The following is a 51,452-nucleotide window of genomic DNA, read 5'->3' as shown; positions in this document are numbered from 1 at the left end:
AGGCACCTAGAGAAATTGATACATAGAAAAATGACCTCCTCTCAAATCCATAAAAAGATATTTTGATTTCCCATTCCTACACACTGAGTCAGAATTTGTTTAAATCAGCAAAACCTTTATTCCGCATTTAAATTGTCAAGACGTTGAAATGTATTTTGACAGTGCCAGAGAAGTGAGTTTTATTGCCGCCTCCTTCTGCTGCAAAGTGACGGAGATTTATTTGTGCAAAAAGCAGAGATGGCAGCACAGGAGACAGCAGCTGCAACATCTCTCCTGGAAGTCAAACAAGAGCTGCATTTGATAAACAGTTCATGGTGGGAATCAATATCAAGCTAAAATATGACACAGCTTCAGAACTTACTTAAGACTTTCATTTTTAAAAAATGATAAATATTTAGACAACGTATCTCCGGCACAGAGTTTTTGTTGTTTTCAGCTTACTATTGCTCATAATGGCAAGAATTTACATAACTTTAAAAGGAATTGTAGAGGTTACGTTGTTTGTTGTCAGAAAAAGGGAAAGAGGGATAGGACAAATAAAGGAGGAAAGGAAGTAAGAACGAGACAGAGGACAAACTGGGGCACCCGTGAGGGGGGCAGTCTGTGGAATGATAGTAAGACTCCCACCTGAGACTAGACAAAACCTTGGCATTTAAGAACATTATGCTAGCACCTATAAGGAAGTATATTGCAAAGAACACTAGTTATCTGTCTATTGCTGGCAACCAGGAAGCAGTTGCAGTGAAAGAGGGGGTAAAGCGTGATAGTTTCTCAAGTTGCTACCTCCAGAGAATCTCTTCCACATTGACGTGAATTACCAAACAATCCCATAAATGCCAGGTTTGGTTGGAGAGAAGCCTCTGCTACACCAGTGGAACCACTTCCAAATCCTATACAAGAGAGTTTGAGCATATTACGCTGATCCTGGTCTGACTGCACTGGCTATCAAATAGTTTCCGGGTCCAATTTAAAGTGCTGGTTTTGACCTATAAAGCCTTAAATGGCTCAGGACTGCAATACCCCAAGGACCACCTCTCTCCATATGAACCTACTCGGACCCTGAGATCACCTTCTAAGGCCCTCCTTCATGTGCCTCCTCCTTGAGAGGTCTGGAGGGTGGCAACACGAGAACGGGCCTTCTCTGCAGTGGCTCCCCATCTGTGGAATGCTCTCCCCAGGGAAGTTTGCCTGGCGCCTTCATTATACCTTTAGGTGCCAGGCAAAAACATTCCTTTTTAACCAGGCCTTTGGTTGATTTGATTGACATCCTATGCCCTATGGGTCTTTTGGGGGGGGGTTATTGGGTTGTGGTTTTTATTTTGGTTATATATATTGTGCATTTATATGTTGATCTTGTTCTGTGAACTGCCCTGAGACCTCCGGGTATAGGGCGGTATATAAACTATAATAATAATAATAATAATAATAATAATAATAATAATAATAATATACAAGCTCAGCCCAGGAGGTGGAAAATAAACAAGAAGAAAACCCAAACTTAGTGAAGGGGAAATGACAGACATGTCCCAAGTTTGCCTGAAAATGCCTCCCTTAGTCACCAGTCAAGGACTGTGCCAGCAACAAGGCCCACACACTGCCTGCAAGGGAAGCCAATGAACTCACCATAATGGGGGACCCTCCTACTGCATCACAACACACATGACACCTGAGATGATGTCCCTCTGGCAGCCTCCTCCTGCTGCCAGTCCTCAGGCATCCTCGCAATATGACTCCCTTTCCGCTCCTTCATCCTAAGCATGGCTTCTCTGCACAAAACACAAAGGGAAGGGAAGCCCACAGGACCTACAGGAAGCCTGCATAGCATCCTGGGGGCTTAGGGTTCAAGACCCATCCAGGGAGAGAAAAGGCTCCTTTTCATCAAGCAGCCAAGGAAAAGAGGCTAGGTCTTTAGGGGCGCTTGCCCTGTTAGGGCCAATTCAGACATGCATGTTTGTGGTGGGTCATGTACTTGTCATGTGGCATGCTGTTAATCTGAATGCATCCTATGCAGGAAAAGATCTAGAAGAAGATAGTGCCTTCTATTCATCAGAACTGAGAGATTACGAGGCTGAGCAGCCATTTTCTTCTTGAACTTAGAATTATTTGTAGACGGGTCCTCTGGTCCAACCCCCTGCAATGTAGAAATCTACCTTTCCATATTTGTTTTAAAGAAAGACGAGCAGGGTAGGAATGGGGCAGAACATTTATTTCCGTTTCGATTCTGAGTAGCAATTGGACATTATTCTTTCTGTCTTATTGAGGTATGTCACCATGAAGCTGAAAGGAGCCAAGAATCCTAGTGCCTTCCTCCAAACTCTTGATGCTATTTTAGTTATTATGGTTGACATAGCTCGATTTGATGCTGGAGAAAACTGGAGATGCCAATGCCTTCTCTATGGGGAGTGTTGCTTGGCACAGGATGGAGAACAGCTTTTGGGGGGAGAACTTGGCAGTATTCCACACTGTTAAGAGTCTTCAGTCCCCTTCCCCAGCATGGTAAGAATGCAGCTGGGTTTATTCACTGTGAGCCAGGAGAAGCATTTGGTAAACTTGCTGGAACATTAACAGATTATTCTGCTTCAGAAGCTTTGTGAAACTTGAGGTCTGCAATGGTCCGATTACATTTTTGGAGGCGGAGGCAGCAGAGAGCTGCCTCCTGGGAAGGAGCAAAGTGGATTTTAAATATCTTCAGCATTCAAGGATTTTCTTTTAAACAAAATGCAGCTGTAGAGAGAAGGGCACCGTGAGGACAGCTCCCCTTCATTTGACGGGGCTCATGCAAAGCAAATGTCTCAAAGGAGTTAAGGCAGATGGATTCAGAGTAGCTTGGGGGGTTGCAGCCGAGATCGGCAGAAAGATTCTGCACCAAATTTTAATAATGTACATGTGCTCCTGGAGAGAAGTTATTTTACCAGGGAAAACGGGGAGAGGCCATAACAGCTACAAGGTCCTAAATGTGGATGTCATTGCCTCATACTTCATGTGAGGCTTAAGCTATGCAGTAGCTGAGATGGTAGAGTATACCCTTATCTTTCTAGTTATAAGGAATCACACATTTTGCATCATGACCAGGTGTGATGTATGCATCTTTGATTAGTCTTATTCTTAGGAGTCCAAACCGCTGAAATAAAAAAAAGGGGGTATCTGGGGAGTGGGTGAGAAAGACAGCCTTTCTTCTCACTTTCCTTCCTTCAGCTGGCCTAAAAGCAGAGCAAAATACACACGTACAGTAACAGTCAATCCGTTTTCCTTCCTCATCCAACAGCCATAGACATCTTGGTCTGTGCTGGGTCACTGAGTGCTCCTGTGTGAAAACAGCTCAACTAGGAACGTCTGTACAGGTGGCCGCTGGAAGTCTGTCTTGGGATTACGATGCAAGCAGAGAAAGATGCATTTTCAGCTTTGCCAGAGAGAGACCCTGTCTGCCTTGCAAAGAGGCTCCTCCTGCTGGCTTTTTAGGCTCTTGGGGGACTGAAGCGATGCTGTTCTGAGGCTGGCACTGTCTCTGCCTGTGAGCATCCTTGCTACCCATCGATTCAACCTGTACATGGATAAAGAAACAGAATCAGTCTGTCCTCCCAGGAAATGAGCCATTCTGTAGGGCAATCCCAACCACGTATTAGCTACTAGCTGGTTATTTATTATTGTATTTTTCTTGCACTTGTAGGGTTTTGTGCCTCAGGTACTAAAATAATTTGACCTGTCTTGGGTATCATGCACCTTCACTGGGTGGGCAGGAGAACAACATTTGCTGTTCCACTTCTGGCAGTAGAGTCTGCTGGCTGGTCATGTCATGCTGGGATTCCCTGAAACATATTACTGTATTGTCCACGTGGGGAACATAAAATCCTAACCTGCTTGTCAAGTGGACTTAATAATAATAATAATTTTAGTTAGTGTCAGGAGCAGATGCCAAGAGCAGCTCAGCAATAAATCACACAATGTTGTGCAGCTAACTCTTTATTCAAGAAAAAAAGGTTGCCTCAAGAGGCGAGGCCTATTGAAACCGATAGGACTTGCTTCTGTAGGATGGAGCTGGTTTTTTTTAAAATATATTTTTATATATATTTCCCCATGCAAGCTCACATGGACGCAGTGATGCTGACAGAAAGAACAGTCGTTTTACCTCTCTAGGTTTGGAGTGAAATATACTGTTTTCCTTTTGGCCAGGCAGCGTAGAGGGAGAACGTGAGTTGTGGTCAGCATCTGCTTCCACAACCCGCCTTATACATATCTCTTCCCACTCACTCTGCCATCATAAGAGCCACTGCTGTCCAGGGCAAGGCAGGAGGGGAAACCTGAATCAGCAGCCCATCAAACTTCAAAGTGGTAGGTGGTAAGCTTCCTTGAACTCTCATAGCGCAGATAAAAGCGAGAGCAGCTAAAAATGGGGAATTGGAGAAGAAAGCCCTGAACAGATCCATTTATATGAAGTGCTAGAAATGTTGCCGAAACACATGGCTCAATGCAAATTGCCAAATGTAGTGCAAGGCTCCCGAGGCTGTGAAATCCCACACCTCATTCTAACCGGAGTATGCCATCCGCTTTATGGCGATGAGGAATATTTCATTTACGTGTCTTCCCTCTGTGCAACGATGTAGGAGGCACAGGCTGGCTCCCCGTACACCCATGTACTTCTGTCTCTTTTTTCCTTTCAGAAACAGTTCCCATCTCTCTCTCTTGCACCCTTCAAAATCCTATCCAATTTTCAGAAAGAAGCACTCCAGAAATTAGAGGGCTTACTGTCTGCGCACAGCTAAAAAAGGAAGACAGCAAACTACCTTATACCAAGCCAGAATCATTGGTCCATCTAGTTCGGTATTGTCTACAGTGACAGCTCTGTGGGGTTTCAGGGAGGGAGTCATTCCTGGCCCTATCTGGAGATGCTGGGAGCTGAAGTTTGGACCTTCTGCAAGCAAAGGAGATGCTTTGCCACTGAGTTATGGCCCTTCCTTATGCCAGCCTGTTTTGGTGTTCCCTTCCAGACTGCAGAGAGGGAACTGCGGGTCTCTCTCTTGTTCTCTCTCTCTCTCCACATGCCCTGCTGCTACACAGAGCACAGAGGTAGCCCAAGGCAAAGGCACAAAGGGGATATTCAGGCGAAGATAGATGTAACATTACATGTCTATTACAGCTTAACATGGAGCAGGAAGCTCACTCGCTGCTCCTTTAGGAAAGCCACACTTTTCAATAGAAAAAGCAACCCTTTTCTGCTACGGCAGCAGCACCTAATTTGGGATGTCAAACAGGCAGGAAACCTGTGGCCAGTTGGACTCCAACTCCCACCCCTCCCTCCCTCTTGGCCCTGCTGGCAGAGCAATTTTATCTTGATGCATTTGATGCAAGCAGCCCTGTGAACATAGTCATCTGGTGGCACAGATAACTAATGAAATCTGTACGATTAAATGATTTCTGAAGTGTCTGAGCCCAGATCTATCCCCACTCACTGCCTGCATAGTCAATGTCTGCTGCCTCCCTATACCAGTTGCTGGGAATCACAAGTGGGGAGATGGGTATTTGCGTTCCGGTCCTGCTTGGGGGGCTTCCCATGGGTAAGAAGAGGGCAATTGGACTAGGTCAGTCTTTCCCAAACCTGGGTCTCCAGCTGTTTTTGGACTACAATTCCCATCATCCCTGACCACTGGTCCTGCTAGCTAGGGATGATGGGAGTTGTAGTCCAAAAACAGCTGGCGACATGAGTTTGGGAAACACTGGACTAGATCTGGCCCGATCCAGCCAGGCTGGCTGGTTGTGATGTGAGAAAAGGTTCTCTGAACCTTCTCAATGGCGTTTCATTCTCTTCCTACTCGCTCCAGGTCTGCACTCCTGGCTCACGTAGATGATCTGTGCAGCTTTACACAAGAGAATCTAAAACTGCCATTAGCCAGAAAGCGCATTTGAATTCTGAATGCCACCCTTCCACTTCCTCCTATTCTGCATTACTGAAGTCTGTACACTCATATAAAAAACTGCAGGAGGGGGCCCAAAAGCGGCTCTGAGTCTCGGATGCCACCCCAACCCCTTTTCAGCTGGGCTTAAAATAAAATAAAATAAAGATCCCCAAACTCTTTATTTGAGGTCACTGAACCTGGCCTAAATTGAAATGGAGCCATCTTGCTCCCACCCACCAAACAATGTGAGCAGCTTTGCCTCTGAAAATGCTGTGTCCATCCAGCGGCAGCCTCACCATTTCTCCCTTTTCTTATTGCAGTGAATCAGCACTGCTCTGCCTTCATTGTTCTTTACTTCCAGTTCCTTTGCACCCTGGTCTTCAGCAGCTGGCAGGGGTGCGAGAAGGTGGGGGTGCTGCAGTGGCATAGCGTGGGGGGTGCAGGGGGGCCGGCCGCACCGGGCGCAACATCTGGGGGGCGGTGCTCCACGGGTTAGGGGGCGCAAAATCCACGGGTTAGGGGGCGCAAATTACTTGCCTTGCCCCGGGTGCTGACAACCCACGCTACGCCACTTGGGTACTGGGCTGAGGCAGCGGAATCACCACAAAGGTAATTAAGAGAGTTTCTATTTTCAGGTGAGATTCAGTCACATACCCGCATGTTCAGGGTGAGTGCTCATTAAATAGCAAACACTGTCCGGTCTCCCTGCAAACAATCTGGATTTTTCTCTCTCTCCCTTATTCTGGATTTCTGTGTGTTCCATGGACACACGGAAAAGGAGATGGGAAAACCTGGACTGAAGGAAGGGAAGGTGAGGGGAGGAAGTAATTTGGAGAAGAACCTCATATGGACAACGGAGAATCAATGGAAGTACGGAAGGCTGGAAGAAAATAAAATGGGATGGTGCTGGCCCATTTAGGCACACACAGAGGGCAATTTTAAAGGAAAAGACTGGAGAATTCAGTACTCACTGGAACTCACACCTTCTGTTACCCTTGCCTAATATCTGGGGAGGAGATTCAGTGGTGTGAATAAGCACGCCCTGTTGGTTTTCTGCCTGCCCTGCTGTCCAAAGCCCTGGAATTATGCGGGGAAGGGGGGGGGGGCACCAAGACAGGATCACTTCACATCTGCATCGCGTGACATCTTCTCAGCAGTCGGCCCCACCTAGCCGCATGCGAATAGACCCCGCAGCGCCTGCAATACACCTCGTGGAATCCAGAAACGCGAACGCGTGAACCAGGCGCGGAGACGGAACGGCGCTCTGAGTTGCCAGGAGCGCAGTGCCGTCGGTGCGCGTGTCCCAGAGTGCAACGTCGGTGACACGCGAGATCTATTCAGGGGTGGGGGGCAGGCAGGCAGCCCTGCCTTCGACGGAGCCCTGCCCCTGGGGCCAGAGCGCGCGCCACGGCCACGCCTCCGACGGTGCTCTCCGTCTAGGGACGCGGCTGCTTGCGCAGAGGGCTGTAGTAGCGCCGTCGCTGCCTCGAAACTTCCCGGCCGGACCTCGAGCGGATCGTGTGGGGCTGTCGCGTCCCGCCTGCGGCTGAGCCAATGGGCTGGGCTGTGTCGGGGCTCACACTGCCCCCTGCGGAGGCGGACCTCGGCGTCGAGCGGGAGCCGAGCGGACTATGCTAGAGCCCTCGGCGCCGGGGCAGCGGCGGGACCTGCGCGGGGATCGTGCTGGTGGCGGCGGCGGGATCCCAGCCCGGGAGGGGGCGCGCGGCGGGGGTGGCTGGCGCCGAGGCAGAGGGAGAGCTCCCTGCCCGGGCAGGCGGAGCCCCTCGCCGCCGCCGCCAGAGCGCTGGGAGTCGCCGCGGCGGCGCGGAGAGGCGGCCATGCGGGGGGCTGGCTGCTGCTGGCTTGGTGGGCAGCCCTCCTCAATATGGTCCTCGACGTCCACGGCGCCGGCAGCTGCCCGCTCGTCTCCAACCCGCGGCGCTGCTTCGCGCCCCACGCTCCCCGCCAGCTGGGCTCCGGCGGCGCGGCGGCGGCGGCGGCGATGATTTCGGGCTCGCTGCATCCGCCCCGCTTAGGGATAGGCGGCAAGCTCTTGCAAGGGGTCACGGCCAGCCCCGGGGGAAGCGGCCATGCGGGCAGCGGCAGCGGCGTCGGTAGCGGCGCCGGCAGCGGTAGTAGCAGCCCCAGCCCGGGCTTCGGGGACGTGGGCAACGACACGCAGTGCGGGGAGCAGATCTTGAGCTACGGCAACGTGGAGAAAGTGGTAATCGGGGCCGCGCTGTCGCTCATCACCCTGCTGACCATCGCCGGCAACTGCCTGGTGGTCATCTCCGTCTGCTTCGTCAAGAAGCTCCGGCAGCCCTCCAACTATCTCATCGTGTCGCTGGCGCTGGCCGACCTGTCGGTGGCCGTGGCCGTCATGCCCTTCGTTAGCGTCACCGACCTCATCGGCGGCCAGTGGATCTTCGGCAGCGTCTTCTGCAATGTCTTCATCGCCATGGACGTGATGTGCTGCACCGCCTCCATCATGACCCTCTGCGTGATCAGCATCGACAGGTGAGCGGGCAGCGGGTGGCGCGCCGTCGAGGGAACCGGGGAGGGGGCTTCGCGTCGAAGCAGCTCAGGCTCGGGACGCTGGCTGGGTGGGTGTGTTTGTAAAACTTGCTCGCGGGACGGCCGCGGGTGCGTTCACACGTGCGAGCGCCTCAGGAGGCTGCTGCAGTGTGGGAAGCAGCAGATCAGGTCACCGCTTCAGACGCCGCGTTTTTTTTCGCGTGGATCGGCGTGCAGATGGGAAGATGCCCTGAAATTCCGATTCGGAGTAGAGGAGGAATATCATGAGAGGGTTAGAGAGGAGTTTGTTCCTTAATCCACTCGGGAATGTGGATTAAGTTCGGATAATGGCAGGCTTTATCTTTAGGATGAGAGTTCTTTTCTGAAGAACTCAGAAAATTGATCACTATTTTGTGGTATGTTGGTTGGCCTAATTAAAAAAACAAGTGTTGCCATACTGAGGATTTTGGGATTTGAAGTAGATTCTTTACTCTGCTTGCTGACCTTCATTCTGATATACATTTCACCAATGTGGTTTTAAGAATGACGAGAGAGAGTGGATTTCTCATCCGTCTCCCCATTCTTTTATGTCGACTGGTGGCTGCTGTTCTAAAGATCACTTGACCTTTGTTTTCTGCGTAAGTTGTGAAGGAAATTGCTCAGAAACATTTGAGGTGAGCAACCAAACCCGTAACACATTTGCATTTATCCGTGTGTCTTACGTGGAGAGGTGATTCCAAGCTTTGTTAGGGAGAAACTGAATTGAGAGTAATCATTCTGGAGGAATTTAATCTAGAAGAAAACAAGGCTTGGAACCAGGCTGCTGTGGTACAGCATTTGTTCTGTTCCCAGAAGCAGGAAACCTTGGTCCAAGGCATCTGTGTGCCTAGTCGCTTTTCTACCTTTTAAATAAAGCCCACCCTTCACATTATGGCTAGAGATGCAGCTTGTGTGCATTTTACGTTTCCCATTTTTTAAAAAGTTGCCCCTACTGAGGCATGAGGACTAATCACAGCTTTGTGATACTGCGTTGCCAAGACTGATGGAGGGACCTTGAGCGAAGTTAACCGGTGCATTACGGCAAGGCTCTAAAAACTGAATGAAGTAGTAAATTGTCTGACTGGAGCAGGTTCTACAACCATTCCAGCAGGGGTCACTTTTGCTTTGTTTATCCTCATACCTGCGAAGTAAAAGAACAGATACACTGTGTAAAAAGTCAGGCCAAACAAATAAACTGCTGTTTAATGTGACTAGCAAGCTTCCCATACCTCCATTAATTTGCTGTCGCCCATATGATGTTCTCCTGCAAATCTCTGCCCTCTCACACTTTCCCCTCCCTCAATCTGGATTTCCACTTCTTTCTGGAGTATCCCTGGTATGAGAAAATCCAGAATGAGGAAAGGGGGAATTGTGGGCAAAGGCAGTGCTTTGCAGGAGGACCTCATGCAGACAAGGGAGAATTAAGGGAGGTCCTGGAAGCTTAGTAGTCACTTTAGACCGCAGTATGGGTGAGCCTTTAGTTGATTCTATTTGTCTCTGCCTCCTATTGCCCCCCCCAAATTTGCATAATGCTATAGTAAACAGGGTCTTTCTGTCAGCCCCATCATGCAATTAGGTGTTCCCAAGCCCGATAAATCAGTTTAAGCCTGCCTAATTCTGCATGGGGCTGCTGTCTGTTAGAACTATTTCTCCATTTATACAAAGGCAACATGTGGCACTCCCTAAAGAGCTACTAAATCTTTGACACCTGCGCTTGTTTACAAATCATCCTGGGTGCATTGGGTTACCTTTTAGTACTAGGATGCTGTGTAGGAATGTTTCAAAGCAAAAGTCTCTAGGTTATTCCCCTTCGCTGATAGTAAATGGCTAATTGTTGCAGTTGACTCATGAACTGCTTCCTTTCCAGTGTAAGGATTTGCTTGGTTTTACTCTTGCAACATTTTGGGGATAGAAAAATCCCTCACAATAGCTTACAAAAATAAAATATCAGCATCAATTAAAAAGAGCATTTACAGCCCATTTTAAATGAGATAAAGGAAACCATAAGCAAATAATCATTGCAAGTCTGGTGGAAGAAAAATAAAAGTCTTGATCCACTGCCTGAAGGACAACAGAGAAGGGGCCAGTTAAACCTCCCTTGAGAAAGAGCTTCATAGTTAGGGTGCCACAACCAAAAAGGCTCTGCACTAAAAAGGCCCCTGCCAATCACACTTGCCTTGATGGTGGAATGCAATTGATGAGCCAGTTCATGGAGGAAGAAGCGGTCCTTGAAATATCTGGTTCTGGATCCAAAGCTATTTTGTACTATTAAAAATAATAATCCAGATTTTTTATTTAGCCTTATACAGTGGTACCTCGGGTTAAGTACTTAATTCGTTCTGGAGGTCCGTTCTTAACCTGAAACTGTTCTTAACCTGAGGTACCACTTTAGCTAATGGGGCCTCCTGCTGCTACCGCGCCGCTGGAGCACGATTTCTGTTCTCACCCTGAAGCAAAGTTCTTAACCCGAGGTAATATTTCTGGGTTAGCGGAGTCTGTAACCTGAAGCGTATGTAACCTGAAGCGTATGTAACCCGAGGTACCACTGTACTTACTCTTAGACCTAATCTAGTACTATTCTGTGCATGCACACACACACATGGATTGGAGGGTGGGTAGCCATATTGTGCTTTGTGCATTAGTCATATTTATTTATTTATTTATTAGAATCAATGTGTATGTTTTTATTTCCTAAGTGAAAGAGATGGAAAGGAGCTTAGTCTAAATGTTGGCCGTGAGGAAGAAGGCAAAGTCAGGGAGAACAACAGATTTGGATAGCAGGCGGGTATTTGCTGCTTTAGAAAAATCAGGACAGGTGGAACCCTGGAAGAATTCTATATGCTTGTTCTCTCCAGTATGTGAATGCTCATCTGGACTGAATTCAGTGGAATTGACATCAACATGAATGAGATAAACTTTTAACTCATTCAGTATTAGGTTAGCTGTACGCAGATCCTTCTCAGTCCCACGGAGAAGCTTTGAGCACATAAATCTCTACATGAACATTCCCTCTTTCATGCTGAAGCCAAGCTGCTGAGGGTACAGCCACTGGCCAGTGGACACACTGGAAGGCGCTGCTTACGGGTGCAATCCTGCAGCCCCTATCAATTGTCAGAACAGCTTTTTTGTTTATGTTTTAATCTAACAAAATATTGTTGTGCCGAAGCCATGGACAGCAGTAGTGGGGAAAGTGGCTTTTTAATTTTATTGTGCTGAACTAGAGCTTGGGCTTCAGCTGCAAACCTACAGAACATCTCCTAATTAAGTAGAAAGGAATGAACATGTCATATTGCTGACAGTGCAATTACTTTTTGTCTTGCGTAAATAAAAATTGCTTCCACGAAAGAAGAGTAATTCTGGAGAAACGAATCCCCTGTGGTTTGTTTACTCCAGTGCACAGGTGGTCAAATTTTCCTCCGCTGCTTTCAGTGGGGCTCAGGCCACAGAGTCCTGGGCTAGAGCCAATCTCAGGATTAAGAAAAGCCTAAAGGAAATTCCACATGACCTCGAGGCCCCCAGCCCGTTTCAGGTTTTGGAAGATGATGTCCGAAGAATCGCAGACAAAGCAAACAACCGCCAGAATTCCAGACAGCATGTTGTTGCATGCAGTTCTCTGGAAAATGAGAATGAACTAGAAAGCAGGTCAGTCAGAGTTTTGGGAATAGGGGGCTGGGGGCTGGGGGCGGGGCGGGGAGTGGCAGGATCTGGTGAGAATGGAGTATGAGTCAGACAGAAAATATATTCTGCTGCCAAAGGAGCTTGAGTTTGCTACACAGCAATAGTCTCCATGGCCAATCAAACTGCAGCTGGTTGACAAACAGCAGGTTGTGCCAATAGCGGCTGCTGTAGTAGGGCAGAGCCTTGGAGCCGCCCTCCCAACATGTGTGCTTCTACAGCTTCCTTGGATGGGGATGGCTGAAGTAGGCCAGTTGTGGTCCACAAGCCACAGACTGGCCACCCCAATCCCAGTCTAGCAAGGTCTTGCACTGTGAGTTGCTTTGGGTCCATTTGTGTGGGGTCTTGTTGCATGGGTTCTGCGTGTGTCATGCATATGCTGTACAACCTATTCCCTTCATGATAGTTCAAACTCTTGTAATCAAGCCCTTCAAGGAGAAGGAAAACTCTGATCATAAACCTCTGCTGCCTTGCTGGAAGAAAAGGCTAAGGAGTGAACCATACACAAATCTGGAGTGGAGTCCCTAAGACAGTTGGATGGTGTCTTGTACGCCTCCTTCAGGCAACTCCTGCATCCAAGCTGATGCCAAATGTATTGCTCTGCTTTCCTTTGGAGGAAGGGCAAAAAAAAAGCATGCTTTTGCGGCACAGTGCAAGAAGGACGGGAAGCTTCTCCCCCATTGGATCTTGCCACAAACGGCCTCAGCCCAGTATATCTGAAGGAGTGTCTCCACCCCCATTGTTCAGCCAGGACACTGAGGTCCTTCTGGTGGTTCCATCACTACAAGAAGTGAAGTTATAAGGAACCACGCAGAGGGCCTTCTTGGTAGTGGCGCCTGTCCTGTGGAATGCCCTCCCATCAGATGTCAAGGAAGTAAACAACTATCTGACTTTTAGAAGACATCTGAAGGTAGCCATGTTTAGGGAAGTTTTTAATGTTTAATGTTTTATTGTGTTTTAAATGTTTTGTTGGAAGCCACCCAGAGTGGCTGGGGAAACCCAGCCAGATGGGTGGGGTATAAATAACAATAACAATAACAATAACAATAACAATAACAATACTCCATAGTCTGACAGGTGATTTTTGTGACCTCTTGGGCCTGTTTCACCAACCCTTAGGTATGCCTCTGCTGACCGAGACACCTTAGTAATGATCAAAAATTGATTGATGGACTAAATGTTGCTTGCCTATTAATTAACTATTTTAATTACATTGATGGATTTAAAAGATTGATTAGAGTGCACTTTATAGATGCATGATTTGAATCCAGTGAATGCAAAAGTTGGAAACATTTCACATAACCAGTGAAGGGTTGATGTGGCCCCATAGCACTGCCTATGCACTGGGGGTTTTCATAGGGCAGAGCCAAACCATGCTTCCCCTTTGGCACCCCACATTTTTCAGTCTTCAAAGCAAATCTGAATTTACATACTGACTGGTGGGGGGGGGGGGAATGGAACGTGAAGCTGTTCATTTCAAACCATAGCTATTCTGAAATATAACTCCTGTTCATGGGTATCCTGTTTTCTGTTTTTCTTTATAAAAGCAGCAACAACAGCATATACTTGGACCAAAGGCACCCATGGCCTATTGTGGCTTATACATCTGCTGGAGAGCAAGAGGCAGCTGTTAGCGAGGCAGGAAGAAGAAAATACAAACAAAGGACATGTTTAATCTGGGGCTTCTCTTCCCTCGCCTGTCGTGAGACACAGACGTACTTTGCCGGCTCCATTCACAACATCACTTTGGAACGTTTTCTGCTATGTCTGGCTGCCGCCCATTTCCTTGCACTTCCACTTGACCTACCCCCACACCCCAGCAAAGAGATCGCATGTGCATCCACCTGAAAAGATCACACTTCTGATTAATTGCGCTTGGAAGTCATAACAAAAAGGGCAACTGGGAACAGGAGAGAATAAACTCAACATTTATCCCTCTTACCTCTCCTACTGCCCCCGAAACAAATGGGACATTTTTTTGGGGGGGTGTATGTGAAATTCAATAGTACAGAGCAATTTATGTACATAGCAGATGGATGGTGCTGTATAAATAACCATAGTTTGCTTGCTTACAAAGCTTGTGTCTCACATAAGTGACAACTTTGTGCTAATGTGCAAATCAGCCTTTGCCAACCCAGATGCTTTTACAAATTATTTATTAAGTATTAAGTTTGTATGCTGCCCTTCACAGGGTGGTTCACAACATAATACAAAATGTGAAGGCGGAATAAAACATAAAGCAAACCAATAACCCTCTTCCCACAAGCATATTTAAAAGGCCATAAAAGGTTTAATCAGCAAAAGGTCTGGTTATAATGCTTTTGCCTGCCTCCTAAGGATGCATAATGAAGGCGCCAGGTGAGCTTCTCTGGGGAGAGCATACTGCAAATGGGGAACCACAGCAGAAAAGGCCCATTCTCGTGTTGCCACCCTCCAGGCCTCTTATAAAGGGGAACATGAAAAAGGGCCTCAAATGATGATCGCAGGGTTTGAGTCAGTTCGTATGTGGGGAGATGGTCTTTGAGGTATTGAAATTTGTGGATGGGTATAAATGAATCTGTCAGTTTTCGTTTCTTTCTCAGGATCCCATTTCCCAGTCTGAAATTCAGTTCTCCACATTTTCACATCAAGTTGAGTTTTTCTTTTAACAAAAGAAGATTCATCAACAGTTTTGGTGTGAATTTCTCCTAATACGTACACATTTTTTTTGTATGCAGTTTGGACCAATATGTACCTTTTTTGCTCCATCAGTTCTCCTCAATTACCACATTTTTTGCTCCGTATGACTCACTTTTCCCCTCCTAAAAAGTAAGGGGAAATGTGTGTGTGTCTTGTGGAGCGAATGCAGGCTGCACACCTATCCCAGTAGCCAGAATAGCAAGAGGGATTGCTGTTTTCACTGCGCAGCGATCCCTCTTGTTCTGGCTTCTGAGATTCAGAATTTTTTTTTTCTTGTTTTCCTCCTCCAAAAACTAGGTGCGTCTTGTGGTCTGGTGCATCTTATAGAGCGAAAAATACATGTATTTTATTTTCCAGGAAAATATTTTTATGTACTCTTTCTTCCAACAGAGGCAATCTTTTTTGTACACAAGGTTTGATTGGAGAACTGCAACATAAAATATGGAGAAGTGCAAATTTTGGAGGACAGTGGTGCGGTTGTTTTGTGCATTGGTTTGAGAAATGTGACGGCTTGTATTTTCTGATTAAAATGCAAACGTAATTGATACCCTCCCATCCCTAGCTACAACTCCCATTAACCCCAGTTGGCACGGCCACCATGCCGGCTGGGGCTGATGGGAGGTATAGTCCAAAACATCTGGAGGGCACTAGGTTGGCAAACCCTGACTTAGAAGTTCAGCCGAATGTTGTGAATCTAGGTTCCCTAACCATGCTGTAGATGCCATTGATCTTGATAGGGGCTGAGGGCTTACTTCTGAGTAAACATGCACATAGTTAGGTTTTGCAGATTTGGATCTTGACTCTGGTTTTTGCAAAGCTTTTCTTTTTGAAGGACCATAATGCTTCCCAAGCAGGTGTGCTGCCTTGCCCCCCGCAACTGTGGGTGCCCGGTGTGTGCTGATGTCACTGCGACACGCACTTGTGATGTAAGCAGGTTCTGTGGCATAGAACCTTTGGGGGTTCAAAATTTCGTTCAAAATTTGTAGGTGCCTGGGCACCCAGGGCCCTGCATAGTTAGCACCTATGTTCCCAAGTGAAGCCATTTGCTGATACGTAAAAAGCAAAGGGGCCTTATTTACTAAAGAGGGAAGAATGGCGCCGAATATATTTGCGTAATATGTAGCTTATTGAGGAAGAACTTCAGTGCATAGCAACTGAAAGAATACTGAAGGGATGGGTGGGGGAAAGGGGCAATAGTCTAATGTGGCCGTATATTTTATTAAAGCATCGCTAGGTAATTTGGCTGTCTTGCTAGAGGCATACAAGGCATATATCAGATGCAAGACAGCCTACAATTTGTCTTTTCCACCCCTGGGCTCCGATTTTTCACAATACAGGTCCCTGAATATATACCCACTTCTGGCTCTTTGGATCAGCATGTCAACATTTATGTGCCTGTTTTATCATTCAGATGTGGGATTTAAGATCCCTGTTATTAGAATTATCTTCCCTGGGGTGGCCGAGACGCTAAAAGGAAGTCCATGCTTTGCATATCGTAGCACCATTCCAGCGTTCAGTGAATAGTTTTAAAAGGCCTGTTAGAGATTGCCCTCTAGGTATCTGGAATGGATGCATCTATCATTCTAAGGCTGCACAGATTGCTTGCTTATAGGTTGGCAGGGATATTCTTCTTATTCCTTATCTGGTAGTAACCTCAGAGCCCAGAGTGTTCTTTTTGCTGCGGGGTGTGGAGAAGACCCTTGAACTCATATCCCCTTATATTTAGATGCTAGTTCCCCAAGAAGCTTTCCACATGTGATTGAAAGGTTTCATGTGATAGGTGGGCACACCATGTGAGCACGGTCAATTTGTATATACAGTGAACAAACGCAAAGCCTCTAGGACTGCCAACTCCTGCAGCAAATCTAATATATTTGTGAGTCCAGAAAAAAGAAAAGCAACAACAGACTATTGCAGCCTTGTAAGTAAGCCCACAAAACTTACAATGCCTGGAAAACAACAACAACCAGCAAACAAGCAAGGGAACAAAAACCTACCACACTGATTTCCCTGCCTTATTTTAGTGCAAGGGTTGCCAACGTTGTTCCCATCTAAATGTTGTTGGACTACAGCTCCCATCATCCCTGACTACTCAACCTGCTGGCTAGGGGTGATGGGAATTGTAGTCCAACAACATCTGGGGACCTGAGGTTGAGAAAGGCTGTCCTATTGCTTTGGCAAGCTTGATGAAGTCAATACCTAATTAGTTTATGATCTTTACTGGCATGGAAGAACGGCATCTAGATTTTATTTTCTAAAGCTGCAGGTACAAAAATGTGTTAGTCCATTTCTGGACCCGGTTCATCCTAAAGGCTGAACCACAGGTGAGACCAGTGGTTGGTTCTTTTGACCTTTTCCAAGGCTTTTAGCAGATAAGATGAAATATACTCAGAGTCCTGCAGTTATTTCATGCTCTTTATTGCAGCTTGTAAAACACTGATTGAATTTCCCCCCCAAACCTCAGGCTTTTATATACATTATTTACACAATGAGTCCCATCTGATTGGCTGATTCTGCTTCCCTCCTGGAGCCTGATTGGTCTTCTCCTGCAGGCCAATCAGTTGTTGCATTCTAGGATCCTACCCGCCTATTGTTCTAGGATCCAAGCTTAGTACATAACATAAGGGTCGGGTAGTTCTGTGTCCTTCACCCAGAGAATTGTCCTCTGTATTTGTCTGAAGGGTAACTTGGTCCAAATCCAGTTTAGAGATAAAGCACCATAAGAGGCAAGAGGAGGGTCCTTGATGCTGACCATCACTAGTTTGCACCTGTACAACAGGTAGCAGTCTTCCTTATTATGATGAGGTGGATTATGTTTCCATTTGCATTATAGTAGCTGTTTCTAAAATGTTGTGTATATGCCTAAGTTAGCAGATGCAAATATCATCCTCTTTTTTTTTTTTTTGGCAATTCATAAATGGCCACCCTAAGTAAGAAGTGTTTGCATTTGGCTGAGGCCAGGGTGTTTTGGGAGAAGGCGTATTATGTTTCACTCTTTCTCACTGTGCCATTTCCTCAATCCAAAATAACTTTCCAGTCTCTGAAGCTGCTAGTTTTCCCTATGGGGAAAATTACAAACATCAGCCAGGTTTTGGGTGTGTGTGCGTGTGTGCATGCAGGGATGAAGGATGGTGGTGTGCGGGGGGGGGGGAGAAGAAAAACTTTCCCTACAGCTGTTGCTTTAATCCAGTGGTTCTCAAAGGGTGTTGTGCACCACACTGATGTGGCAGGAGAGGATGACAAGCGTGGCAGGAAGATTCAAGGACAATCAAAGAAATGTTTAAACATTTCAGGGTAGTATAGTATCAAAGTTTCTGTGTGTGCAGAATATGGATAGATAAATTTTCAAAACGAGAGCAAGAGCATCATATGATATTACAAGCTCACACCTCTCACTGATTTTGCATACCTACTTGAGGTACATATGTAAGAGATTCATTTGTATTTGGGGAATGATTCATGTTATTATATAGCTACATTGTTTTATGCTTTCTGACTGTCCCTTGATCTTAGTAGAAAATAGCTGTGTTCTGTGTTACAAATCAAAGACTGCTAGAAGTTGTTTCCTTTTTGTTTTCCGGTGTATCAATTAAAAAATCGGCGAAGTGGGAGCAAATTTTTATTCTGAAAGTGTGGCCCAGAGGGGAAAAAAGCTTGAGAACCACCACTCTAATCAAATGTAGACCTTGACATGTGAAATATGTGCATGGAGGCAGCATCCTGAGAATTGCTTTCACACTCTTTTGTTAGAAAATGCAGACTGGGGCAGTGTGTGAATTGGCCCTTGGAGCAATGCCCTTGCATGCATACCAGAGCCATAACCTGATTTATTTGTTTGTTGAAGGGACAGGGTGTTTGTCCACCCTCTTCCATCATGCCCTTGCGGCAGCATGAAAGTGCTGTGTCTGAATAATGTTTCCCCTTCTTCTGCATCCCTTCTCTTGGGGGTACAGTGGTACCTCGGGTTACATACGCTTCAGGTTACGGACCCTGCTAGCCCAGAAATATTGCTTCAGGTTAAGAACTTTGCTTCAGGATAAGAACAGAAATTGTGCTCCAGTGGCGCAGCGGCAGCAGGAGGCCCCATTAGCCAAAGTGGTGCTTCAGGTTAAGAACAGTTTCAGGTTAAGTACGGACCTCCAGAACGAATTAAGTACTTAACCTGAGGTATCACTGTAATTCAGGTCCGGAATTTCTGAGTGTTGACAGAAAAGGCAGCAAATGCTGAGCATTGTGGGGAGCCAAATCTGGTAAACGAGCCCTGACAAGCCATAGGCCACTTTATGGGAACTCTTCAGAATGACAAACCATGCAAAATTACAAAACAAACACGGTATTCTCTAAGGGCACATGAATACAGGCCGTACAATACATTCCGCTTTCACAAGGCATTAACTCCAGGGAAATGTAGGCCTTGGTCATTTTTTAGGAATCAAATTCCTCCCTCCATCCCTTCCTGTGAGTCGACCTGTTTTGGGTCACCTCTTGAGCTATTTTAGCCCTTCCCAGTTTGAACAGTTTCTGGTTGCTTGTTGCTTGTTGGTGACTCCATTTTTGTATTTCTGTCCTGAGGAACAGGCAGTGCCCAGAAGAGGCATATTTCATGCCTAGTGAAGGGCAGTTGTTGATGTTAGAACAGTAACTAGCAAAGAATTGCATCAGAGACAACTCAAAGAAAGATGACACACAATCCAGAGCCCTGTTGGCCTTTTGGGAATGAACTGCCTACGAAGGAAATGTAGAAATGGCATCTGCACGAGGTTGCGTCCATAATCAGCTTGACTAATTAGTGATTGCCACAGAAATGCTTTGAGTTTGCATAATCTCTCTATTTTTTTGAAACCATGTGCAGTATCTATCTTTATGTATTAGCTGCTATACAAACAGATTATCAAAAGCTTACTTGATTTTTTTGCTAATACCACAAAGGGCGTGTACACGAGAGAATGAAAATTGCTGCCCAAGCGTCTCTCTCTTTGGTGTTCATTCGTAGCCGAGTAAGATTGTCTTCCATAAACACGGTTTTAACAATGAGTCCGTAAGTGACTGTGGAGGCCAATTCTGGATCCACACGTCCTTCCACAGTGGGGACATAGGTTTCCGGGCAGGAGTTGATCATGGTGAGGGTTTGCCACAGTAAGCAAAGTACCAGTACTTGACAACGGGTACACACAGTAGTTTTGCAACTCCTGTGAACTGGACATTGTGTCTGAGTGAGACAGTGCATGTATTTTTGTTCAGACATGCTGTCTTCTCAGCAGTTAGAAAGCAAACCTTCCCCAAACCAGAGTCAATATTAGGATGGCAGGAGATGGATAGCTATGAGACCCCTATTCCCCTGCCAGAGCTACAATTCCCAGAGTTTCCTGTGAAGAGGGATTGATTTTTAAACCTCTCTGGGAATTGTAGCTCTGTGAGGGGAATAGGGGAATCACATAACAGCTCTCAGCGCCCTTAACAAACTACAGTCCCCAGGATTCTTTGGAGGAAGCCAAAGACTGCTCATAGTGATATGATACGACAGTGGTACCTCGGGTTAAGTACTTATTTCGTTCCGGAGGTCCGTTCTTAACCTGAAACTGTTCTTAGCCTGAAGCACCACTTTAGCTGCTGCTGCTGTGCCGCTGGAGCACAATTTCCGTTCTCATCCTGAAGCAAAGTTCTTAACCTGAGGCAATATTTCTGGGTTAGCAGAGTCTGTAACCTGAAGGAGTAGTTTACTGGTTATTCCAAAATGGGCCATTTATGGCCAGAAAGAAAGCCATTTGGAGGATGGAGACAGGAGCGTATCCTTATCGAGAAAGGGAGACAGCCACAGCATATATTGCTGTTTTCTGTTTCATGTTGTTCCAAACAGAGCTCTGTGTTATGCAGCTGCCTGAGGTAACTTTACGCAAGCCGTATCTCTTAGTCATGCTTCTCTTAAATCAGGCCACATTTCAGCTACTTTTCGCTGTTGGCCTCAGCAGAGAGAGTCCTAGATAATAAACAGGCCACAATGACTGGGTCAAGGTAACCTTGGGATACGCTTATGTGATACCTTGTTGTTGTAGATAGAAGGGGGACGCGCCATTCTGCTTGATCTCTGAGGGGTTGCAGTAGCAACAATAATTTGTCAGCATCCTCCTTTAAATAACTGTGTAGGGGCTGTTCCCTTTCCCTTGGTAGCTTGAAAGTGAGAAAAGAAAACCACTCTTTCCAGATCCGGTGTGTCACATTAGTTTCTTCTGCACATGTCTTCTGGTATTCAATTATACCTGTACAAATCTGTATCTCTTCCTCTCCCCGCTTTTTAAGTAAATGAAGCCAAAAGAGAGACAACAGTGCTTAAATGAAAGATGCTTAAATGCACTTACTCGCAAGCATGCTAAGAACTAGCATTTCGAACTCGATTTCATTAGGAGGGAGGGAGGGAGCTGAAGCATAAAAACTGCAGTTAGCTCTTCAAGAAGAAGAGGAAGAGGAAGAAGAAGAAGAAGAAGAAGCATGAGCATACACTTCAGTGATCATCTTCTGCAATGCCTGGATTCTTCATTCTGAAAGATTGCTATGAAACTTGAAAGCACTGCAGATTCCTATCCAGCAGCTGGCTCATGAGACTATCACCTTGCTTAATCCTTCTTGCAAGCCACGCAGCGAGAGCGCTCACTATAACAAATTGCTAAGTTTCTGCAGTGCTTAAAAATAGTCGCAAACACTTCATAAACTGAGGCCAAGGCATTTCGCTCGGCAGGAAATGCTGCAACCCACGGTTTCACTTATCTCTCCGAAAGGTCATGATATTTCCCAGCAATGATTACTTTATAACAAGTCTCTGCCCTTTGTGTACGTATTGATATGAAGATGTCCCAACTTGTTTGAAAGTTACAGGACCGATAGGAAAGGGCTGCAGAGTTCACACCATTGACAAAACTCCCCACACCCCTTAGATTGAGGTTTATGTTCTTGCAAGATACTCCCAAGAAAAGAGTAAGTTAAAAACATCTCACAGGTCACTGTGCTGGGAGAAGGCTCAGCACAGAGAATATTATATTATTTTATTGTCAAGTTTCAGTTGCTCTGATTACTTGGTTGAGCTTGTGGCAGAATGTTCTGGAACAAGACCACAGTCCAGCACAATGAAGAGCACTTTAGCCTAGTTTTCTTCAGTGGTCTTCTCTGTGTTCGACTGGAGCCATAAACCTCTTGAAAATAAAACTAATTATTTTAGGATGCTGCATGTGGATGTAAGCTTCTGAAAAAGGACTGAGGGTTCATGCACTTAAATTGGCAAAGTTAATCATTCTGATAATCTAGATCTTTTCTAGCTGTCCTTGGCCAAAATCTCCATCAAGGCTGCGCATAATAGACACTGTATCATCAATATTAAGTGCATTGAAATGTAATTTAATCCATAAATGTAGATGCAGTTGGGAAAAGTCTTTTCTCTCAGATCGGATTGGCTAGTAACCATGAAGTGGAATATGGTGGATGTTGTTGTTTTTTAGGAGGCCAAGGGAAGCTTTTATCCAGAGCTCATTTGAGTTTCCTGGGACTGCCTGTGCCATTTTAGTCCTGCATACTTTGTTCCAGTACATTCTTTGCTTAAATGGCACACCATGCATAGTTTGTGTGGAATGATCCTTGGAGGGTCTGTTTATCCTACTATGTACAGGAATTTTCTTTCTTTTCAGCAATTTTAGGATGCTGCTTCATTTCTGTGTATCGGGTACAGTGAAGGGAGTCTTCAGGCTTGTGAGATCTGTTTTGATGTTTACTAGAATCCCGAGGTCCACCAACCAGAGCCAAGTACAGAATAGTGGCTGGATAATGAGAGCACAGCTATCAGTGCTTGACTTCTGGTTGAGCCCAGTCAGGCCTCTGTAGCACAAGGGTCAACCAACATTAAAAACACCTCACTGCTAGATACTGCTGCAGCCTTTCTTCACAGAGTTCATAATACAGGCTTCCTTCCAATCCAAAGGCTGGGCTCACTCAAAAGGCCTGAGACTTGACAGCTTTCTCTCCTTTACTCTCTTATCCACACACATTTTGGCCACATTCACAGAGGACATTAAAAGCACTACAATGCCATTTTAAACAGCCATGGCTTCCCCCAAAGAATCCTGGGAGCTGTAGTTGGTTAAGGGTGCTTAGAGGCTCCTGTTTCCCTCCCAGAGCTACAGTGGTTTAATCACCACAGGGAACTCTGGGAATTGTAGTTCTGGAAAAGGGAAAAGGGGTCTCCTAACTTCTCTCAGCAATGGCCTTATAACACACTACAGCTTCCACAATGGGGATGCTGTTACAGTTTTAGAGTGGCATTTTCAGCAAGACTTATAATGGCTCTTTGTAAACCTTTTGCAAGAGCTTTGTCCCTGACTACACCACACCCTTTCACCACCAATGTGGGACTTGGGATACTTGCACCAGCTGAAAGGCACAGCTCATGTCACCCACGGTCGCGGTGGTCCATAGGTATTTTAAAGGAGCCTAAACGTTCCTCAGAACTTGCCATTTCACAAAGCCAAGCTTAACTAAGGATGTTTCTTGGAATGGCCCCACACCTCCCTTGGGAGTCTGCCTAATTCCTGCCACATTTGTTGTTCTCCTTTGTTGTCAGGATAGGAAACATTGGCTGCAATAAAAGCCCAGCAGCCTTGGATGTGTCTCCCCCCCCCCAAGGGCAGTCTTAGCTCTGCTGCCCATTCAAAATAAAGGATTTTTTTTCTTTCCAAAATCCCTCATAAGTTGCACAGGCAATCTGGCACCTAACTAGACCAGAGACTACATTCACATTTGCATTTGATGTGCATATTTATATATATATATATACAGTGGTACCTTGGTTTACAACCATAATCCGTTCCAGATATCTGGTTGTAAACCAAAACAGGTTGTAACCCAAGGCGTGCTTTCACCAGTGGGGCCTCCCCCCAAAAATTAATCCAAAAAATGGGTTGTAATCCAAAAAAAAAAGGGGACACGCACTTCTGGGTTTGACGTGGTTGTAATCCAAAATGGTTGTAATCCAAAGCGGTTGCAAACCAAGGTACCACTGTATTTAAAAAAAGGGAATTGCAATGACTGATGTAGAAACATAATTAATGATATTTCAGTAACTATCAGCCTTCTCCCAGTTTTGCAGTCTGCATTTTTAAAAGCCCGCATGATGCATTTTATGCCCTGTCTAATTTGACCCCATGGCCATTAGCATTTCTCTTACTCTGATTTTATTTTGTTTTAAAAGACTTGGCTGCTATATTCCTTAGTGCTATGATGAAAGGAAAAACAACAACACGCCCCTCTCCTGAGATACATACCCCTTAGCCGGCTTCTTTATGAAAGTATCCAAAAACTCAGTTTATCAACTCCAGGCTGTAACTGTGAAGATCGATTCTAGAAAATCTTTAGGTGATTTAACAGGGAATGATTTTCCCCAGCCGCATTTTCTTTCACTGTTCTTTACACTGAGAAGAAGGGTAACAAAACAGTTTTAACATTTGTGTAGGAGTACAGAAAGCCAAGTTATAGTACAGATGAGAGACTAGTTGTGCCTCTATTTCCAGTCAGCAATTAAATATTTTTAAATTAAACATGTCAGTGGGTTGTTTTAAAAGTAATAAATTATTTCTGGCATGGGAGAAACATCCTGTAAGATTATGGAGATGTATCATTCCACCGGTCTGGGGGATATTATTCATCAGGAAACAAAAACAAAGGGATGTGTGTTGAAGTATTGTTGTTTAAAAGAGAAAAATGGTCAAGAGTTAAAGGTTCAACAATTTACTGGGTTGCCAGGCCCAACCCAAAGAAACTACCTGTGACTTTAATAGCTTTTTTGTGGTAGTACTGATGTCTTTGATCTAAAGTTGGTAGCTTAATTTTTATTCCTTCTTTTTCTCTACCCACCCCAGTTCATTCAATTATGGCAGTTAAGACATAAGGTTCCCAGGCAAAGGCCCAGGGTTAGAAATTAGCCAGGCGCCAGGTGTGTTTTGCAACTAGTGCGGGTCCAGTTGCAACCATGTGGAGATCTCTAGATGCTAGATTGGCAGCTGGGAAAGGTAAAGGTAAAGATGACCAAAGGTAAAGGTAAAGGACCCCTGGACGGTTAAGTCCAGTCAAAGGCGACTATGGGGTTGCAGTGCTCATCTTGCTTTCAGGCTGAGGGAGCTGGCGTTTGTCCACAGACAGCTTTCCAGGTCATGTGGCCAGCATGACTAAACTGCTTCTGGTGCAACGGAACACAGGGATGGAAACCAGAGCGCACACAAATGCCCTTTACCTACCCGCCACAACGATACCTATTTATCTACTTGCACTGTTGTGCTTTTGAACTACTAGTTTGGCAGGAGCTGGGAAAGAGCAACGGGAGCTCACCCTGTTGTGCGGATTCAAACTGCCAACCTTCTGATTGGCAAGTCTAAGCGGCTCAGTAGTTTAGGCCACAGCGCCACCTGTAACCCAGGTTTAAGGTGCCATTTAGCGATTAGATTATATACCTGAGTTTCTAACACTGTCCACTTCTTTGCTCCCTGCTTACAGTAGTATCTCCCTACATCCCTCCAAAAGTGGCCCCTGTAGTTGGGCTCTGGGACGGCACTCTGTTAGACAAAGTGGGCCTCTAGAGTAAATGTGGAGGATCTTTGGCCCTCCAGATGTTGCTGGACTTCATCTCCCATAATTCCCCTGCCATTGGCCATGCTTGTTGGGACCGATGGAAGTTGTAGTATGGTAACACCTAGAGGTTCAAAGATTCTCCACACCTCTTCTAGAGGGAGATTTTTGAATTCCTGCATGTACACTAAGGTGCTACTGTGATCCTGTATTTTGTTGCTTCAGCACAGTCTTAACTCCAGTAGGGGAGTTTCTGCATAGTTTTGTCTCAAGTTCACTCATTCATATTGTTTTCTGTGCTATGTATATTTGGAAAATGGCACCATTGTTCGATGCTGGGGTTATATTTCTGGGTTCCTTTCCCTTCCTCCCCATGGTGGAACGAAGCACTCCTGCATCATTAACTTAGTGCTTTCTTGTGTTTTTATTGCCTTTTAATGGGAACATACAGCAATAATTGGCACTTAGAAAAATATTATGCTTTTAAGCAGCATGTATAACAATGGGAAAACATTCCATCCCAAAATATTACCGTCTTTCTCTATTCCTCTTTTGCTAATGAATGTAAAAGCTCTTTCCAAATTTCAAATGGTGACTCTGACTGCATTCCAAATGAGTCTTTGACTTAATTTTAGCTTTTGATATGTTTTAGCACAATTAATATGTTTTGGCCTGGTTTCTAGCTAGGTTTTCAAATGTGGCTATTGGTTACTTTCAGCTGTAGTCATGGAGTAGTTTTGTGGGTGGCTAAGGTGTGTTTGGGGGCATCTGCAGGCACCGCGTTGGTGACCCCCGAGCTATGGCATATCTGTGAACCTCTTAAAATGCCCTCTGGTCTGACATCTGACAGTGGAATGCCTCTGGCTGACATCTCTAGTAAAAGCAGAAAAATTTCCATTCAACTCTTAACAGCTGGGCTTTTCCACTTGGAGGATGATTGATGCCAACATATAATTTGTATATTATGCTGGCTGTGTGACTTTCATCGTGAGTTATGGGGATCAAAGTGGATTTGCAGCTGGGTTTCTCACATCTAAATACCAACACTCTATGGTATCATTGGCCCTTAAGTTATGGACTCTGAAGCACCCTTCATTTTCGCAGGACTCAGAAAGTCCCTGGCATCTCCAGTTAGGGCTGAGAGTCCATGCCTGAAACTGTGGAGAGCTGCTGTCAGTTAGTGTAGACAGTACTGAGCTTGATGAATCAATGGTCTGACTCAGCGTAAGGCAGTTTTCTTGTATGTGAGCAGGTACAACTGTCCACTAAGGCCTAATTAGTATGTCTGCTTCCTGTGCCATTTTGGTGATTTTGGAGGGAATCAATACAGGGGCAGAATGACTGATCCTGTTAGTTTCATGCCAGCTTTGTTGAGTGATACAAGAATTGAGCTTCTATTCTGTGACATAACAGAAAGAAGGTGCACTGTTTTATTGTAAAGATGGGCCACGCAATTATTCCCACACCCTTTATACCAAGGGTGGGAGCAAGACAGATCTCCAGGCTTCTATAGTCAGGGAAAAGCCGGAACTCACCAGAACTGTGTTCCAGCACTTATTTTGTGTGTTGTGGCAGCCCCGTAGTGTTGTGGTGCTGTCCCCACTCAGGGCTGTGCAATGCGGGCAGGGTGAGCCGGTGAAGAAGAAAAGTCTTGCCCCGCTAAAGAAAGCTCAACAACTTTGGGTGGACGCTCCCTGCAAAGTCCCGACACCCCTTTTTCTATAAAAAAGCCCTTTCTATAGTGTTTGTTTGTTTATATCATTTCCTTATGCCAGAAGGCATCAATGTGACTTACAGCAAACAGTAGAAAAGGTTCTGGCAGTGCTTCCCTCCTCTCCGGCTTGCCCAGGCGCGGTGTTAAGGCTCTTTCTAGCATCCTCTGGTCCCTGCACCTCTTCTCCACTGGAGGTGGGGCTTTCCTCCTCGCTGGAAGAGGAACTGCTTTGCAAGATTTCCGGAGGCTCCCTGTAACACAGCTCCCCCTCTGTCTCTTGCCTCTGAGCTGATGGCAGTTCCCTAACAGGTTCAAATCCTCCCTCAGCCATGAAGCTCACAGGGTGACCTTGGGCCAGTCACTGCCTCTCAGCCTAACCTACCTCACAGGGTTGTTGTGGAAATAAATTAGGAGAGAGAGAGTCATGTATTACACCTTGAGCTTCTTGGAGAAAGAGGTGGGTATGAATGCAAGAAAGAAGTAAATAGGATTAATTAATAAAGATTATTTTTAAACAAATATGACATAACTGTCATAGAGGCAAACTGCTGAGAACCAAGAATGACCATGTGCTAATTCCAAACAAAGCCCCTACCTTAGGGTTGCCATGTGTCTGGAATTTCCCGGACATAGCCAGGATTCGGCCATCAGAAACAGTGCCTGGGTAGAAATCATTCAATGCCTGTGATAATCCGGACGTATGGCAACCCATGTTGGAAGTGTAGATTTTGGCAAATTTTGCAGCAACTTTTGTGTCTGGATTTTTACCTTTTGAAATATGGCAACTCTACCTAGTCTATCTCAGCATGATCATTGTATGAATGAAGAAAGCCGATAAATAGCCCTCACTGGCCTTGTTCCACAACCTCTTTGAGTGCATTTGGCCCAGCTTGGATGTCTCCTCGAAGTGTGACAAGGCCTCTTGCTTCTGGTCTGGTTAGACAATGGTGGGGTTTGAGGTTGTGGGTGCTGTAGGTGCCTCTGGAATGTAGCCTGCTGTACAAAGTTCAGGTCATAGCCATAACATGCCCCCCTCCCCCTTGGAAGACTGTCCATTGGGGAAAGTTTCTCCTCCCTGCTTTATTCACTCATTTCGTGTCCTGAGTGATTTGCGGCCTTCCGCAGTGTTGATTGTGCTTCTATGGATGGCTCTCGAATTACAGGCATAGTTCAAGACTTTATATTTTCTGTGTTTGCTCAGGGAAGAACAAAGGCAAGTAATGGATAAAACAGCGCACTGAAAATGACTCCACTTCTCCATAGATAAATATTGTTACAGCTTTATCATCCAAGCTATGAAGTAGGCTGAGAAGGCTGCATTCATCATCTCCTACATCATTTGCATTCTAAGGAGTTTTCTTTTTAAAAGTCTTAGCATATTTCCACCCCCCTAACCTCTCAGAAACTTAAATATATTGAGGAAAGGAGGAAGTATTGTTGGATATTAAATCCGTTACTACCAACAAAGTGAGGGTCGGGGGGTGGGGGAACCTGGAACTGGTCCGTAGGCCCAATATCATTATCTTCCCCACCCCACCTGTCAATCACCTAACATCATGTTCGGTGGCCTTTAGTCTGCTGGCAGGGGTCAACAGAAGCCGCTTTCAAAGCACTGTCTTGAGCAGTGGTTTGAAAGCCTTTCCCAGTGGGCTGGGGTGCCAGAGGTTCCCCACCCTTGGACTAAGAGACAGTGTGTGTGTGTGTGTGTGTGCGTGTGTGCGTGTGCGCATGTGCAAGAGAGAGATATTTCAAAACCCAGCTTTCATTTCTGGGAGAAAAGGGTTTGACCTTCCTTTCTATGGTTTCCACCAGCCTCCTTTGCCCCATGAGTGTGAAGGCAAATGGCCTCTGTGTCAGCATTGACATGTTCTGCCATAGCCTTTCCCCTTCACAAAGGGGTCGGGAAATGCTTCTGCCTCAACCGGGCCCTAGTTTTCCCCACCGTCTGCTTTATCTGGTGGAGCAGACTTGGTCCTGGCCAGCTGCATTTAACAGATGGTGCGGCTAGTGCTTAAGATAGTAGCGAGACAGAGCAACAAAATGACGGCAGGTCCCAGAGATCTAAGTTGGTGCATCACACTGTTTATATACTTCACTTATTGCTTTTGGGGCCAGGAATATTCATTGAACACAAGGCATGCTGACTGCAGTGCTGCTGGGGGAACCTGATCCAAGCTGGCCAGGAGCCTCTTCATTATTTTCCTGGCGAAACACATGTCTGTCATGTCACCACTGCAGTCATAATCCTCTGTGTATGTGTGTGTGCTGTCTATGCCATTGTTTGTGTGCATATATTTCACAATAAACCACACTGCACTGAAGCAATCTACTAAACAAAGGCAGCTGTTCAAACAGCTCAGGACTCGAGGAGTGTGTGCTTGTAGTGTTGGATGTTACTCTTGGCAACTGCATCTTGTTTGACTTGGGCTACAGTCCACTCGCTTTCTCCTGCTGAATGTCACAAGGCAGAACCCACAGTTGGATCGCCTCTCTCTTGTCACTTAAGGGAAGCCATTCTGTATCACCTGTGGTGAAGGGTGAGCAAGGAATGCCTGGAAAGCAGGTGGAGAATTTTGTGCTTTGAAAGGGAAGGGCCCTAGCTCAGCTTTGGATGGTGAAGGCTCCAGATTCAATCCCTGGCATCTCCAGGCAGGACACACAGAGAAAGAACCCTGTCAGAAACCCGGTTAGTCAGTATGGCGTAACATGGGTTGCCTGTGCCCGGGGCTGCGTGGAGGAAGGGTGGGACGGAGGACACATGCACTTTCAACTGCCTAATGGTGTCTGTATCACCCAGAAGATTGTAGCTGCAGAGATAAGAGTCACCTGGAGAAGTCACTTCCTGGTTTGCATACAGAAGCGTTTTCAGCTTCTCATGCTCCTACCGTATTTTTCGCTCTATAAGACGCACCTAGTTTTGGGAGGAGGAAAACAAGAAAAAAAATATTTTGAATCCCAGAAGCCAGAACAGCAAGAGGGATAGCTGCGCAGCGAAAGCAGCGATCCCTCTTGCTGTTCTGGCTTCTGGCGCAGCCTGCATTCGCTCCATAAGACGCACACACATTTCCCCTTACTTTTTAGGAGGGAAAAAGTGAGTCTTATAGAGCAAAAAATACAGTATGTAAGAATAACAGAGAAATAAGTAGACCAGAGCAAGGGAATCTATGGGCAAAGATGAAGACGTGTCTATTATGAGAGGGTTTAAAAAAATTTTTTTTATTCCATTTCATGATAAACATAGATACAAATATATATTCCAAGAAAAATGGTGAAAAACCAATAAGCACCTGCATGAATAAGAGAGGGTTTGGAAAATCTCACTAGTGCAGAAAACAGAAAAAGGATAAGGAAAGGAGGCACAGCAATTATTTGCAGCGGACGTATTGGGAGTTAGAAGTAAATGGTTTCAAAACTTGGCATCTGAGGAAAGAAAGGGCAAAGGAGAAACCCTGCTGTGAAAGCACCTCCGCTGCCAGATTATAAACGACTTTTGAATGAAAGCGGAATGAAGAAGGATCTCGAAAGGGATGAAACGCTTATTTCTGAAGACGGAAATGAGGAAAATGAATAGCCAAGGAAACATACAGAGAGGTAAAAGGAAAATAGAAAGCCATGAGCAGTAGGGGAGCCAAATGAGAAGCGTGTGGATGACAGATAAATGGAGTAAATATATGTACACACACACAAGGCTTTTAAAAAGCCATTTGCAAGATAGGGGACTCATTAAAAAAGAATTCAAGACAATCACAGGGACAAAGAAAAGAACACAGGAAGTACAGAAAGACATCAACGCGGATCATATTAAAATTAGGAAAGGGAAAAAAACTGATGATGGAGTTGATGCTAAAACTGAGATTTGGAGAAGAAAAGCTCCCCTATGTGTAATGTTTGCAAGGCCTGCTTTGATACAGCGTTTGGGTTTTATTGCATCACAATCTGGAGGTATTCCAGTCCAGGTTTTATCAGCTGCCTAAACAAAGAGTCTCTCTCCACTGGTTGGACTTCAGAACTAGGCAGTGATGACAAATTCTGGTATGCTTCACTCTACATTTCCATGTTGAACACTTCTAGGTAGTCATGCTTGCACTGACTCTGCACCGTCCTGAGTCCAGGAAGCACACCATCCCATAGAACATACAGTGGTACCTCAGGTTACAGACGCTTCAGGTTACAGACGCTTCAGGTTACAGACTCCGCTAACCCAGAAATAGTACCTTAGGTTAAGAACTTTGCTTCAGGATGAGAACAGAAATCGTGGAGCAGTGGTGCGGCGGCAGCAGGAGGCCCCAGTAGCTAAAGTGGTGCTTCAGATTAAGAACAGTTTCAGGTTAAGAACGGACCTCCGGAACGAATTAAGTTCTTAACCCAAGGCACCACTGCAATGTTTGTGATGGTATGGGCAGTAGTCTGGTTTTGGTAAAGAAAAGAAGAAAAAAGGTGCCTCTCAAGCTCATGAAGTAAATACTGTAAATCAATATATACAGTTGTACCTTGGTTTTCGAACAGCTTAGTTCTTGAGCGTTTTGTCTCCTGAACACCGCAGACCTGGAAGTGACTGTTCCGATCTGCAAAATATTTTTGGAAGTCAAATGTCCGATGGGGCTTCTGCGGCTTCTGATTGGCTGCAGGAGCTTCCTGCAGCCAATCAGAAGGTGCACTTGGTTTCCGAATGTTTTGGAAGTTGAACAGACTTCCGGAACGGATTCTGTTTGACTTCCAAGGTACGACTGTATTGCAACTCTGGGAGGGGTAAACTACAGTTCCCATGATTCTTTAGGAGGGGAGAAAATGTGTCAAGTTGCAGATCCTCTCAGTGATTTTCTGCGCAGGGGCTGGTATATAGGGGTATACAAATCTGCCAATTTTAGTTCTCTTAACTTGTCATTTTCCAGTCTTAAACACAGTGTTCTACATTTCTGCAACAATTTGTGGTCCACCCCCCAAGCCCCTACCCCTAATGAAAATTCAACAGTGTTTCAGTGCAAATTTTCCCCAGTACACATATCTTTGTATGCAATTTTGATTAACATAATGAATTTTTGCAAGCAATTTTCTCCAATATATATAATGCATTTTCTATATTATTTCCACCAATATATGCTTCCCCCCCCCACATTTTCCCCTAATATATGCATTTTCTGTACTTTCTGTATGGTAGGAAAACTGCATTGCAAAATTTGGAGAAGCGTGAATTTCAAAGGATAGAGGTGTTTCAGTTCACATATTGGTTCAATAACTGCAAATGAGGTAGATTCTTATTAAAAAGCAAACAAAAATCAAAATTCTTCCTTATGCCTACTGATACATGTATACGTTTCTGTTCAGCCATTCTGCACACTTCCTGCAGAGTAGGCAACTGAATTATTTACTTTGTGTTAAAGAAGAATCTTAATTTTCAAGGTTAATCGAATGTATATATTGAGGCGAATGGTTTGAGGCATACAAGATTGATGCTGTTTTTATCTTGCAGCTGAAATAGAATTATTAGTGGGACTAGTTTGATGTATTTTTATGTAGATTAATGTATTTTAATTTCAAATAGCATATTTTGTAGAACCAATATAGTTTTGCACTGACATGTCTTTCTCAATCTAATACATTTTAATCACGTTGCTTTGTTGCTTGTGCGGTTTCTCAAAAATACCTGAATGCATTAACTTTCAGAAATATATAATATACATATGATTGACCTTAAATAGGACCGTTTTTAACCCTTGGACACTTAAAAAAATAAAACTCTGTTAGGAAATGGCTAGATGTCCATTAACCTTCCTAAACAGAAACTTAAAAAATAAAGGATTGGTGGACATTTTACTACCCCAAGCCAAATTCTAATGTATCTAATGTGCTGCTAGTGTGTGAAAACAGTCAAGATCCCAAGATTCCCAGGCATGGACCTCCAGATGGTGGAGACATTGGGTGCCATTCTGGTCCCTGTGCATCTTCGCTTGGCGTCAAGTGGTTGATAAAGGTAAAGGACCCCTGACAGTTAAGTCCAGTCGCGAACGACTCTGGGGTTGTGGCGCTCATCTCGCTATACTGGCTGAGGGAGCCGGCATACAGCTTTCAGGTCACATGGCCAGCATGACTAAGCCGCTTCTGGCAAAACCAGAGCAGCGCATGGAAACGCTGTTTACCTTCCTGCCAGAGCGGTACCTATTTATCTACTTGCACTTGACATGCTTTCGAACTGCTAGGTTGGCAAGAGCTAGGACCAAACAACAGGAACTCTCCCCGTCACAGGGATTCGAACCGCTGACCTTCCAATCGGCAAGGTCTAGGCTCAGCCAGGTGCAAAATGTGCCTGGCGCCTGGTGATTTTCTAATGCTGTTGGACTCCCAATTTCCATCATTCCTGACCACTGGCTGGAATGGGAACCCAAAAAACATCTAGATGGCATTACATTGGCTTAGCTTATAAAGTGCCACAAGATTCTTGGTTGTTTTTGCAGGGACAGATGGGTGCTGCTTTCCCTCTGAACATAATTCCAAACTGTTGAACTGTCCCATCAGTCTGTCTTGGCAAAACTGTCGAGAAACATGTGGAACTGCAGGTGAAACATAAGCATTTGTTAAAACATTCTTACCCTATTCCAAAAGCTGCCTGTTCCTTAACAGCAGGGAAGGGCTTACCTGTGGCTTTTCAGATACTGTTGGACTCCAACTCCCATCAGCGCCAGCCAACATGAACAACAGCCAGAGATTATGGGATTTGTAGTTGTAGATGGAAGACGCCAGGTTACCCACCTGATGCTGAGTAGCATTATAAATGGTGTTAGCTTCATGGATTCTTCCATCTTGTAAAGCTTCTTTTTAATCCTCTGGGTGGGATGGAATCTAAAAACACTTGGACGCATTTTATTTAACATAGAAACCATTGATATGAGAATTAAAGCAAGCGCCCCTTTCATGCAGTGAAATGACCACGGAATGCTCCTTTGTTTCAAGTCATTGTAAGCTAATCAAACCGTGGAAGAAATCTGCGCGTTCCAAAATAGTCCCTGTAAGAAGCGTGACTCAATAATGCTGCGAAATGCCTTTATTCATTTAAGCAGAACGAAAACATTTAACTCTCTTTGAAATTGATTTTGCCGCATTTAGAACATTTATAAATACCAAAGACTAGCATTTTCATTGAAGCTGTTGCTTTATTCTGCTTTGAAGAATCACACCCCAACCCCCGCTCCACCCACATGCAAAATTTTAAAGGCAAGGTTTGAAATGTTGGGGGGGGGGAGCCCACAGAAGTATTAGGGAGAATGAACTCAAACCAAACTTGGAATGAAAACCGGACCCAATCTTTGCTCCCGAATCAAAACCAGTGGAGACTGATCCATCAGGGAAAATCTGGCATTGCCCCACCAGCCTCAGCCAGCCCCCAACCGCCTTCCTTCCTTCTTACTTTCAACTTTTCTAAGCAGTGGCACTTGGCTGTCCTTAATCTCAGCTTTGTCCTTGTCTATCTTAGCAGGAAGAAGGACGGGAACAAATGTTGCCTGTCAGTCACTCTGGCTCCACCTCCTCTTGGCCTCCCTCCCAATCACCTTACCAGTCCCAATGGCTACTACTGGCCACCACTATCCTGAAGCCCTCTCTGTGTTGTTGTTTAGTTGTTTAGTCGTGTCCGACTCTTCATGACCCCATGGACCAGAGCACGCCAAGCACTCCTGTCTTCCACTGCCTCCCGCAGTTTGGTCAAACTCATGCTCGTAGCTTCGAGAACACCGTCCAACCATCTCATCCTCTGTCGTCTCCTTCTCCTTGTGCCCTCCATCTTTCCCAACACCAGGGTCTTTTCCAGGGAGTCTTCTCTTCTCATGAGGTGGCCAAAGTATCGGAGTCTCAGCTTCAGGATCTGTCCTTCCAGTGAGCACTCAGGGCTGATTTCCTTCAGAATGGATAGGTTTGATCTTCTTGCAGTCCATGGGACTCTCAAGAGTCTCTCTCTGTAGAGCCTAAAAGTTATTGGTGCCAATGCAGATCCCCCCCCCCAAGGCAAAACCAATTTCAAAGGAGGATTATCCTTGGGACAAGGGCAGGGAAGAAAAGGTCTGTATTTTCCCATCCTGTGCCCATGTTTGCTTTGAACCTGGTAATCATCATCCTTCCCAGTGCATGCTATCTTCATTTTTTTTAAAAAAATACCTGCCCATTGAATGTCTAGTTTGGCTCTGACCATGAAGACAATCAGCCTCTGAGTAGAAATGAGAAAAGACAGTGTTTATGTATGCTCACACTTGCTACAGTGTTCAGCCTGTTTTTATATTGTGGAAACCTTTCTCTCGATCCTTTGACCTAAAGGCCAACCAGTATGGAGCTGTGTACAGTACTGGACAGTTGCAGTCCTATTTTGGCATTTCCCATCATGCAACTCCCAACTCCCATTAGGCCAAACCCCTGAAGATGGGTTGCTGTAAAGCACACTTAAAAAGCTGCGCAAAAGAAACCAAAAACTGGAATTGTTTCATGTGTGTGTTTGTGTGAGAGAGAATAAAATCTGGTTGGTGCATGCATTACCTTTTACTCTCCTGCTTGCTAGTTACCCTAGAAATTGGGTGTTTTAAAGATCCATGCCTGTATGAAATGCAAACACCTTGTTTCATCTTTTGTTTGCAGGTCAAATTCTTATTACTAGCTACAGTTTAGTCTGCGGGGCTCCCCGCTGCAAGTTACAACAGTAGCGGTTTTGCCCGCAAACTTTGTAACTAACGAAAGGCACACTAACTCTGCTTTCTCTCTGCTTTCTAGGTACCTTGGAATCACAAGGCCTCTCACCTATCCCGTAAGGCAGAATGGGAAGTGTATGGCTAAAATGATCCTGAGCGTGTGGCTGCTGTCGGCTTCAATTACTTTGCCACCCCTCTTTGGCTGGGCTCAGAATATCAACGACAACAAAGTTTGCCTCATCAGCCAAGACTTTGGTTACACCATTTATTCCACGGCGGTGGCGTTTTACATTCCCATGTCCGTGATGCTTTTCATGTACTACCAGATCTTCAAAGCCGCCAAGAAGAGTGCGGCCAAACATAAGTTCGCCGGTTTCCCCCGCCCTGAAGAAAACGAAGGGATTGTTTCGGCGAACGGCATCGTGAAACTGCACAAGGAATCGGAAGAGTGCACAAATTTTTCGCGGCTGCTTAAGCACGAGCGGAAGAACATCTCCATCTTTAAGAGGGAGCAGAAAGCTGCCACCACCCTGGGGATTGTTGTCGGGGCATTTACGGTGTGCTGGCTGCCGTTTTTCATACTTTCAACTGCCAGACCCTTTATCTGCGGGACGTCTTGCAGTTGTATCCCCCTGTGGGTCGAGAGGACATTTCTCTGGTTGGGTTATGCAAACTCTCTCATCAACCCCTTTATATATGCCTTCTTCAATCGGGACCTGAGGACAACCTATCGCAATCTGCTGCAATGCAGATATAGGAATATCAACCGTAAGCTATCGGCCGCAGGCATGCACGAGGCCCTGAAGCTTGCTGAAAAGCCAGAGTTTGTTCTGTAAGGTCATTTTGCCTTTTATTACACTTATTTGCTGGTTCTTTGTGTAAGCTTTCTCTTCCAAGTAACACCAAATACAGATAAGAATGATTGTGTCTGATTGCAGATTATTCTTTTTTAGTTGAAGATTTCTGTCAGTCCTATCCCAGTTTGTTGTGGCTTTCCCCTCAAGAATCTGGAGAGAATGCTAAGAATTAGAGCTGCCTTTTCTACCAACTACAGTTGCCCCAGAAAGACAGAATAACAACTAAATAAGTTCATGTGTGAGTGCTTAGCATCTTCATAGTAGTCGGATACCCAAGTACCAAAATTCTTTGTATTAAAGCAGTTGTATGTGAAGAGGGTGGGTGGTTGTTGTTGTTTTTAAAGATAGTGAGCATCTTAATTTAGGATTTCTGTCTAAAGATCTAGTGTGTACCTATACAAAACTGTGTTACTCCAAACTTGGTAGCTGCTTATACCTTTTTTCCGCAGGAGAGCATAACCACAAACTAGCCATCAGGCCTAATAGTTATGGGCACATAGCTGTTGTTTTTAAAGCTCTGCTTTGTGATTGAATGCTGCCATTGATTGGCTCCCATTGTTATTTCCTGCACTCCTCAGATTACCAGCAAAATCTGGTGAATGATCCATGGAGCATTTTGTCCAAATGATTAGGTGCATGCCTGCTTGATGTCTTCTAGGCTTCTTTTTCACTGTTTCTTGAAGTTTAGCTTGACAATGCGTTTAGAAAGCATAAGAGTTTCGTAGGACAGATGGACCCCAAATAAACAATAGTTTTGCTGATCACAGCCTATGAGCAGAATCTCAACATTATTTACTTTGAGTCAGTCCCAAAGACTTTTTATAGAACAATAAGTGGATTTGGGATTGCAGGGTCCGCTGAGGCTAACTGTTGCAAAAAATGCATCTTTGAACACTGGGACCTTGACCAAAATCCTTGCTGATCCTCTATTGAAGTTGAGAAACTAACAAAAAGAAGCAGTGCTATCTTGAGAGCTTTGGTACGTTACTATTATTTGAAATCATTGGAACGACAAACATAGACAACAGGGTGAATTGTATAACTGGAGTGAGGAACTTTTGGTCCGCCAGATGGCGATAGACTCCAACTCCCATCAGCCCCAGGCAGCATGGCCAATAGTAACCGATGATGGGAGTTGGAGTTCAGCAGGAGGGCCACAGGTTCCACAGTCCTATTGTATATGATGTGATCCAGTGGGCCCTTTTAGGCATGTATAAAAACATGCACATAAAGGGAAGTCCTCTTTCTGCACATAGCTGTTGGTTCTCCTTCTGCCCATAACTGCTGCATTATGGGGAAGCCTTGCTTCTTTTCTCTTGCTTCTTTTCTCTTGCATTCTGGGAAGTCTTGCTTGTAGGCTTTTCTCTGCTTTGCACACACTGTACGAACCTGCTCTTCATGCCTAGCTGACCACATCTACAGAACTTGATTGTTATATTGTTTCATGCTATGATCAATCATTAGTAACAGACATCCTAAGCTCATGGAAAACAAACTGTACCTGCTCTTCATGCCTAGCTGACCACATCTACAGAACTTGATTGTTATATTGTTTCATGTTATGATCAATCATTAGTAATTGTTTGTGCCATATTACCGTATTTTTTGCTCTATAAGACTCACTTTTTCTCTCCTAAAAAGTAAGGGGAAATGTGTGTGCGTCTTATGGAGCGAATGCAGGCTGTGCAGCTATCCCAGAAGCCAGAACAGCAAGAGGGATTGCTGCATCCCTCTTGCTGTTCTGGCTTCTGGGATTCAGAATATTTTTTTCCTTGTTTTTCCTCCTCCTCCAAAAACTAGGTGCGTCTTGTGGTCTGGTGCGTCTTATAGAGCGAAAAATATGGTAATCTCTAGTTACAATTTAATTAGGAGGCTTCATGCCTGTCTAGTTCTAGCTCCGATTCTCAGCCTTTAATGTATCAGTGATAAATGATCATATGTAAATCCCACCTCTCACATGTAATCCCCGCCTTGTACTTATGTTAACCAATCACAAGTTTCTTTGTGTATGTATCAACCAATCATCCACAGGCCCACCTGTGGCAATGCTTGCAATATTCAATAAAATAGGCTCCCAGGGCCCGCCCTGACAGACGCCTCATGTTGCACCTGCCTCATAGATAGCCAGTGCTGCTGACTACAACTCCCAACATCCTTGATTACTGGCCATACTACTCAGGGCTGATGGGAGTTGTTGTCCAAAAAATCTGAAGCTATGACGTTGGCTTACCCCTGCACTAGGATATCATTTTCTCTCTCTTTCTTTTCCTTTTGGCAGCAGAACTTGGTACTCTGCTGGGCTATTTCTGGTGCTACCCTGCATTTGGGGGACAATCTGTTCAGTAGCACAGTGGTCTCAAAAGCCTGACTGCACATACCAACTTCTCTGCACAGCTCTCTGTCCACGTTGCATAGATAAGGAACAGGATGTCTCCCTCCTCTGCTGTTAGTGGGAATGAGGCCTGTGTGATCTGTTCAGGTGTTTGCTCAGGTGGTCTATTGGCAGGACTTTGCTGAGAGCATCTGCTTCTTTGTAGGAAAATTGGCCCTGTGTGCTCTCTCGCTCAGCCATCATTCTGAAGAAAGGAAGTTATTGTGCTCTCCCTCTCTCCCTTATTGGGGGCATGAAAGCTATCAAGTGAAAGTAATACTAGGCACCAGAACATGATAAACAATGGCAGGAGTGATGTCAGGGTTGTTGCTTTCAGATCATTTTTGTTTTATGTTTTGCCCAGGTAGGGTTTCTTGGGGGTGTGAGGCAGGGGGATTTGCTTTTGCATTGTGGTATTTTGATATATTTATTTACTGTTGTTTTATTGCATTAGTTTTATTTTATTTTATACTTTTGTGCACTGCTCTGGAATATTTTGATGAAGGGTGGTTAATAAATATTTCAAACACTGATATGTATTTAGAAGGATGTCTATTTAGAAATACAAGTTGGTTTCCTTAAGACATGCAGTTTCTCTGCATTGCTTTCATGAGTGGTCTTCAGAAAACCTCATTGGCTTTGGCCATCCCTAGAAAGCGGGGTGTGGGTGGGGGATCCCGGGGACAATGAGTGGCATGGCTACCATCCAGCAGCATCCCCCGGGCACTCCTTCTGCCTTCTGCCTGGCAATTTCCGCCACTAAACTCAGCCTGCCAACATCCACAGGTTTCATCTGTTCATGAATATCCACCACTTTCCTTCCACACATCACCTTCGAGCACATACACGCATGATTTGCCTCAACACACACACAAACAAACAAACAAACATATGCCAGCTGACTTCCTGAAGAATGCCAACGGACTCATGCACTCATCTTTCATGCTCCACTCATTCACATTAGTACTCTGGCTTTGACTCACAAATAACCACTGGCTTCTGTCAACGGACTTCTGAAGATGAGCTTCAACCAAGCAAATATCAGCCTGCTTCCACCTTACGGCACCTAGCAGCTTCTGAATGTGAACTCCATTGGCTTCCATCCACCAACACATGCCAGCTTCTGCTGGGTCCCTCACCAGACATCGGCCAGCTTCCTACCATGGATATCAGCCACCTTCCCATGCCCCCGCTTGTTTGCAATCCCACTCAGCAAGCAAATTTGCCTTATTATAGCACTCTGTAGCCAGATGACCACTACCTTCCATTTGCCCACTCGCTTCCTCCACATGGAAGAAGACCAGGCAATGAGGCATGCCACAGCAGGGTCCCCGCTGTGTCCTGGTGAGGAAGAGGACTTTAAATCAACAGACCTTTCGCTTGGCTCACCTTTGTATTCACTCACCTGCTTTGTGCTTTTGTGATGTCACCAAAAGTCCTGGGTGTGTGCCTCAGCAGTGATCTATTGATGCGCTTATTATTAATAAGGGTTTCTAGCCCACCCTTCGTCTGTAGTGATACCAGGGAGAAGTACACCATAAAACTAGGGTTCTGGGACCTTTTCCAGTGCATTGACCACATTTCCTTGTGGGCAACCATCCGGGCTCTGTATGTGAGTGGCGGGTAGGGTCAGAGGCAGAGAGGAGCGAAGCAATGGATGCGACTCTTACCCTCGCACAGTAGGCTCTAGTCCAGCTGTACAAAAGCCAGAGGTTTCTACACCCCCCCTCCATATTTCCTTCCAGTTAAGCAGGAACCATTATCACAGTTCAGGAAAACATTCCAACCAGGCTAAAGCAATCGAGGAAGGTGTGGAGCAGGGCCAGGAAGTAGGGAATGGCCTTGGGAGAGTCCTGGGTGCCAGACAGAGGCCCCTACAGGCTGAGGGTTTCCTACCCATGCCATAAAATTGAAGATTTAAAAAAACCTCCACCCTGCCACTGGGTTATTTGAGACCACCCTAAAACTTAGCATCATGGGGGAAGATCACCTGGAAAGTATGTAGACGTAAGTGGGGATGCTGGTGAAATTCTTAAGGTTCATTTTTCAAAGTATCTTCACCTATTTGTTTACATTGCTGTTTAGACCACATGCAAGCATAGCTTTTGATTTTCCACTCCACAGATGGTGTTCCATATTTGTTCAGGGTAAGAGACGTGCCAAATGATTTGAAATAAATCTGCTGCAGGCAGTCGCTGAGCTGAGGATTTGCTTATTAAATGGATGAAGCCGTTGCTTTATCAGAGGCACTTCTTGGCAGGAAAGGGGGAAGACCGCGGGTGGTTGTTTTCTTTTTTAAAATGCTAAATGACTCCTGTCGAGCTTCAAAATTCATTGTGGGTCCTAAAGGTAGGATTTATCAGGGCCTACTATCCTGCGGAGTTCATAGAATCATAGAATCAAAGAGTTGGAAGAGACCACAAGGGCCATCGAGTCCAACCCCCTGCCAAGCAGGAAACACCATCAGAGTACTCCTGACATATAGTTGTCAAGCCTCTGCTTAAAGACCTCCAAAGGAGGAGACTCCACCACACTCCTTGGCAGCAAATTCCACTGTCGAACAGCTCTTACTGTCAGGAAGTTCTTCCTAATGTTTAGGTGCAATCTTCTTTCTTGTAGTTTGGATCCATTGCTCCGTGTCCACTTCTCTGGAGCAGCAGAAAACAACCTTTCTCCCTCCTCTATGTGGAGGTTTTATTTAGGTTTTTTACCTAAAGAGTCATGCTTTGGCTCTTTAGGTAAACAAGCCAAACTGTTTATTTCAAAGATAGTTTGGGGAAAGTAGGGAAACTAAATAACCTATGTTGTATGAAAAAGAATCTGTTTCAGCCCACATTGCAGCTCCTTCTATCATTTCTTTTGGAAACGTGGACAATCCTGGTGTGCAGAAGAACTGCAGCTGAGGGATTCCCCCGCTTCCCATGTAGTTTTGGGAAAGGCCCATTCTTCCAGATTTGCAGTGGCCTCTTTTTAAATTTCTCAGCCTTACATCCAGAATGTTCTGCTTGTAACCTCCAGCTGCTGCTTTCCTGAGGCTGTCACAGCCTTGGCTCCTCCTCTGTTTGATTCTGCCGGGCTCAGGCCTGAGTCGCTGACCAGGGCTTTCCCAAGGGGACAGCTTCTGTCCTTTGCAAAAGATTGCAGTCATTTGCATGCATTACTTGGGAGTAAGCCCCATTGAACTTGCAGCCCAACCCTATGCAGGTTTTACTTGGAAAATAAGTAAGCCTGCATAAGCTGGCAGCCTCCGTGAGACTTTGCTACTGAGTAAACATGCGTAGAGCTGTAAGAGATCTAGAGTAGGCCAGGAATCCTGTTCCAGCCAGTGGTGCCATCAGGGGAAGACTTTGGGGCAAATTTCCAAGGCTCCCAAGCCAGCAGGGCTGGCTTATACCACATTTTCAGTAGTAAGTAAAGTAATGCAAAGTTACCTAACTGCACCGCTTGTTCTTTCTGGAATGATAAGCTTTGTATAAGAACATATTTCAATTTCTAACAGGCAAACATATGGTTCTTACTGATGGTCAGTCATGCTTAACATAAAACAGTAAAAAAAGAGTACTTTTTGGTTCATTTTGTCTTGTTTCATTTACTGACCTTTATTATGTATTATTCCTTCCTTCTGAAACTAGTTTTGACCTTGGATAAAACCACATGGTTAGTTAATTTCATTTCTAATGCCTATTTTCATTTTGATTTCAAAACTTAAGCTTCTCTATTTTCTAATAAAACGAAAGCCAAACCCTGCGTGCATCGTATTCTGACGTGTTGCAAATCTTCACCCTTCAATGTGCTTGGTCATGTATCATCTCCTGCCCTTCCCCACCAGAGTACGATGCTTAGACTGATGGGGGTACCAAAGAACATATTGTGTGTATGTAATGGGGTTTCCCCCCTGCTGATATGCCTGCTTGTTTGTGTTCTTTAGGGCAAAACTACACCCTACTACAAAGAACATGGAGCAGCATCCCTGGGTTGAATCTTGTCCCCATCCCCCATCCTCTGGCTTTAACATTTCACTCAACTTAACCCATATCCCTACATCATTGCAGTGTGCATTTCTCCAGCCCACTCAAAACGTACCTGCTGATGGAAGGAAATGCACTTTGTAATAACTTTGCGGGCACAGCACATGTTAAACCAGATGTTTATGGAGAGAAAAGGAAGCCCCATTTTCTGTGTAGCATGTAGTTCTACCCTTAGGGCTAAATCCTGAATCTCTGTACATCCAAGTGGCTGGGCGTTGGGCAGTGAAACACTTGCCCTCTGTCAGAGAATGCATGCCATCTCCTCTGTTTCCTCGAAAAGTAAGCAGAGGGAAATGAATTCCACCTTCAAAGGACCGTTGGTAGGCTTGAATGACAGAATACTTGGTAGCCTTGAGGACAAATACCCCTCTGTTGCATATGGGGGGGGGGGAGAATACTCCTCCATATTGACTCACCTCGCTCAATCTTGGGTTTGTTTTTTAACCAGCGCTGGAGAAAGTGGCAGGATTTGGCCTTTGTCTTCTTGCACTATTGTGACAGTGTTGCTTTACGTATGTCAGTAAACAGCTAGAAAAGTACTTCCAGTTCCTAAGTGCCTTGCAGTGCAACTGAGGGCTTGTCCAAGAGGTTTCCCCCTTGCCCTACACCTTTCCAAGGGAAAAGCTGCTCTTTCGTGATAGAGCAGAACAAATGGCAATCTGGGGGAAACCTGAATTGCTGTTTGCTCTGACTGAGCAGCAAAGAGCAGTTTTCCCTGGGGGAAAGCAGTGAGACAAGAAGTGAGGATAAGTCCTCAGTGCTCATTTTCTCAGAAGAAAGTTTCACTGTGTCTGGTGGGACTTACTCCATCCCTTGCAAACATGTTTTGGACCACAGCCTTAAATGTCTTTTGAGCTCTACCCACAATTGTTGGGCACTATTTGCATGCTATTATTAGATGAACAAGAATAATTTTCAACACCTCTGTGTTGGCACTTAGTTTCAGTGGGAGGAAGTCTTTCTTCTCGCCAACCTAGCTGGAAATCTTTCCATACAGGAACCTTCCAGAAAGCTGAACTCCATGTTGCCACAAGCAAGCCCATGTTTCCAAATGTGTGACTGTCGAGCTTAGCATAGGAGCAGGGCAATTAGCAAAGAGGAGGTGCTTCCAGGACCACTGTTTTCCCTAAATAAATGCCCATCTTGGGATGTTTATTCCACCCAAAAATCAGTGTATTTCAATTCTTGGAGTACAGTTGGAGGAAAAAGAGGTTTAATGGAAAGTATTAAACATCTCCTGAAGACCCATCTATTTCAGAAGGTTTCTGTGGCTCATAAGATTGATCACATAGCTCTATTTTATTATTTATTGATATTTCACAGAATGTTTTATTCATGTGTTCTTTGGTTTTACTTATGTATTTCTTTGTATTTCTGCTTATAATGTTGAATATAGAGGTAGAGAATCCCACTCATTTTACTCTGAAAAAGGTAATCCTTTCATTACCGTTACAGGGCAAACACACAATTGGAATTCCTGGGTTGCATCCAAAGATACATTTAAGGAAGTTCGTGGAAGGAGAGTGTTTCTAATAAGACACGTAATAAGACACATTGAATAGGTTAAGGCTTAATCTATTGATCATTAATGACATGCTATGAAGCAATGAGAGGTGTGGATCTTAAGGCAAATTAACTTGAAATTCACAGAAAGAAACTTTCCCATTTCCTTCTCCTCTCTGAATCTTTGCCCTGCCCCCAGCCACTGAAAAGTCCTTCTGAATAATAACTCTCTCTCTCTCTCTCTCTCTCTCTCTCTCTCTCTGTGTGTGTGTGTGTCCTGGGGGAAGGAGGACTAGGAAACATCTGTAAATTCAATTAAGTCAACATATTTTGGATTTAAGCCTGATTTGGGGAGATTGTTTCTAAGCAATTTTGCTTCCTTTCTCCATAACTTTGTCTCAGTCTGTAGTCTGCTTTCTTGTTTTCGTTTTACAAAAATTCCTAGGAACCACTGTTATCCAAGACACCTGTAGAATCCTACCTCATCAGCGTCCTAGCCCCTCAACTAAGTTCTGTGTCTTGGTCACATAAAAATGTGACAAAGAGACCAGAATACACACACACACACACACACACACACACAGGCAACTCCCCGTTTGCGTGGGGGTTGAGACCATTGATAAGTAGAGGCCTGCAACATTTCTGAGCTGATGTTTGGCAGGGTGAGTTAGGAGCATCACAGCTCTATCCTCTGTCCTTCCTCCTCCCTTTTTCCCTTGCAGTCATCACTCAGAAACCCCTATTGACTGATTTTCACCTTAGACAAATAACCCCCACTTGTGTTGTGTTGTGATTGTCCCCAGCCTCCCAGAAATCAATCAGGAAAGGACGCATCCATCAAGTGGGAACTTCTGATCAGAACCTGCAGTGATAGCTGTCTCCTAAGCACTGGCCTCTCACCTATCCATTTAACCTTTAGATCACTTCACTTGTTCTTGAACAATTCTGAGAAGGCTTCCTGTTGATGCCACCTTGCTTTCCAAACCAACCAAATTCTGTCTGTATCCTACTTGACCTCCATCTTTCAAAGGGCCGGTTCCTAAAAGTCTCCTATGACCTGTCATGCCCATCCTTGACATGTCATAGGACTCTCTGAAGGGACAGGGAATCTTCTTCTGTACGCTATGATAATAAGTTAAAGAACATTCATCTTGATATATTTCTGTGGTTTTTATTTCTTTGAACAGGAGGAGCTCTGATTACTCAAGAAAAAAGAGCCATGACTTATGACTGGATGCAGATGAAACAGTCATATAATGAATAAGGCACTGCTGCGCAAGGAACAGCGTTGAAGATCCAACCTGCAAGGAGAATGTGATGGGCTCAGGAAACACACAGGGTCTTCTTGGGAAGGGGATACTGTAAAGAAAGTCAATGAGCTTGGTATATTGTATTAAATGTACTTCAGCAGAATACAGTGACATCTCTTTTGATCGCCTTTTCTTTTCTTCAGCTGAACCGATGACCATTGTGTACAAATAAACCATTTTCTTTGTTTGGGGGTGGGGGGAAGAGATGATGGCAAGGTTGCATAGGCAATAAGCAGTTTGATGCATGACTGAAATGGCGAGGGGGTCCCCTCTCAGGTGTGCCTTATGGTGAGGGGCTCGCTCTACTTGTCCTGCCAACTCGATGACTTTGCCAACTGTCCCTGTTAGTTGTTCTTGCACCCCCTTTTATAAACCTTTCAACAAGAGCAGGCAAAATTTCACCCTGGGTATCAATATTTCCCTCGCAAGGAGAAATAATTGAAAAGCTGTGGCAACAGAAGAAACTGTAGATGGGAACTGGAGGCCGAGGCCTGTATCCAGTGCAATGCTAAGTGGCCATCATCCCCCTCAGCACGAGGATTTCCATTTGTGTAATTAGACTTCCCCTCCCACCTTCCTCAGATCTGCTCTGGAGATTTGAGGGACACCCCAGATCAGATTTAGGGGGTGCACAGGGGGAGGAGAGCAGGGAAAGTCCTATTATGCAAGTAGAACTCCTTGTGGGGATGGGACAGTTGCTTAATGCTGCATTGGATATAGGTCTGTGCAACCTTTCATCTTTATCAGTCAATGTAAATTATAAAGATCACTTGGTTACAGTTCTTTAACAACTTGTTTCTGACCAAAATAGGAAGGGTAACAACACAGCTTTAGTTTATTTTTTGCACATTCCACCTCAGCCCCCTTTTTTTGCCCACTTCCTTTCCAACTTGCTCCTCTTCCTGTTGCTGAGAATCATGGGAAGTGTAGACACCACTAGATTTATATTATATAAGCTTTCTTGGAAGTCTATGCTTTGCCAACCTGTCCATGGTTTGGAGGCACAAATGGGAAATAAACTTGCAGCGGTTTAGATATACCAGTTTCCTAGTGCTATGAATATTCAGGAAGGGACTATGATACATAATGTATTTTGCCGGGTTGTTAATGTTTTCCAAGCAAAGGATTATGGTTGTGAAGATGCTTGCCACTGCAAGGTGCGAAATATTCTGGGCTGGCTCCAAAAAAAGGTTAGCCAAGCTTGTCTCAGATGAGAAGATGCAGCACAACCCTAACCATGGTTTACTCAAAAGGGTGTCCAGTTTTACTCCCAGGTAAGTATGCTTAGACTTACAACCATAGTGCGAAAAAAGATCTTAATTGTGTGTAAAGAAATTAAAGTGCATGCTTCAAAAATTTAATTAGCTGCTGCAGAGGGAACAGAATTAGGACTCACCAACACCGCAGGCCTGGAAGAAATTATCCCCAGTGCTTCCTTGAGATGGAAGTTTCCATTTAAAGATTTTTGTCAGAACTGTGGTGGGCCTGGGGTGGAATTGAAACAACCCCCCCCCCTTTGCATCCTGTTCTGAACCTAGCTCAATGACCCACCCACCCAAGACATGGCAGCTATTTAAATTGTTTAAAAGATGCACATTAACTCCTTGGATGCAGTTAACCTCGTATCTAGTTTGACCCTTGGCTAACATGTCCCATTGATTTCCTTTGGGCTTTAGTGCAACTGATATTGAGCTGGTTGACATGTAATGCTAAAAGAACAAAGGCATAGCTGGAACGCATACACTCCTTGGGAAGGATATTGTGGCTACTTCGCTCTTCCTGAAGTTCTTGCTGCTGTGTTGCTGTGAGCTAAGCCATGGTTAGGCTTAGCATTTTACCACATGGTTTGTCTTGTTCCAGACAAGGATGAGCTGTGACCAAGGTTTGTTCTTGGGTTTACAGCTCATGCTTTGTCTGGAGGAGACGTACCATGAACCTGAATTAGGAAGGCACACCATAGCTTAGCTGCAAGCTGTGTGGCCAACAGGAGGACCAAGGGAGGTTTGTGTTCTGTGTGAATCGGTTCGTTCCCTGTATTTGGCCAATGTCTGGCTAAAGAAGAAGGGACAAAAGGATAAAAATGAGATCTACTCAAAAGCAGCCATCAGGTCTAAAATAGGAAATCATTTCTCTTTGACATAGAAGGTAATTTAAATGGCGATAGTGAATCACTGGACTATATTAGGAAAATATAGGGCTACAGTGAATTCGTTTCAGATGATTCAACAAGCAAAACCCAATATATTCAACGCAACCCTTAATTTATGTGTCTGTTATCCTATTTCAATGTCATTTCGGGGTGTGCTAAAATGTGTTAATAAATTATATGAATGGTGGTATGATTTCAGCAGCTTTCTGTGTACTGTATTTCCTGTTCTTATGTGTAGATACCCCTTTTTTCACAGAGAACCATGTTTGTTGCCTTGAACTTCATGAGACCGAGGGTCACATCTGTCCTTTGTAGTGATAACAATAAATAATATTACCCAGACAACATTCTGTCAAAGTTTGCCAGGAATGAATCCATATTTCATTATCAGCATTCATTGCACTGGTTCCTGAATACATAAATGAATGCCTTTTGCTAATTCAGACTGATTTCCTCAAAGGAATGGGTTACATTGCAGATAGATCTGAATGGAATCCATGATGTGAGAGTGATAGAATGAGTGTCTGTCAGCCTTAATATTTCCATATAGGAGAATGGGAAAGCTCTGGTCAGGCAGATTGAGAACAACAGCAGAACAGTCTTCTTGCAATGGGTTCCCACACTCAAGATTAAATGTGGGGACCCTATTGTATTATGAAAGAGGAAATCAAAAGGCTACACCGCTAGAATGATCTGTGCCATGGTCATTCAGCACAGAGTGGTCCTTGCACAGCTGTCACGGTTATCACTGACCATTCAAAGAACACCAATAAAAGGAAAGCTATCTGGTTGTTGTTGTTAATTGCATTCTACACCTATATCACAAGGTGATGAACAAAATATAGTGAAAATGGTCAAATATAGTTAAAAACAACAGAAGTGGAATTTTAAAAGCAATACAAAATGGACACCCACAGCAGAGACCTATTCATTCAATTGAGAAAGCTTGTTGGATCAAACAAACAAAAATATTCAGTTTGTTTTCAGGAAGTGCAGGTAATTGCAGAATTTCATCAGGCTGTGTTGGATTTCTACCTTATTTCCAAGGCAAAACAGTGTCCTTTCAAGGGGTGCAAAATGAACTTGTACTATTTGTTCAAAGCTTGTATTCCTCATTCTGCAGCTTTGGTGAAAGCTTAAAAAACACACTAAAAAACTTAACAGGGCCATTCCTTTCTCTTTTATTACATGATCCTAAGAATATTGGGCCACATTTAGTGAACCTGGCGATGCACAAAGTTTCATAGCCAATGGAATTTTACCAGTAAAGGCAAAAAAGGGGCAACATATTGTCCTAGTTCTTAAGTCGTGATGTAGCTCTAGTTGTTCCAGAATGCACACTAGATGTGTATCAGAATGTCCATTCAAACATATACCCCACTGAGATCAATGGAGAGATCATAGAGGTGTTCACCAAATTGCCCCCTGCAGTCAATTAATGTGGGGGACTAAGGGGAATGTGCTTACCGGCCATACCACCAGTGGCTGCACATATTCAGTGTTAATGCAAAATGGGTCTTCTGCACACATAGCTCCTCTACCAGTCTAGGGAGTCTAGCTGATCAAGACTTTGTACACAACATGCTGGGAGTAAAGCAACAGCACTTGCAGTAAGTTACCTGAACCAGTCAGGGGCAATAGACAAAAAGAGAACCTGTTTTTCCTCCTCACTGATCCCTTCTCTCATAGTAACTACTTTTCTGGCTTTTACTTCCTTCCTGCTTTTTCTCCCAGTCAGTTCCAGCCAGTTACAGTAGGCGATAGTATGTCCTCATGCCTCCATATCAGCTGCAAGCAGAACAAGCCTATACAGTTGTACCTTGGTTGCCGAACACCTTGGAACTCCTACGTTTCAGCTCCCAAACGACTGAAAACTGGAAGTAAGTGTTCTGGTTTTTGAACAATTTTCAGAAGCTGAACATCTGGTGTGGCTTCTGATTGGCTGCAGGAGTTTCCCACAGCCAATCAAAAGCCACGTTTTGGTTTCCAAATGTTTTGGAAGTCGAACGGACTTCCGGAACGGATTCCGTTCGACTTCCAAGGTATCACTGTACTCAGAATGGCTTTGTTTGCCGAGAAACCTCATGTTTCTTTATCCTTCCAACCGGAAAAGAAGAAGAAGAGGGGGAGGAGGAGTTTGGATTTTATATCCCACTTTATCACTACCCGAAGGAGTCTCAAAGCGGCTAACATTCTCTTTTCCCTTCCTCCCCCACAACAAACACTCTGTGAGGTGAGTGGGGCTGAGAGACTTCAAAGTAGTGTGACTAGCCCAAGGTCACCCAGCAGCTGCATGTGGAGGAGCAGAGATGCGAACCCGGTTCACCAGATTACGAGACTACTGCTCTTAACCACTACACTACACTGGCTCTTACCAGACTCTTTCTGTACACCGCTGCACTATATTTACCAAACTCTCAACACACCTTACATTTAAAGCACCCAAGGAATCCTGGGAACTGCTAGGAATTGTAACTCTGTGAGTGGAAATGATAGTTCCCCTGATTCTTTGTAGCTGGAGTGTGCCATCAATATATGCTGTGCATGCAGCCCAACAGTTCTGTCTGGGCAAAGGAGGCAGATGCATATACAGCCTTTTGCCACTTTCTTCTGCAAAATACATGGCTGCCAGGGGGTGGCCAGGGTGCAGGATGGCTTGGGAGAGATGTGGCTTGTGGGCACATTCCTGCTACCCACTTAAAACATCAGCTCAACTTCTCTGCACTTGAGTGCCCCAAGCTAATACTCTTTGCTTTGCTGCATTACCTTCATTTCATTGCCTCGGTTGCCAAGGCAACATGGCTACTTTCCCCTTCCCCTTCCCTAAACACTTCCCTAACTTTTCAAGCACCCTCTGAAAATTTGCCAAAAACGAGCATTTGAAAGATGCACAAAAAACGTTCTCAAAACTCAGTGGCCCGGTTTGGCTCCACTCTAGCTTTTTTACAGATTGCCATGGAAACAGGGAATCGGAAAGATTACTCCTTGCCAACCGCTTGTGGTGGGTCTTATTAATTTCTTTAATAGAAGTGCTACATCCAGCTCAGGCGCAGCCCTCCAGATGTTGCTGGACTCCAACTCCCATCAGCCTCCCAGCCAGCATGGGCAATGGTCAGGAATGGTGGGAGTTGGAGTCCAACACTGCCTTGAGGACAATCCCCATTCCTGAGCTTGATGTAGCACTTCTATTAAAGAAATGATTAGGATCTTATTATAAATAAAGCACACACAAAAGAGTAGTCCTTCACAAAGTTGTTTTTTTAAAAACTCTGAAATCTACATCCAGAGAGGTACACCAAATTCTACGAAAGTTTTCAGAGCAGGAAGTAAATCATGAGACTTTGTTGAAAGGAGGAGAAAATTGTGGTTTCTATTGTCAGAACCCAATCTAGACTTGACCATAACTTGGTGATTCCACCTTGCATGACAAGGACAGCCTACTGGTCTGGTGGATCTG

At 44.9% G+C, this 51,452-nt stretch overlaps 1 protein-coding gene across 2 annotated transcripts; it reads left to right on the top strand.

Moving 5' to 3' along the window:
• Positions 1–7,066: 7,066 nt before the first annotated feature.
• HTR7 (5-hydroxytryptamine receptor 7) lies at positions 7,067–48,194 on the top strand. 2 transcript variants are annotated; one of them, XR_014526178.1, is made up of 4 exons: positions 7,322–7,530; positions 7,672–8,408; positions 35,860–37,857; positions 38,728–40,914. XR_014526178.1 is itself a non-coding variant. In XM_083503110.1 (3 exons), the coding sequence occupies exons 1-3, from the start codon at positions 7,777–7,779 to the stop codon at positions 45,764–45,766; spliced, it is 1,425 nt and encodes a 474-aa protein (XP_083359236.1). In that variant the 5' UTR covers positions 7,067–7,776; the 3' UTR covers positions 45,767–48,194. The 2 variants fall into 2 exon arrangements, 1 of the variants encoding a protein (XP_083359236.1); XM_083503110.1 differs by lacking the exon at positions 38,728–40,914 and adding an exon at positions 45,724–48,194 and having other exon boundaries at positions 7,067–8,408; positions 35,860–36,609.
• Positions 48,195–51,452: the final 3,258 nt, after the last annotated feature.

Source organism: Podarcis liolepis (genome assembly GCF_965112155.1).
Source record: "Podarcis liolepis genome assembly, chromosome: 5".
In the NCBI taxonomy this organism is placed as follows: Eukaryota; Metazoa; Chordata; class Lepidosauria; order Squamata; family Lacertidae; genus Podarcis; species Podarcis liolepis.
Note: the sequence above shows the minus strand (reverse complement) of the source record. Positions and strands in the feature narration are given on the sequence as shown.

Bases quoted from the DNA above. Each gene is read 5' to 3' on its own strand.
- HTR7 (XM_083503110.1), top strand. From the start codon at position 7,777: ATGGTCCTCGACGTCCACGGCGCCGGCAGCTGCCCGCTCGTCTCCAAC. The intron at 8,409-35,859 runs GTGAGCGGGCAG...TCTGCTTTCTAG, and splicing joins TGCGTGATCAGCATCGACAG to GTACCTTGGAATCACAAGGC. The intron at 36,610-45,723 runs GTAAGGTCATTT...TTCTTTGAACAG, and splicing joins GAAAAGCCAGAGTTTGTTCT to GAGGAGCTCTGATTACTCAA.